Raw genomic sequence first — 70,763 nt, 5'->3', positions numbered from 1 at the left:
CTCTGGTTACTGTCGACTTTGAATCTGGCAGAAAACAAAGCTGTTGGAGTCATGAAGCCGGGTCACGTGTTCACCATTGAGCCCATGATATGTGAAGGTGAGAAGAAGCTCTTCATGAGCGATGGGGGGGGGGGGTCTCAGTGCCGTGGTCTTTAAGATCATTTGTATGCAGTGTTTCATTTTAAGCAACCCAAAAGCATCAGTTATATATAAAAAAATATATATAGGCTATTTGTCAGTTCTGTAATGTTTTGATAGACCTGTATGAGGGTTAAACTTGATCCTCCTGAGCTTATTTATAATAAACCTCTACATTCTACACTAAAAAGCAGTGGTGCCCAACAAGGATCCTTGAGGAACACCATCCTGCATGTTTTACCAGTACTTTTTTCCCTGCTCCAACACACCTGATTCAGTGATTTAATTACTTCCTCGTGTTCTGCAGAAGCCTGTTAATCACCCATTTATTCAAATCAGGTGTCGGAGCAGGGAACCAAAACATGCAGGATGGTGTTCCTCAAGGACTAGAGTTAGGAACCCCTACAGGCTGTTTGTTCCACTGATTTTTCTTTCAATTGAAATTAAGTGCAGATAATAGAATTCCGTATTTTATTGTATTAATGCTGCTTACAGTGATTTAATATCAAACAAACTCAATTCTCCCTCAATAACTTTAAATTTGTTTTAAATTATCTCATGTTCGTGATACTTTAACATGTTTTTAACACTCCTTCACGGGAACTCGGGTTAAATAACCCAAACTTTCTTTTCAAATTAAAACTAAGTGAAGCTATTTTAGTTGCATAAGAACCTAGTAGATGCCACATGTGTGTATCATCATAAATTAATTAAAACAAATATAACTGACATTGTGCAAAGAAATTGCTTCCAAGTGTTAAGAAAACTTCTCAGCATTTCTAAGAAATGGCTCACTTGTGCTAATTGGAAACAAATTCTGTGTATAAAGCCCTATATCTGAAATACACGTTCAGTTATTAAGAAAGCAAAATGTTTCCTCAGACACCAACCTCTTATAAAGCTGTAAAGATTTCCAAGTATTGAAATTATTGTTATTTTTAGAAATAAAGACTAATTTGTGTATTTCTTGCATTAATGGTGAGAAAATGTTCAGAAAGTTCGTAGAAAACCGTATCCTAGATTCTCATATTGCATTTCTCTGAAGTGCATCCAGGGTTTAAAATCCATCTATTATCTTCTGCTTGTTCTGAAGTTGGGTCGCGGGGCAGCAGCTTGAGCAGGGAGGCCCAGACATCTCTTTCCACAGCCACCTGTTCCAGCTCTTCTGGGAGGATTCCAAGGTGTTCCCAGGTCAACAGAGAGACGTAGTCTCTCCAGCGTGTCCTGGGTCTTCCCCGGGGTCTCCTCCCAGTTAGGCATGCTCGAAGCACCTCCCTAGGGTGGCACCCAGGGGGCATCTTTACCAGATGCCCGAACCACCTCAACTGGCTCCTCTCGACGGGAAGGAGTCGAGCGGTTCTACTCCGAGTTCTCTCCCGTATAACTGAACTTCTCATCCTATCTCTAAGTGGAGTCCAGCTACCCTGCGGAGGAAACTCATTTCAACCGCCTGTATCCGTGATCTCGTTCTTTCGGTCACTACCTCATGAGCTCATGACCATAGGGGAGGGTAGGAACGTAGACCGCCCAGTAAACAAGAGAGCTTTGCCTTACAGCTCAATTCTCTTTTCACCACAACGGACCGGTACAGAGTCTGCAATACTGCAGACGCTGCACCAATCCATCTGTCAATCTCACGCTCCATTCTTCCCTCACTCGTGAACAAAACCCAGAGATACTTGAACTCTTCCACTTGAGGCAGAACCTCACCCTCGACCCAAAGAGAGCAATGCACCCTTTTCTGGTTGAGGACCACAGCCTCAGATTTGGAGGTGCTGATTCTCATCCCAGCCGCTTCACACTCGGCTGCAAACCACTCCAGTGAGAGCTGAAGATCATGGCACGTTTATGCCAACAGACCACATCATCTGCAAAGAGCAGAGGTGGAATCCTGAGGCCACCGAACCGGAAACCCTCCGCCCACTGGCTGCACCGAGAAATTCTGTCCATAAAAGTTATGAACAGAATCTGTGACAACGGGCAGCCCTGTCAGAGTCCATCTCCCACCCTGAAGGGGTCTGACTTACTACTGGCAATGTGAACCAAACTTGTCACCGCTTGTATAGGAACTGAACGGCCTGTAATAACGGACCTCCAATCCCATACTCATGGAGCATCCCCCAGAGTGTACCCCGAGGAACACTGTGGAATGCCTTCTCCAAGTCCACAAAACACATGTAGACTGGATGGGCAAACTCTCATGACTCATCAAGGACTCTAGTGAGGGTAAAGAGCTAATCCAGTGTTCCATGGCCAGGACGGAACCCACATTGTTCCTCTTGGATCTGAGGTTCGACCAGTGATCGGATTCACTTCTCCAGTACTCCTGAATAAACCTTACCAGGAGGCTGAGGAGAGTGATGCCCCTATAATTGAAGCACACCCTCCACCCACCACCACCCCAGTCTGCGTTTAAGATCATTTAAACTTAATTTTCTCTCATAAGTTATTTAAGGAGAGCATTTTAGACTGTGGTTAGTATAAATATCAAATATTGTAGATATTATAAATAATATCTTATATCCTATAATATAAAATTTTTATCATTTAAGTGTCTTGAATGAAAAATACCCCATGTTTAAAAGTATAAAGATTGTATTAACACTATTAAAGAACAGGTCTTAAGTATTTATGTTACACATATATTTCCATTGCATTAAAAGAGACAAGTTGAGGAAGATTATTTAATAAACATGTTATGAGGGGGTCCCTGGACCCTAAAAGTTTGAGAACACCAGATCTAAAACACTCAGCACCTCACAGGAATCAAACACATCGCTGCTCAGAGGATCCATTTTCTCTGCTGTGTTTAATTGATAGTGTGTTTGCTAAAGCCATCACCTCAGTGTGTGTGTGTGTGTCTGTGTGTGTCTCAGGTGGCTGGCAAGACGAGACGTGGCCCGACGGCTGGACGGCGGTCACCAGAGACGGGAAGCGGTCAGCTCAGTTCGAACACACCCTGCTGGTGACAGAGACCGGCTGTGAGATCCTCACCCGCCGCCTGGAGGAGAGCGGCCGCGCTCACTTCCTGAGCCAGATGTAGGCTGGACCAGTGCACCACCAACTGGACTTCTCCAGACACAGCAACACGCATATTTGAAATCTGACGGAACTGCTCGGAGAACTCGTGAACGCAGCTCTGATGGTTCTTAGTTTCGTACTGGTTCCTCTTAACTAAATGGAAGTACTTGAATGTGTCTTATAGAAGATGTTGATGCTTTATTAGTTAAAGTCTTTATCCTCTGGAGGAAATACAAGAGTATTTATGAGATTTGGTTTGTTTAATAAAAACAGTTTGGCTGGTTGTTGTGCGTGGAGCTCAGAGCAAACCCGATGAACGCAGCTCCACTTCCTGTCGGCCTCTGCTCACCTGCTGAGACCGGCAGGAAAGAATCAGCGACGAGAAAACACAGAAGCGTTTCAAGAAATGGGTCTCACAAGTTTCACAAATTACAAACTCACAATTTAGATAAAAATAAATAAATAAATAACGTTTGAAGCAGTTACACGGTTTGATGCTAAAGTTTTGCTAAATGAACAGCAATAAGTTACTCCTCACAGATCACATCCCGTTTGTGCTGATTTGACCTGATGAGATCCAAAATGAGCATCCTGGTTGTGTTTTCATCAGCAGCAGTGAGAACTGATTTAAAGATGTGAACTTGTCGGTCCGCTCCCAGAAACCCTCCTGTGGTGCTGCTCGTTTCCTGCAGCTCCAGTGTAGCAGATTGAGCCCAAACACGTGAGTCTTGGAACTAAAACTTGTTGGTTATCTAAAGCTTCACCTCACTCTGCCATCACCGGTTTATTTCAGCATTTTCAGGTTGTTCTCTTTGTACTTCTGATGCAGTAATAAACGACTGTTCTGTAGCTCGGTGCGGCTCAGTTTCTCCTTGAATTGATCCCAAACGTGGCTGAATGAACCGGCCTTCAGTCAAAGTGGGCGACAACAGAAGCTGAAGGCCTCCAGGGAGGACTAAGTCCACACCTGACGCAGTTTCTACTCCCACCTCGTTCTGTTGTGACTGTAACCTCACTAAATATCAGTTTCTTGTGCAATCGTCACAAACATGGCTGTGTCCTTGTGTTGGTTGAAACTGCAATGAACTGGTAATAAAAATCCAGTTTGCTACCTTCTTACTTAGCTGTACTGTACAATATGAAGCAACATATCTATAAAGGTATTACAAATAGCTGTTTTAGGATCATTTTATTGTCTGAAATTCCATAAAGTTGAACATTTTCTTTGGGTTTAAGCAAGAAAAGTGTTGAATTCCTACAGTTTCAGAAAATAAAGCACACAAACTTTATACATAAAAAAAGAGTAAAAGCAACTTCTTCCACTGGATTTTATTTCAGAATGTCTGATAAAAGGATAAATTAAACTACTATAACAAGATAATGTTAACTATGAATGCAGCTCTTGTAGATAGGTGTGCAACACCAGTTTATTCCATTTCAACTGGATTGATGAGCTAATGGCTAGTCTGAACAGTCTAGACCAAAATGGATTGCTGCTGCCTTAAAATGACTGAGCGTTTAAAATTTCCTAGCGGTTCACGTTAAAACCTACAAACTTTATATTGTGAATTTAACATTACCCAGTTATGGAATTTTGCAAATGCAATGTGAGCAGCTGGTTCCAGTACTTCCTGTACAGCTTGTGGGCATTTCCATTAGGAAATTACATTTTTTCCAGAATAGTAAATGTTACATTAATGACGGCAAATTTAAGATAAGTTTGGAAGAACCATTATGAATCTTTGGAATTAAGTTGTCAGGTCCTCTGGACGTTTTTTTTGTTTGTTTGTTTGTTTGTTGTTGAAACGTTTTGTCTTTCATCCAAAGGACTTCTTCAATCCGAGGAGCCACAACAAATGCAGTCCCGCAAGCAGCACACTTGCATACTGATCCAACAGTTTGATGGTGATAAGATGGTTTCTGGAGTCCGCCCTCTACCCCGTCAACTCCTCTGGGGCAGCCATGGCCAAAGAGGTTCAAACCACCAAAGTTCATGCTCAATAATGCTTTTGTTTTGGATGTTTTAAAATGGCAGCAATCCACTTATTTACTAGCTGTTAAGCTTAGTCTAGTCAGAATAAAACCATTTAAAGAGCTGACAAAATCTAAAAAAAAGTTAAGTCAGGTCCTCTGATAAAATATTTATAACCTTTCAACAGAAGCCCCACTTCAAAATGTATTTTTTTTTTTCAAACTTAAATCTTTTGGGTTTTATATGACTACTTTCAGAGTTTTAGTATTTGTCCAGTGGGTCATGAATTATTATGCTAACAGGCAGAGTTTACTCTCAACAGTTATTGCTAAAGTTTTCTTGTGCACGTTAGAAGTTTCTTCTCTCTTTCACCTGCTCGTTTCTTCCGGGGTTGCCACAGCGAGCTACCTCACAAAAATCAAGCACACAATTCGCAATTTGGGTACGTTTTTCTACACATCGTGTGTATTTCCTTGTTTTTTGTCTCATTTTCTTAAATGAAGCATTAAAAAAAATCTTAAAAACAGCTTAATCAAGGGGACATAACACTTAAATTAAGGTGTAAAAATCCTAAAAATAAACAAATAATTCTTAAATTCAGCTTGTTCAAAAGTGCATAATTCTCATGTCTCTTTCCTTATTATAAGTCAAATTGGCTTAAATGAAGCATCAAAATCTTAAAATCTGATTAATGAAGCGGAGTGGGTGGTGATCTCATTCTAAGAAAATGTTTCTTAAGGAAAGTAATATTTGCTTGTAAAAAGAGTGATTTTCTTTAACTTTGGACAATTTAGTTTTAAAGGCAAAAAGTATTTTTGATTAATTTGCTAGTTTTAAGAATTCTAGCCAAGCAAATTTTGCTTACCTCATTGGTAGATTTCTTTTCTTAGAATAAGAAAATTTGGTCACATTATACACAATATTTTCAAGTAGTGCTGTTTTTGCAGTGCACTTGGCACTTGATTTTTTTTGTCGAATGCCCTACCTGACGCAACCACAGACCACCGAGCTACTACAGCCCTCTGTGTGGAGCAGAGGACTGGGTGACCGAGGGAGGTAAAGGGCCTTGCTCCCTGTATCCTATCAAGGATGCTCTGACCATTACTTGTGTAGATTGTAGAGAGGGTGGGTCCTAAAACAGAGCCTTGTGGTACACCATGACAAATAACTGGAGGAGCCTGTTGAACACATTGCCTCCAATCTGAAAGATAGAGAACCAACCAATGTTGTGTTGAGAAACCAATTTCTGAGAGCTTATAACATAAAATGGCATGGTCCACAGTGTCAAGAGCAGGCGGAGACAGGCAGAGACATTTGACCCTTCGAGCAGGCTCATCTTCTCTAACCTCTGCACCATCGTTCCCCTAATGTGCAGAGCTTAGAAAACTCGTTACTGACAGTCAGCTAATATCACGCCAAATCTGTCTGACTGGTTAGCGGCAAGTGATAAACTTTATTATTAACAGTATTTGTAGGCTCTATACAGAAAATAACAAATTATTGTGAATGTTCAATTCCCTCGAGACCGGGCTTCCTCATCAAATATAAACAGAAGAAGGAGGAATGACTTTAGTCCTCAGTTTCCACAGCTGGGAGCTGTTGGGAAACATTGCAGCTGACATCATCTGCCCAAGCAGCACCGCTAAATTCAAAGTGCTGCCAAGTACGCAACAATTTAAGTCAACATGATCTGACTCACAGCAGTCGGATTCTTCCCCCCACATAAAAGATTCAAACCACAACGGTGTTTCAAAGCCTACAAGGAGAGGAGGTGAAACATATCAGACCAGATCAAAGAATGTTTGGGAAGAATCTGCTGTTGGTTCTTTTGTCTTTCATTCTCACAGTGTTCTCTTCTTGTGTACTGGTGGGGGGCTGATCAAAGAGCTCTCTGTCTGTGAGCTGCTTGGCTAAAACACGAACAGAGAAATGAAAAATTCATAAAAATTGAGCCGAGTTGTGTCTAAACCTGAACGACGACTCAAATTCTCAAAGAATTAACGAGACGAGAAAGAAAAGAACAGGACTCAGCTGGTGGACAGGTTCTATCGTTCTCTGTTCTCAATAGAGGGCAGCAGTTCTGCATTTGTTCTGCGGAGAAGAACCGATGAATTAACAGACTTTAACATCTTTGTCCAGCTGGAGAACGTCATCATCGCTCCTCCATGGAAACAAAGCAGATCAAATCTTTTTTAATGCAGTTTAGCCATAAAGAGGACTAAAAATATTCAAACTGCTTCCTGAAGTTTTCATCAAAAATGTTGCTCTTGAGATATTTTGCTAACAAAACAAGGTTGACGCCAACATGTACAAGTTTGAAGCAAAAATCTTGTGCACCGAGTCAGATTTAGACGATCTGTTGTGCATGAATCTTACAACTACATTTATAGGATAATATATGCAAAATTGATTAAAATCAGCCATTTTTGTGTTTGCTAATGTGGATTAGCCGTGGCGGCCATGTTGAATTTGGATGGCTTCAAAAGTTAATGATTGCAAAGCATCCACTGATTATTGCTTAATCATATCATTAAAACCCATCCAGTGGATCATGAGACCTTTTGTTTACAGACGAGTTGACTGTTCACAGCATTAGTGATCTGAAAAGGTGTTTGGGATCAGGCTAAGCTACCACCACCAATGGTTTAAGCTCAGTACGTGACTTGTATTAGCAGCCATCTTGAACTGTTTTGACTTCAGAAGTTATACACACAAAGATGTGGAAACAAATATAATTGTCTGACTTTAATTTTAGGTGGTGGGCAATAAAAATAACAACTAGATGTACTGGGTATCATGAATTAGCTTGTTACTGTTTGTAAAAAATAAATATGTCTATTCAGACTAAGCAGCTCAGCAGCACAGAAATGAACAATTTACTAATTCTTGAATTTATGATATGATTTTGGCTTAAAAATAAAATAAAAACCACTGTTTTATAGAACTGATCTAAAGGCAAACACTAAATTAAATCAAATTTAATCAGATTTAGGACTTCATACTGTTGATGTTTCTCTGATCTGTTTGACTGAGCCCTTCCTTCAGCCTCAGCTTAAAAGAAAGTGTCAGAACTTTGCAAATTAATGTCATTTGTCCAATATGTTTTAGAAATCCCTCTGGTGTCAGATAAAGTTTGGACAGAGGTTTTGGAATGCAACGATAAACAGCTGGATTTACTGAGAAGCCCCCTCTTCTCCAGCTGTTTAACCAGTTGTTTGGTTTGTGTTGCACCAAGTGACCCATCAATGAAAAGACAATGGATTAAAAGGAATACTGGAACATCCTTTCAACAATTGTGACTATCTTTAAAAACTAAACTAGATTGTCTTTTAAAAAAGTAAATAAACCAGTGCAACCATTTAAAGAGCGGTTATGGAAAACAGCGAAAGAATCTGACAGAACTAAAAACAGTTTGCAATAAGAATGTCTGAAAATAGACGCCAGATGGAAACAATTAGAATTTCTGAGCTCGGATTCTTCCTCCGATGTCTGGGGAAGAATTTACCAGAAATATTTTACGCCCGCCCTCCCACTCCTCAGTTCTTCTGTGGTTACCTTGAGACCAACTTTGCACCCTCCCCTCCTAAAGATTTGGGATAATTTGATGCAGCTCTGCAGCGGTTCACACAAACTGCAATTTTAGCTTCAGTCTCTGAAGGTTTTGTTTCATCATTCCTTTTTTTCTTGTCAATAAAGAACAAAAAAGAAAAAAAACATTTTACTCTTTGATTTCTTGGATTCATGTTGCAACAGCAAGAAGAAGCATAAGTCTTTTCTTATGGGCAACTTTAACTGGAGCGAAATAAGAACCTTCCTCTTGCCTTTTGTTGTAGGTCAACATCGTTCAAGGATTTGATCTTTAATTTAAAAAAAAAAAAAAAAAAGATGATTAATCCAAGTGTGGAGTTGCTTGGATGCATCAAATGATAAAAAAAAACATTATTTATTCCTTTTATTGTGCAATTATGTCAACAGATTTAGCATTTTTCCAGTGTAAGAACAACTTTAAATTGCAAAACTAGTTTACATTTTGCACAAAACACTTCCTGTAGGTGATTTTGATAAATTTCTCCACCAGTGTCTGACACAGGTTTGCTGATTGTTAACCTGTTTGTGTGAAACTACTTTAGTTTCACCTCATAGTTAAAATGTCCACACAATATTTTTGTGTGACCCAAATCTGAACTTGAATTTGCTCATTTCGTACTCAATAACTTCTAAATCCAGATCTGCTGCTTCTCGACATCTTGAAACATAATAGACACAAAGCAAAGAAGAAAATATCCTTTGTTGGTCAATTACCACAGAAAGAACAGCACAATAAACAGAAACAATAATAAAGTATTTATATATATATTTTTTTTATTGAACGTCTACAATGGAGGTCTGTTTTGCAGATGAAGGTGTCCTATTGGTGGAATCCCTCTTTAAACAACTCGGGTTCCTCTGTGAGATGAGCTTGTAAACTGAAATATTTCAAGTTTTAAAAATAAAACACAATATTGTCAATAAAATAAAACAATCTTGCGTTTTATAAGAACATTTTGATGGCTTTTTTTGGGGGGGTTGGTTTTTTTTTTTTACTGTAAAAGATGAAGTTTATGGTTGCCATGATGCAGGACTGCACAATCCTCCTCAGGTTTATAAATCTACTCATTTAAAATGATTTTATATCAGACCAAAGTCCAGATCTAAACTTGCTTAATACCCTTTTGTTGTTCTTATAAGTCGTCGGTAGTTTCTGTCCAATTTGGTTGTTTCGTTCGACGCCTCCTCTCCTCAGCTGCTGTTAAAATGTGCCCGTTTTCACAACCCATCTTTAATCTGAAGAAGTGCCAGTGATTTCTGAGGCAACTTAATGTTAAAAGGTCTGCAACAACAATAAATAAATAAATAAAATGCTTGGTCTTTGTTTTATATTATTGCACTTTAAAAAAAAAAGGCATTTCAGATAGTGGTTACAAGAACAGAGTTCATGTGTTTAAAGAACCAATAGGAAAATAAGCCAAGGTTTTAAACTCAATGAGAAGTTAAATTTATACATTTTTTAATCATCATTTGTATTCAGATTTAACAGAGCCATTTCAATCTTCATGGGTTTTTTTTTATTCTACAGTCAAATTCAAACCAAAAAACCAGTCCCACAAGTGAAAACTAACATTTAAATAAATAAAACCATGTTTTTGTTGTTGTCTTGAACAGTAAGTTTTAATCACTACTGAAGTGCTTCATTTCAAATCTCTGTTTAAAATGTGTTTTTTTTCCCCCCATTTAAACTATGACATAATATTATAATTTGTACACATTTTAAATCACTCGTTTGATGCGACAGATTTATTTTCATCAAATGAGTCAATGGTTAAAAAAAAATATGTGGCTCAGATTCAGTTAAACTTTGGATTTGGTTTGTAAAGCTTTTCTTGGCATTTTATAATAACTTGTGTTAGTGGATAGCTGAAGGAACCCTAAAAAAAGTTTATTTAAAGAGAAAATCATGAGAAACCAGGAGTGGACTCTGAACATGAAACAACCAAACCAACAAACAAAAACTTTATAAGTAGTGGGCAGCCTGATTAGTGAATGGGAACAGCTGGGGTGATTAGACATTGTTAACAGGTTTGTAGAAAAAAATGGCATTTTTTTCCAGAGATAAATTATCTATTTGCACAAGCTATATGAACAATGCCCTTTATTTTAGAGATTTTAACAAGAATTACATCCCTTTCATTATTTTAAGACTATTTGCATCAGTTATGTGAATGCAGATAAAAAAAAATCTGATACTAAAGTTGCAACGTTTTATTCTTGCAAAACATTGAGTGGCTGACAAGAGTCAAACAATCCAACAAAACATGACTAAAGCTCTGATGGGGCTAAACTCTGGGGGCAAAGTGACTGTTATTATACAGAAGTATACAATTTCATTTTGTTTCCTTTTAATAGTTTCATTATTAAAAACACAAAGTTTAATAAAAACAGACAGAAGGTCTGCTGGGAACGAAATGCTGAATTCCATCCAAGTAGAGATACTGAATAACCACCAAGTTAAACAAACACAGACAAATAGTCTGGCCTGTGTAAACCGAACGGACACGTAAGACATAATTTAATATTGCATTAAGTGTCACTGCAGACAGAGCTGTGGACATAAAACCCAATAAGAACAGAAAACAAACAAAGCTGCTATGAAACCATCTGCTCAGATGATTAATTTTATTCCATGAACACATCAGTTTTAGTTCATATATGCACTGCAGAATCTTGTAATCACCACCTGCACATAATTAACTAAGTAAATGCTCCACATACTTCTATGCACAATCTTGGGGTAAATCTTACAAGAACTGAAGTGTCTTTTGGTCTTATTGTTGTGAGACACTCATGACAGCCCGGATGCTGTAGAAAAAAAAAAAAAAGTAAAAATATTATCAGAAATACTCCGATCTAAATAAAACATCCATTGATAAATAATTAAGATAATAAAAATATACCATTTGCCGTGCTTCATCAGCTCAATTGCATCATTGACTTGGTCCAAAGTCATGTTGTGAGTGATGAACTCATCCAAATGTATCTTCTTATCCAGGTAGGCTTTAACCATCCCTGTCACACCATCTTTGCTCTTAAACCCTGACAAGCAAAGTGTATAAAGAAGTGCAACAAAACTATAGAAACTTTTAAGTAAAAGGTTATATTCATGTTTGCCTCACCTCCAAACAAGGAGCCCTTCAAAGTTCGTCCAGAGATGAGAAGAACTGGTGGGATAGCAACTTCAAACAATTGCGTCCAGCCAACAATCACACTGACACCCCAAGCTGGCACACAAGACTCCAAGGCACTGCGCTGTGAGGAGAAACACAACAAAGTCAGTGAACATGGTTTAGGTTTACAATATGTACAAAAAGTCATCAACTCTCCTCACCATGACTTCCACCTTCCCAACACATTCCACAGAGAAGTCCACTCCACCGTTGGTCATCTCAGCTAGCACTTCATGGATGGGTTTGTTGTGATCTTTGGGGTTCACAAAGTCAGTCGCTCCAAGCGCTTTGGCCTTTTCAGCTTTCTCTGGATTGATGTCAACAGCGATGATCCTTTTAGCTCCTGCAGCTTTGCAGCCCATGACTGCAGCCAAGCCCACAGCTCCCAGACCAAACACAGCGCATGTGGAGCCTGGTTCAACCTAATAATGTACAAGAGTCCCAGAATTATGACAATCCCCCCCCAAAACAATTAAAAATTAATTTGTTATGCCTCCAACTAATGGAAGCTGCTGTTTTAAATGCAATTGGTATAAAGAAGTTCTATATCCTAAATTCTCCATATTAATATATGTATGTTTTTTTTATAATAACAAAGGAAAAGCATTTTTTAAAGTCCAACAAAGTTCAGTCAAGTCATCTGGACGGTTTCTTTTTTAGATGAGACGTTTCGTCTTTCCTCCAATAAGGACTTCATCAATATGAGGAGCCACACGCAGCACAATCCCAAAGTGGACCAACCAGTTTGCTGATGATAAGATGATTTCTGGGAGTGTCACTATGGGAGTTGCTGCTTGTGGGACACAGTTTGTTTGTGGCTCCTCAGATTGATGAAGTCCTTTGGATGAAGGATGAAAAGTCTCAACAAAAAAGAAACCGTCCAAATGACCTGACTGAACTTTGTTGGAATTTTTACCTGGATTATTGAGCATGAACCTTGATTTTTTTTTCTAAGTATTTTGTTTACTTATCAAACTGAACCACTTTACTTTCAGAAGCTTTTGCTTCTATCAAAAGCAGAAACCTTTATGGTCAACCAGGTTGTATGAATGTCAATCTTGATTCAAGTCTTTCACAAAATGGTTTGTAACTTTCGTCTTTCTAAGACTTCCAAGTAGCAAAGTTTAGGATGATGACCAGCCTTTATGACACATTTCTTTCCATGGGCTTGTTGCTTGTCTGTAGGTTCACGTTTGTTGTCCCCAAATACATGCTTTAAATTCATAAAAATCTATAGTTTTTTGTGACTCAAAATGTCTCTCTCTCCTTCCCTCTTTGTCTAATGTGTTTATTCTTTTAGACACGTTTACAATTAACTCTGGAATAGACCATCCAAGGTTAAGACTAGGCAGCATGGTGACACAGATGGTAGAGCTGTTGCCTCTCAGTGAGAAGGTTGCCAGATTGAATCCCAGCCGGGGGCCTTTCTGGATAGAGTTAGCATGATCTCTCCGTGCATTTGTGGGTTTTCTCTGAGTACTCCAGTTTCCCCCCACAGACCAAAAACATGCATATTAGGCTGATTGGTAACTCTAAATTGTCCCTAGGTGTGAGTAAAAGAGTGAAGTTTGTCTCGTTTGTCTCCATGTGTTCTTGTGATGGACTTGTCCACCAGTCGAATGTGTACCCCGCCTCTCGCACAGTGATAGCTGGATATGGACACCAGTGACCCCCGTGACCCGGAAAGGAATAAGCGGGTAAAGATAATTGCTGGTTGGATGGTTAAGACTATTGTATATACTGATAAATCAGAAAAAAATTCCATCCACACTAAAGGAACATGCTAAAAATGTCCAATTCATATTATTTCTCCACAAGTCTTGAATACGTACCTTTGCAGTATTCACTGCTGCGCCGTAGCCAGTGCAGATCCCACAGCCGATCAGACAGATTTTGTCCAAAGGAGCACCAGGATCAATCTTGGCCACAGCAATCTGATCAATCACGGTGTACTCAGAGAAGGTACTGGTTCCCATAAACTGCAGGATCTTCTTCCCCTTACAGGTCAACCTGGTTTCTACGCCTGACATTGATTCTTGACAAACCCTCGTCCTGGTCAAAATTAATTTAAATTAACTAATTTTGTAAAATAAAAAAAATAAAAAAATGTTTTGAAAAAGAGAATATGTAGTGAACGGTAGTAGATGATGGCTCACCATCCCTCTTTACACTGGTTGGTTTTTGGACTCTTACAGAGAGAACATTCTTTACACTGGGAAAGGAAAATTGGGATGACCTTGTCTCCTGAAAAAAAAAAAACAATGCAACAAAAAATGTTTATTTCATTGGTAATTTCCACATTTTAAGGTGTTCTACACAAGTGTTTCCATACAAATCTAAAGCAGACAAACGTTTTTTTTTAAACATATACGATATAAAAATCCTTCAACTGATTGTGAGTACCTCAAAATCATTGACGTCACAGACAACAAAAAACTTAACTCGTGATCACAATCAGAACTTTTGAAGCATTGTCTTTGCAGTACAGTTTGGAACAGACCTGGCTGAAATTCTGTGACTCCAGATCCGACACTCTCCACGATGCCAGCAGCCTCGTGGCCAAGGACTGTTGGAAAGCCCTTTTTATTCATGCCCTCCAAAAGGTGGTACAGGTCAGAGTGGCACACGGCTGTTGATACAATCTATGCAGCAACCAGGGAATAAAAACAGAGATGATTTGGAAAAGGAACTTAGAAACATTTTTACAGTACCGGATGTTTCCCATTTCAAGGAAATTTGTCTTGTATTGGTTTTATTTGATCATTTCAAAATAATGTGAGAAAATTGCATGTGCACTGGCAGATCTTGGAGGTCGGCCTTTCTTACTTTAATGCGGACCTCGTTGTCTTCTGGTGGGGCCACTTCGATCTCTTCAATCACCAGAGGCTTGTTGGGCTCCCAGGCCACTGCTGCTTTACATTTAATTACCTAAAGAGAAGTACAGGGACATTAAGTGTTTTATGCCAGGTTTTCTTTTCCCAGAACAGGCTTACAGGATCAAGCACACTAGTTAACATAATTATCGGGATTTACCTTTTAAATCTATTTTCTTCCACTTGTCCTTAACTGTTCATGAGGGGAAATGTACAGTATGTTCCCATCTCTTCCTGGGAAAACTCAAAGTGTTCCCAAATATATAATCAAACCTTTAAGGTATGGATCTGCCCAGCGGGGTCTCCTCTCAGTGGGATGTACCTGAAAACCTTGAGGAAGAGGCACTCATGTTTTATAGATCTAAACCCTCTCAGCTGGCTCCTTTTGATGTGGAACATCAGCGGCTATACTCTGAGCTACCCTTGGAAGATGGAGCTCCTCACTTTATCTCTAAGATCGAGTCCAGCCACACTACAGAAGAAGCTCATTTTAGCCTCGTGCATTCAGGGTCTTGTTCTTTCTGTCATAAGCTACAGTTCATGACCATAGGAGTGGACTGGAATACAGATGAACCAGTAAAATGAGAACTTTCCCTTTTCAGCCCAGCTCCTCCTTCATCACAACCGTCCAGAACAATGTTCTTTGTGTTCCAATCCACCTTTCACTACATCTTGACCTTTTTTAATTGTCTTCAACACACCCAGATAATCTGAATGACTTGTTTTGAGTCAAATACACCTCAACCCTGGGGATTACAGTAAGGGTTGTTTTTCAGTTGAAAACTCTGACCCATTCCACACTTTTATGGATTTTTTTTTCTTCTTTTACACATTCCAACAAAAACACTGAAAGGATGCTGACAATGAAAAAGGAGACGATGAAAGAAATCAGTGACAACAAAAGTTTATTTTTATTTTTTTCATTCAAACAACAAACTTACCCAACTCTGCTCATTGAAACGCAACACACTTTGTGTTTTAAGTGTTTTCCATCCTTTGAGCTTATTTAAATTAAATGGTAATTAGGTTTCTACAGAACACAACAAGCCGAGGAGATAATTTAATAATTTAAATCAGGTGTGCAGGATGGTAGGTTCTGACTGTGAGAAGTTGTGGATATACTCATGCCTAATAGTAAAAAATAACTGATTAAAATATGCTGGCTTAAGTTATTTTAATGCATAACAGCAGAAAGTTGTATTGCTTCTAATAGGCTTGTGTAGTAAAAAATAAAAAACAAAAAGCAATAGAGTCCGTCTTTTGGGAAAACAGAATGTTATTGCTGCAATAGTTTATTGGCTGGAGTCATTTGTTTTAAATTGTGTAAACAGATTAGCATGGACTGAATTATAGTAGATGTTCTTCCCGAATGTTACAAACAGCAGCTTAGAGAAAACATTCAGGAAATATTTGTGCATGGGGAGGTGGGAGGGGGCACAGCAAGTCAATCAGAGATAAATAGCTTACAACTTAAAGCAGTTGTGCAACTTTTAACATTTTCCTGCAAAAAATGTTCTCCTTATAACTGGGCTTAGTTAAATTCTGCAAAAATACAATATTTCACACAATGCAGAGCCAAACGTTTGTGGCAAAATAAGTGCACAGATGTGTAGTTGTTCTTACCTTTCCAGCTGTAGCCATTTTTACACTAAAACACTTGATCACAACCTAGAGGAGAGTAAAGAAATGAAGCCTTCTGCAGCAAAATGGGAGAAAGAAAAGAAAGAACTCTTTGATAGACAACCACTGAAATGGGAGTGGACTTCCACCTCAGGCTGTTTAGTTCCCTAACAAGTTCTCACCTGCATCACTTTACACTTTAAAGTATGCATGGCCAAAGTGGACTGAGAAAAGCCATGTAGAGCATCTCATTTTACAAAACCACATGCATTTGCTCATAAAACCAACACAGAAAACATCTCATTGGAGCCTCAAGGCTGCTTAATTTGTTTAAAATGTCTTTCTGTGCTCAAGAGATGAAGAACATAATAATGAAAAAAAAAAAACAAGTACCCAAAATTCAAACTTAACAGCAGAAGAGCTAAGCGGGGAACTAAACCTACATTAGTAAATGAAAGAGCAGGGCTTGCAGCTAAATAAATAAGACAGAAACAGAAGGCCAACGAGACAGGGAGGAAATACACTAAAAACAGGAATATATACTGTATGTACAGTGCTAAGTTTGTGGCATCATATTCAAAAGACTAGATTTTAAACACTACAAATGTGCAACACAAGCAGATTGATATTACACTAGTTGTCCCTTATTGCACTTATTCAGTTCTTGTTACAGCTTTTGTTAAGTTCAGTAACAGCTGATGGATATAAAAACGGTTTTAAATGTTTGTTCTTGTCTTGATTGATCTGTACCTTTTCTCTTATGGTAACAGTTCAAACAGATTATGTCCGGGGTAAGACATGTCCTTTAAGATGTTGTGGCCTTTTTCTATTCAGTGGGAACAATGTAGATCTTTCAGAGAGAAGAGGGCATTCCACAGTCTTCTGGGCGGTGTTATCTCTGGACTGCTATCCTCTGCACCACTGTGCAGCTAAGATACCACACTGTGATGCAGTATGTTAAGATGACCTCTATGGTACATCAGTAGAAAGACACCAGCAGTCTCGGGGTGATGTTCCTCCTGAGCACTCTCAGGAAGTACAGTCTCTGTGGGGCCTTTTTCAGGAACTCGGAGGTGTTCACACTCCAGGGCTGATTCCCCTCAATATGGAGTCCCAGGAAACGGTAGTCCACTACACTCTCCACACCGTCTCCGTTTATAATCAGGGGTGGGACCGCCATTTTCTATTTCCTGAAGTTGATGATCAGCTCCTTAGTCTTTGACGTGTGAGGAGCAGATTGTTTTCCCTGCACCAAGAAGTCTGTTACCATCCCTCCCTACCGTCAAGGTAGGCAGACTTATCCCCCCCACTAATGAGCCCCACTGTGGTGTCATCTGCAAATTTGACTATGGTGTTGCTTTGGTGAGCAGGGGTGCAGACATGTGTGTAGGGCATAGAATAGGGGGCTCAGCACACGGCCCTGAGGGACTCCCGTTCTGAGGGAGTAGTTGTAATTATTAATAATAATAGTGTATTTCTTTTAATATCAATTGTTTTATACCCCTTAAGATGTACTGTGACATACAATTCTGTGGCTCCATTAAAACATTTACCACTTATTCCAAGATACCTTTACAAAATAATATAACTAATTATTTGTTTAAATTGATGTGAAACAGAAAGTAAAGAAATGATAAATGAATTTAAAGTGAAGTACAAAGTTTTTCATAACAAGCTGATTAAGGTAGTAAAACGTTAAGATAATACTGTTGTTATTCAGTCTTACATGACATAAAAAGAACAACTCACAGAACCTGTTTTCAGTCTTTGACAGACTCATTAAAACTGCTCCCACCAATTATTTCATATAGGATATGCCCAATAGTTTACTTTCTTCAGAATGAGGACTTTACTGACGGTTTCATGTGAAGATTTAGAGGAACTTGTTTGTATTCAGTTAACTGACTTTAAAATGATTATAATATTCACAAAAAAATAAAAATGTAGCACAATTTAAACTGTACCATGTAAAACACATTTTTTATGTTGAAACAAGTTACTCCAATTCTATTTTTTTTCCTTCTTCTTTTGGCTGCTCCCTTCTTCAAGAGTCACCACAGCGTACTAACTCGATAAATGTTTTTACGCTGGATGTCCTTCCTGACGTAACTACAGACCACTGAGCTACCACAGCCCTCTGTGTGGAGCACGGAGCAGATGGTGGGGGTTTGGGGCCTCGCTCAAGGGCCCAGGGTGTGGACAAATGAGGGTGGTGACAGGTGTGGGTGTTTCATCTTTCCCACCCACATTTTTGATGTTGTCAGTTTGGGGAGTCAAGCTAGCGACCTTTTGATCACAGGTCCACCTTCTCTAACCTCTGAGCCACCACTCCCCCGAGTTACACCAATTCTTTAATTGTGTTAAAAACATTGCTGTCAATTGTCAACTCTTTCATGCGAATTTGTTCGCTGTGGCATCCCCTAAAGAAGGGAGCAGCCGAAAGAAACATACTTGCACATAAACACCCCCCCACACAATTGTTATTATAATAAATTAAGCAGTCTAGGGAGTTGTGATCGTATTTAAATTTATTGTTACATGGATGGGTTCTAGACAAATCTGTTTTTAGATTTATTCATATTACACAGACAGCATTGATTTAGATTGTAAATTACTTCAGACACAACAGGATTTGAACAAACTTTAAGTAATGCATTATCAGATCTAAGCTTGGCATTCAACACATTCAACCACACCATTATTGTTGACAGGTTTGGACTGATTGGTATCTCTCGAACTGTCCTTAAGTAGCTTTATATCATACCTTAAATCAGAAGCCATTTAAGGTATGATTTAAAGCTATAATATCCTATAGGTAAATATTCATCTAAACATTACACAACTAAATATGGAGTTCCACAGGGATCAGTTTGTGGTCCTTCATTTTTTGGTTTATACAGTACATGCTACCAGGCAAGTCATCCACAGACACATGTAGCATGAAGATACACTCCCTTTATTATGACTTCTGACCCTTGGGTTTTCTGACAGACTCACCATGAACTGTTTTCTTTAAAGTTACGTCTGACTTGAATAATGTCTGATGTTTTCACACATTCACTGTCCTTGGACTCAGAGTCAGCTACAGTCTGTCTATTGTTTAAATTTTACTTTGGGCTTTTATAAAAGAAAAGTAAACCATTAATTCAATTTGTTTTATTTGAAAATGACATGTGTGAATATGTATAATATTGATTATTGTTTTTAATCATTATAACGAAATCCTGTGAAATATTGTAATGTCTTTTAACATACTTCTCTGTTCTGTTTTTCAGAAATGAACTTTTCCTTGAGAGACACCTGTGTGCAAGTGACCGAAATCGGTTTACTTCTGAGGGGAGTCATAATATTCTAAAGTTTGCCAAAAAAAACTTTTGAGAGCTGATGGTACACAGTTTATTTGTATGAAACTTGGCAGTTCTTTGTTTTTCCCCATTCTGAGAAGATCTTTGTTTTTCTCTATCCTGATTTGTTTGTCTGATGTCCGACTTGTTTTTTTTCTGAGTAAAGATACATGTTTGCTCAGCTATAATTTTGGTTAGAAGCAAAGTTGAAGTTTCAAGTAACTACCAAACATGAAACATTGTTTTTCTCACTGCAAGAGTCATGTTTTTGGCTTGAAGTGTAAGCTGGCTGAAGGTTGTGGATTGCCCACACACCTTCTCATCAGTTGCTTCTACACTTGCCCTGAAGCAGTTACAGTGACTTTCAGCTACCTTGGGCAGTGCCGGGTCCTCTCCTCATAGTATATCCTGGTCTGATCCACCAGCAACCCCACGGAAAGATGCATGAACTTGAGCTCCCAACATTGACCTTGTAAGGAGCAGAAACCTGGTGACTTGAATGCACCTTTGGGTCTGGTTATTTTGATTATTTTAGCTGATGCAACTTGATAAATCATTTCCTGGCTTGCAGTGATAAATGACTTGATCTGGTCACATTAAATAACATCTCTCAACCAAATTCAGTTAAACTTTGACTAAATTTGTGTGCATATAAAACCAAAATAATTCCTGCTCAAATAATAATTTTTGCCCTGTAGGAATTATTTTGGTAGTTATCTTTTGTAGTTAACAAATACTATTTCAGTGACTGAGCACTGCTAATTAAAGGGTGAATACTTTAATAAAGTTTATGCTGGTCAATAAACTGACTGGCTGGTGCCCTGCTTCAGTGAGTGCAACACAAATAATAAAAGTGTAGTAAAGTGAGGAGCAAGTGTCACCTATCTTCATCCATTCACTCATATATGCTACACACACCATCAAACTTCATAGCTATGCTGATAACACACTGTTTTATCCTGTGCCTTATGATGGCCCAAATACAACTGGTGTGAATTTAACATCGTTTTAGATATTAAGTCTATTATGACAGAAACTTTTCTCCAGCTCAGTCAGATCATAACAGGTTTTAATAATTGTCACTGATTCTCAGAGAGAAAAACTCTGAAGGAAAATAAAAGTACTCAGGAGTTCTGGCAAAACTGAAACTGAATTCCCACTAAATCAAAAACATATAATTAGGCCTGTAAAAACTAAACAGATGGACACTTTATTGTAAAAATGAGTTTTTGAGGCTCAATGGGAACTAACTTGTATAAATAAAGGTCTAATATTAACTTTAGAAACAATTTATTAAAGCATAGGGGCAATGGCAGATATTGTTGTAGATGTAAACTATATTAGTACTGAAAACAAAGAAGTCCAAGAACCTTTTGCCTAAATGTTTATTTTTATTTCATAAACATGTCAGTTTTAGTTTTTAATCACACTTCAGATTTTTGATGCTCTGCTCTATTCCATGCACAACGTTTGGATAACTGTAGTGGTTTTTGAGTCTCATCATGGTGAAACATGCATGACAGCCCGGACGCTGTGGGGGAAATAAATGGGAAAAAAACATTAGTAGAGTTTCACCTATTCAAAATGCACCCATTTATTTTTTTTTTTTATGTAAGAAAAATATACCATTTGCTGTGCTTCATCAGCTCAATTGCATCATTGACTTGGTCCAAAGTCATGTTGTGAGTGATGAACTCATCCAACTGTATCTTCTTATCCAGGTAGGCTTTAACCATCCCTGTCACACCATCTTTGCTTTTAAACCCTGACAGACATTTGAACAAAGCAGTATAAAGTAGGATAATTGAAATATAGAAACTTTTTTATTAAAGTAATAAATTATAGTTGTGTTTGTCTCACCCCCAAACAAGGAGCCCTTCCATGTTCGTCCAAAAATGAGATGAACTGGTGGGATAGCAATGTCAAACAAATTTGTCCAGCCAACAATCACACTGACACCCCAAGCTGGCACACAAGACTCCAAGGCACTGCGCTGTGAGGAGAAACACAACAAAGTCAATGAACATGGTTTTGGTTTACAATATGTACAAAAAGTCATCAACTCTCCTCACCATGACTTCCACCTTCCCAACACATTCCACAGAGAAGTCCACTCCACCGTTGGTCATCTCAGCTAGCACTTCATGGATGGGTTTGTTGTGATCTTTGGGGTTCACAAAGTCAGTCGCTCCAAGCACTTTGGCCTTTTCAGCTTTCTCTGGATTGACGTCAACAGCGATGATCCTTTTAGCTCCTGCAGCTTTGCAGCCCATGACTGCAGCCAAGCCCACAGCTCCCAGACCAAACACAGCGCACGTGGAGCCTGGTTCGACCTAAAGTACAAGTCACGGAATTACTACAATCCAAAAAATAAAAAATAACTAATTAAATAAAATTTTAAAAAAGTAGCCCTCAGTGGCTACTGTTATACATTTGGTACTTCAAATTAAAGGAACCCCCTAAAATTTACCCTTTGTATTCTCTCCCCTACAGTCTTGAATACACACCTTTGCAGTATTCACTGCTGCTCCGTAGCCAGTGGAGACCCCACAGCCGATGAGACAGACTTTGTCCAAAGGAGCATCAGGATCAATCTTGGCCACAGCAATCTGATTAATCACGGTGTACTCAGAGAAGGTACTGGTTCCAGCAAATTGCAGCACCTTCTTTCCCTTACAGGTAAACCTGGTTTCTGCTCCTGCCATCACTTCGAGACGAATCCTCTTCCTGGTTAAGATATTTAAAAAAATAAAATTCAAATACAGATTTTTTTGTCTTGCTCTATCAAACAATTGATATCTTCATTTTAAAGAGAAAGAAAAGTAAAAGAAAAGTTCATATTGAAGAAAAAGGAAGTGTATGACAGCAGATGTGGCTCACCAGGCTAATTCACACTGGTTGGTCTTGGGACTCTTACAGAAGCGGCATTCTTTACACTGAGAGAGGAAAATGGGAATCACCTTGTCCCCTAAAAAGATATTTTGAATAACTTCATTAAAGTCTATGCAGATTAACATCTGTCAGACTTTAACTCATTACTGGTGTGCAGTTGGTAAGTTTTTTTAACTGGTAATTTCCACATTTTATTATATATAAACTTAACGCATGGAATTTGTTGCATGGAGATGTCTAAGAAGTGCTTGTATGCAATCCAGATCAGTCTTTTTTGTTTTTAAAGACATTGATGTAAAATTCATTGAACTAAGTAAGGTAAAAAGTATTGTAAGGATCTGAATTCCATTGATGATGGGATCTGAGTACCCTACTGAACTTTAAATCATGATATTAATCAGAACTCTTGGAGCTTTCTGTTTTGCAGTACAGTTTGGAACAGACCTGGCTGAAATTCTGTGACTCCAGGTCCGACACTCTCCACGATTCCAGCAGCCTCGTGGCCGAGGACTGTTGGAAAGCCGTCTTTATTCATCCCCTCCAAAAGGTGGTACAGGTCAGAGTGGCACACGGCTGTTGATACAATCTGTGACATGGACGGCAAAAAAGGAATAAAAACTGTTAATCTGTAAGAGAAAATATGAACGTTTTTCATTTTCATGTTTTTTTTTAAAGATATTTGTCTATAAGGTTGCAATAAACTTGGTTTATTGTTTTATTTTACCAAAAAGGAAAAAAATAAATAAATCCCATGAGAAAAGCACACATGCACCAGTAGATATTTGAGGTTGACTTGTCGTACCTTAATGCGAACCTCGTTGGCCTCTGGTGGAGCCACTTCAACTTCTTCAATCACCAGAGGCTTGTTGGGCTCCCAGGCCACTGCTGCCTTACATTTGATGACCTAAATAGAAATAACCCACACCGCCCCCCAAAAATCATTACATTATATAAACATTTTGTCAACGGCATACCAAAATTGTGCTTTGACTCACTTTTTCAATGCCACAATTAACCAAAAAAAAAAAAAAAACCCAAACAAAAACAAATGTATTTTTAATAAGAATTTTTATGAGATGTCCAGAGTGTCATTCCACAAGGAGTCATAATATTCAGATTCACTCGGAAGCCTGAACCACCTCAGCCGACTCATTTTGATGAGGAAGAACAGCTTTCCTCTAATAATTCTCACATTATCTCTAGGGCTGATCCCAGCCACCCTGCTGTTTTAATTCACAGATCATATGTGACCACAAGTAAGTGTTGGAGCATAGATGCACCAGTGAACTGGGAGCTTTGACTTTTGACTCAGCTCTTTTTTCACCACAGTTGACCAGAGGCCATATTATTGTGGATGAGTCGATCAGTCACCTGCTTTATGCTGCCATCCAGTTGAGAACCATGGTCTCAGGCTTGGTTAAACATGTACTTCACACTTCACCCATGAGGAAATGCACTATTTTGTAACTTTGTCACAGAGAGACTGCCATCATTTATGGCAGACAATGTCCCTACTCTTCCCAGCCAGGGCACCTCCTGGTCAGCACAACCAAAGAGAGCCATTTGTTTCTTTGTGCTGTCTCCTCGTGCAAACGAAATGTCAAATATCCTTTCATTTTTTGACCATTTTTTATAAATGTTCGACTATTTTTTAGAAGTTTTGTTAAAACAGTTGCAAAGAAGCCACTTGCAGCAGAAAACAGCCAATTCAACCATTTTTCTGCATAAACACACCCACAAAGTTCTGCCTAGTCACAATACTTGATGCAGACCTTGTAAGACAATAGTTCTGCCAGGGGGCAATCCACAGAACAGTGTCTCATGGGCAGTGTGAGAAGAAAAAGATGCAATATTTTGCACAGAAACATTTCTCATGGAGAATAAACCAGACTTTAGGCACAATCTACTCTACTCTAGCAAATTATTTCCTCCATTCATGCAACCTATACACAAAAACACTCAAAAATATACTGTCAACATAAAGAAACATGGTGAAAAAACAATGACATAGAAAATAGACTAACTTGCTTTTCCAGTTAGCAGTCTTCAGTTAGTTTGAACCCATTTCCCTCTCATTTTTAAATGATGCTGTTGGTCATATGAAGCCCTCAAGGCTCCCCTGCTGATCCCATCCCTATGTCATTTTTCAAACAGGTTTTACCATCAACTGGACCCTCTGTTCTTGCTAAACAGCAGTATGGCTACAGGTGTGGTTCCTGATCTTTTTAAGCATGTAGTAGTAACTGCATTAGTAATAATAATAATAAAACTGGACTTGACCCTTCAACTTGTTCAAACTTCAGACCAATCTCAAAACTTCCCTTTCTTTCTAAAATCTTGGAGAAAATAGTTTTTAATTAACTAAAGTCATTGAAAGAATATGGAATTTTTTAGGTTTTTCAGTCTGGTTTTAAACAATTACACAACACCGAAACAGCCTTGGTAAGGGTCTGTAATGACATTCTTCTAGCAAATGACTCTGGTCAGTTTGTGCTTCTGGTACTCCTCAACCTTACTGCTGCTTTTGACACTGTTGACCTATCTTTTTATCACGGTTAGAACACTGGTTGGGATTACGGGTGCAACGTTAGAATGGTTCGGTTCGTATCTGAGCGACAGGAGTTTTTGTGTTAATGTTGGTAATAATTTATCTGCTTCTGTGCCTCTTTCCTGCGGAGTCCCACAAGGCTCCATTCTTGTGGCCCTTCTGTTCTCATTTTATCTGCTCTCCTTGGGGTCTATCCTGAGGAAAAATTGTCTTTTGCTTCACTGTTATGCTGATGACTGCCATATTTATCTGTCCTTAAATCCCAACAGCTCCAGCCCCATTTGCCCTCTGTTGGAACGCCTTGATGATATCAAGGAATGGACAGCTTCACTTTTTTTAAATTTTAATTATTGGAAAACTGAAGTCATTGTGTTTAGCTCTACCGCTGTCAGTGATCTCGTTAATCTGGATTTTCTTCAGCCCCATCTTAAGCAGTCTGTTACGAATCTTGGGGTGGTTTTAGACTCGGACTTTAAGTTCAATAAACAGATTTACTCTGTTTTTCAACAAAAGCTTCTTCCAATTAAGGCAGATAGCTAAATTTAAGTCTGTGCTGTCCATATCGGACGTTGAAAAATTACTTCATGTATTCGTCACAACCTGGCTGAACTACTGTAATGCGCTTCGGACTTGGCACCAGAGGGCGGGCCAGTTGGGCCGGGCCCACCCATTCAGGTATTTTACTTGATGCTGTGATTTTATTGTTAAGCACTTTGGTAACAGTTTCTGTTTCAACTATGCTCTATAAATAATTTGGCTTTACTTGACTTTCCCAATCCTCGCCATCAAGACACAATGCACTGTTTTAAATGCTTCCCTTTGAAAACACAGATGAATTAAATGGATGGTTAATGAACAGGCTTCTGAAGAATGTGATAACAAGCTGAGGAGGTAACTTTTACATGTGAAACAGCTGTGCAGGACAGTGGGCCCTGAGGACCAGAGTCAGGAAGTACTGGACTACATCAGTGCTAAGAAGTTAATCATTGGTAAACTAGAAAATGATAAGGTATTTTATTACACAGCGGCAGAACGTTTGCTTGCTCCTGTGTAGATGAAATGCACTGTAAAGCAATAGTTTGAGGTGCACCATTTGGTCAACGTTGATTTTATTTCTGCAATAATTCACGGGTCAAATCTGTGAATTAATGAAGTTGTTAATTTCATATTTCTCAACCAATCAATTTAGCATTGACTTACACAATAAAACTAGACTTTTTAAAAATTATTTTGCAATTAGCAGTTTAGGGAAAGCATTCAGAACACATTTAAAATGTGCCAGAAGAAAATACAAAGCACCGAGGCAAAAGTTGGTGATGGGTGGGGGACTAGAAAATCAGTTGCGCAATAATTGTCTATAACCTAGTGCTGTTGTGCAACTATTTCACATTTCACTACAGGAAAAAGAAAAGTTCCTTAAATCTGTACACAGTGTAAGGTTCTACATAAATACAGTGTTGCACACAATGCAGGGTCAAATGTTTGTGTCAAAATAAGTGCACAGAAGTGTATTTGTTCTTACCTTCCCAGCTGTGGCCATTTTACTGACTTTTTAGCTTATCACAATCTAGAAAAAGTACAGATGTGAAGTCTTCAGCAGAAATCAGGCAAATGAAAAGGAAGTCTAGCCCACTTTGATGTTCCAACCTTGATTTGGGTGTTGACTTTATAATGGTCCCTGTGATGGACTAGTGACCTGTCCAGGGTGTCCCCCGCCTCTCGCACAGTGACTGCTGGATATGGACACCAGTGACCCCCGTGATACAAAAAAGAAGGGGTGGGTAAAAGATAATGGATGGATGGATGGATGGATGGACTTTATACTGAGTTTTTTCTTCCACATCTACATCACAGATCCCAAAAACTATTTAAAAAATGGAGTATTTCTTAAAAACAACAACAAAAAACATGATAATAATTGTAAATTCAATGCTGAAATATTCTCATTCTTGCCTCACACACAGTAAAAGTATTCAAAATCACTTTCTGTGCATCAATTATGATATTAGAGGGCTATTTAGAAGGAGAAAAACAACAAGGCAGTGATATTGCAGATATTTTCTCTTGGAAAACAAGCTCTAAATATGCAGTGCTATTTAGAAAGTGTTGCAGTTTTCATCTCGGAAATGAGATTATTGTATGCAGAGAGGTGAGGACTCAAAATACAGAATGAAAGGCAGAGGAGCTGAGTCGGTTATTATAACTTTAATAGTTAAATGAAACACGCTGGTCTGTCAGCAAAAACACAATTAGAGGCCTAAAGTTCCTTGAAGAAATACAAATCACCTACAGCATTTAATACCAGAGTTTAAGACTATCATTTTCTAATAAAATGTTGAGTTTTAATTGTTCTGTAATGTGAATGAGTCTCAACTACCACCACCTTGAATTTTAGTTCAATAGGTTTTACTGTGTAAAACCATCCAAGTTATAATCAATTTTGTGTTTTCTAAGGTCATTTGAATTTGGTAGGCATGCTGAGTCTGGTTGACTTCAAAATTTAATCAGTTACAGATTACATCATATTATTTTCTAAAAGTTTTATGAAAAAAAACAAACAAAAAAAAAACATCCAGTGGTTTATGAGATGTTTTGTTGATAGACAAAAAAATACTTCAATGAGGAATGGCAACGTTTTAAACAAAGACATCATCGATAAATTAGTATTACGACTATGAGTTGGGGATGACTCTCAACTACTACCACATCAAATGTGAGCTTAACATATGTAAAACTGATTAAGTTATTGCCAGTTGTGTGTGTGTTAAGGCTTCCTTGCTCTGGTGGCCATCTTGTATTGGAGGCACCCCATGATGTAATCTTTTGTAGATGCACTTACAACATTTACTGTTTAAGAACCCCACAAATACTCATACAGTAGGTTATGACTTTTTGTCAACAGCAGCCAAAAGGCAGCAGGTGAAAACTACATAAAAACCAAGACTATATTGAGTAACACTAGGGGCAAATAAACACTGACACCCAATAACAACCCTTTTTATTTAACATGCCCATGTAGATGCTAATTACAATATCTACAAATTTATTCACAAAGGAATGTAAATACAAATAATTATTCAACTAAACATTACATAATTAAATATGGGGTTTCACAAGGATCAGTTTTAGGCCCTTCACTTTTTTGTTTATACTTGCTGCCATTAGGTAAAGCCATCTGTATACATAGCATCAGTTTTCAAGGCTATGTTGATGACAGTTTTATATTGCTGTGCACATACTATAGTAGATTGTTGTACCCTGGATCGGTGCCATTTTAAGAGCATTTTAGGTGTTATGTCAATCATGACAGAAACGTTTTTCAACTCAATCAAGACATACAGAAGTTTTAGTAGTTGCCATTGATCCTCAGAGCAAGAAACTTCAAGATAAACTCTTATTTCTGGCAATGAAGAGCTCAAAGCAGAGAAACTGTAAATCAAGCAGGTTTAACAAATACAAATATAAACAGTCTGTTTTGTGTAAATAAAATACATGAACACTTTAGACAAAAATTAATATCCCACCAAGTGTAACTGAAGACATTATGAAGAGTTAAAAAAAAAAAGAAAAAACTATTACGCCCAAAGTCAAAGATACAATAAAACCATAAATTATTTTTCCCCACCAACATTCATTTTAGCTTAAATGTACACTATAGACAATGCATACTGAGTACAATGCATCATGTAGTGGTTATATCTTGAAGCAACTGTGCCTTATTTTGGTGAAACACTCATGGCAACCCGTACGCTGCATAACAAACAAACAAAAAAAGCATAAAATGTAACTAAAACTTTAAATACACCCACTGATAAATGAACGAGATAAGAAAAAGATACCACTTGCTGTGCTTCATCAGCTCAAATGCATCATCGACTTTGTCCAAAGTCTTGTTGTGGATGATGAACTCATCTAGCTCTATCTTCTTATCCATGTAGGCTTTATCCATCCCTGTCACGCCATCTTTACTCTTAAACCCTGACTAGCAAAACTGTAGTTAATGGATTCTACATCAGTGACTGAGCTCTGATAATTAAAGGGCAAGTACTTTGTACTTTAATTAAGTTGTTCCTGATCATCATACTGACTGGCTGGTTCCCTTCTTTAACGAGTGTAAAACAAATAATAAAAGTGTAGTAAAGTGAGGAGCAAGCGTCACCTATCTTCATCCATTCACTTATATATGCTATACACAATCAAATTTCATAACTATGCTGATAACACACTGTTTTAGACATTAAGTCTTGTATGTAAGAAACCTTTCTCGAGCTCAATCGGGTCACAACAGAAGTTTTAGTAATTGTCGCTGATCCGCAGGAAAAAAAACTTAGGGAAAAAAAAAGTATTCAGGATTTTTGGCAAAACTGAAACAGAGAAACTGAATACCCACTAACTCAAAAACATATACAGTAATTAGTTTGGCCTGTAAAATCCAAACTGACTGATACTTTAGAAACAATTTATTAAAGAATAAGTTTAACTGCAGGCACTGTTATAGATATAAAAATCCATTAGTCCTGGAAACAAAGATGACTTTTTGCCTAAATGTTTATTTTTATTCCATAAACATGTCAGTTTTAGTTTTTAATCACACTTCAGGTTTTTGATGCTCTGCTATAGTCCATGCACAACATTTGGAGAGGTCTTAAAACAACTGTAGTGGTTTTTGAGTCTCATCATGGTGAAACATGCATGACAGCCCGGACGCTGTGGGGGAAAAATGGAAAAAAAAAATATTAGTAGAGTTTCACCTATTCAAAATGCACCATTTATTATTATTATTATTTTTTTTATGTAAGGAAAAAATACCATTTGCCATGCTTCATCAGCTCAATTGCATCGTTGACTTGGTCCAAAGTCATGTTGTGAGTGATGAACTCATCCAACTGTATCTTCTTATCCAGGTAGGCTTTAACCATCTCTGTTGCACCATCTTTGCTCTTAAACCCTAACAGACATTTGAACAAAGCAGTATAAAGTAGGATAATTGAAATATAGAAACATGTTTTAAAGTAAAAGGTTGTAGTTGTATTGTCTCACCACCAAACAAGGACCCCTTCCATGTTCGTCCAGAGATTAGGTGAGTTGGTGGGAAAGCAACGTCAAACAACTCTGTCCAGCCAACAATCACACTGACACCCCAAGCTGGCGCACAAGACTCCAAGGCACTGCGCTGTGAGGAGAAACACAACAAAGTAAATGAACATGGTTTAGGTTTACAATATGTACAAAAAGTCATCAACTCTCCTCACCATGACTTCCACCTTCCCAACACATTCCACAGAGAAGTCCACTCCACCGTTGGTCATCTCAGCTAGCACTTCATGGATGGGTTTGTTGTGATCTTTGGGGTTCACAAAGTCAGTCGCTCCAAGCGCTTTGGCCTTTTCAGCTTTCTCTGGATTGACGTCAACAGCGATGATTCTTTTAGCTCCTGCAGCTTTGCAGCCCATGACTGCAGCCAAGCCCACAGCTCCCAGACCAAACACAGCACATGTGGAGCCTGGTTCAACCTAATAATGTACAAGAATCACAGAATTACTACAATCCAAAAATTAAAAAAGGACTCAGTGGCTGCAATTTTACATTTGGTGATTCAAACTAAAGGAACCTTCTAAAAAATTACCCTTTGTATTCTCTCCCCTACAGTCTTGAATACACACCTTTGCAGTATTCACTGCTGCTCCGTAGCCAGTGGAGACCCCACAGCCGATGAGGCAGACTTTGTCCAAAGGAGCAGCAGGGTCAATCTTGGCCACACCAATCTGATCAATTACAGTGTACTCGGAAAAGGTACTGGTTGCACCAAATTGTAGCACCTTTTTTCCCTTACAGGTAAACCTGGTTTCTGTTCCTGTCATCACGTCTTGACGAATCCTTTTCCTGGTCAAGATAATAATAAAAAGAATAATTACATACTTTTTGTCTTGTTCTATCAAGTCTATAGATTTTTTTGAAGAGAAATAAAAGCAAAAGAAAAGTTCAGATGGAAGAAAAATGAAGTGCATGCAGATCAGGGCTCACCAGGATAATTCACAATGGTTGGTCTTGGGATTCTTGCAGAAGCGGCATTCTTTACACTGGGAGAGGGCTAAGGGAATCACCTTGTCTCCTAAAAAAAGACCTTTTAAATACCTTCACTGTGGTTTGAATAGTGCAGATTGACATCAGACAGACTGTAGCCCGTTACTGGTGTGCAGTTGGTAGGGTTTCTTTACTGGTAATTTTCACATTTTCTTTTATAAACCTAATGCATGAGATTTGTTTCATAGAGTGCACATATGTAATCCAGAGCAGTCATTATTTAAAAAGACATACTGATGTAAATATTTATTGAAATAATTATAAGGAACTGAATTCCATTGATGTTGGGATCTGTGCACCCTTATTTTAGTATTGTTATGTTGGTTGTACTAAATGAAGTCTATTGATGTAGCAAGCTGTGTCCCAAATAAGAAATTTAAATCATGATATTAATCAGAATTCTTGAAGCTTTCTGTTTTGCAGTACAGTTTGGAACAGACCTGGCTGAAATTCTGTGACTCCAGGTCCGACACTCTCCACGATGCCAGCAGCTTCGTGGCCGAGGACTGTTGGAAAGCCGTCTTTAGGCATCCTCTCCAAAAGGTGGTACAGGTCTGTGTGACAAATGGCTGTTGATACAATCTGTGACATGGACGGCAACCAAGAAATTAAAACTGTTAATCTGTAAGAGAAACTGAGATTTTATTTATTTTTTTTTAATTTTCATGCTTTTTCATTTTTATGTTTTATTTCATTTCAAAGAGGTTTGTCTTCAAGGTTGCAATAAATTTGGTTTAGTGTTTTATTCTACCAAAAATAAAAAATAAATACAGTGAGAAAAGTGCACGTGCTCCAGTAGATATTTGAGGTTGACTTGTCGTACCTTAATGCGGACCTCGTTGGCCTCTGGTGGAGCCACTTCAACTTCTTCAATCACCAGAGGCTTGTTGGGCTCCCAGGCCACTGCTGCCTTACATTTGATGACCTAAATAGACATAACCCACACACACCCCAAAAAAATAATCATTACATTACAATTGCCGTGTTTTGTCAATGGCGTGCCAAAATTGTGCTTTGGCTCACTTTTTCAATGCCACAATTAAAACCTAAAGGACCCAAAACAAACAACAAAAAAAAATCACAAATTAATTTTAATAAGAATTTGAATGAAATGTCCGGAGAGTGTCACATTCCACAAGGAGTCCTAATATTCAGATCCACTCGGAAGCCTGAACCACCTCAGCTGACTCATTTTGATGCGGAAGAACAGCTTTCCTCTAATAATCCTCACATTATCTCTAGGGCTGACCCAAGCCACCCTAAGCTGTTTTTATTCACATATCATATGTGACCATAGGTAAATGGACTGTACTTATATAGCACCTTTCTATCTTATCAACACACTCAAAGCACTTTACTACCATACAATCTGTGCCCTCATTCATACTGCACTCTACTGTCTTTACAAAGACAAATCAGTGCTTTACATCACATTGAAACACCGATGGCACACACATCAGAGGCACTGAGGGGGTTCAGTGTCTTGCTCAGGGACACTTCAGCATGTGACTGCTGGTGAAATTGAACCTACATCTTTCCTTATGGAGAGTGACTGCTCTAACCACTCAACCACAGTTGCCACAGCTGTCAGAAACGGTGGCCATTTCTCTGTGGCATGGACGCACCAGTGAACAGGGAGCTTTGACTTTTGACTCCACTCCTTTTTCACCACAGTTGACCAGAGCTCATATTACTGTGGATGAGCCATTCAATCTGCTTTATGCTGCCATCCAGTTGAGAACCATGATCTCAGGCTTGGGTATACTTCACACTTTGCCCATGAGGAAATGCACTATTTTGTAACTTTGTCACAGAGAGACTGCCACCACTTCTGACAAACGGTACAGGGATGTGTCCCTGCTCTTCCCAGCCGAGGCACCTCCTGGTCAGCACAACCACAGAGAGCCGTTTGTTTTTCTGTGCCAAGGGTGTCAAAGTCACCTACAAAAGGGGGCCAAAATTAAAACCTTTTTCAAATTAAGGGCCGGTTTCACAATCTACATTAACTCAAGTTAGATACCAACATCTTTTCTTGATTGCAGGTTCCTCAACAAGAGTTTGATTGGACTCATTTGATGTTCTCTGTTGTACTTTTGACATAATAATCAAATATTACTGAAAAAATTAAAGCGATAAAATAATTTTACATTTAAAATATCATGTTGAGGGCCAGATAAGATGTCAACGATGGCCACATTTGGCCTCCGGACTTTGAATTTAACATATATGCTCTATGCTGTCTCCTCCATGCAAACAAATGTCCAATCTCCTTTCATGAGTTATTTGACTACACTTTATCGTTATTTGACTATTTTTTTTAAAGTTTTGCTAAAACAGTTGAAAAAGCCATTTGCAGTAGAAAACAGCCACTGCAGCCATTTTTCTGCATAAATTCTGGCCAGTCACACAATACTTGGTGCAGACCCTGTAAGATAATAGTTCTGCCAGGGGGCAATTCACAGAAACGTCTCAGGGGAAGTGTGAAAAGCAAAATATGCCCCTTTTTTTTTGCACAGAAGCATTTCTCATGAGTATAAACCAGACTTAGGCACCGTCTACTCTACTCTAGCTAATTATTTCCTCCATTCACGCAACCTAACACAAGAACACTCAAAAATATACTGTCAACATCAAGTAACATGGAGAAAAAACAGTGACATCTAAATTTTTATTAAACTTTATTTAAAAAAGCACAGAAAATAGACCAGCTGGTGTTTCCCAAGCCTCGCCATCAAGACACAATGCACGGTTTTAAATGTTTCCCCTTTTATAACCCAGCTGAATTAAATTGACAGATAATTAACAAGCTTCTGAAGAACGTGATAACAATCTGAGGTGGTAACTTTTACATGTGAAAAAGATGTTCAGGACAGGGGGCCCTGAACACCACATTTGACTACATCAGTGCTAAGAAGTTAATCAGTGGTAAACTAGAAAATGATAAGGTACTGTAGCCTTCATGCTTGCTAAAGATGAGAGTTCTGCAATGGAGTTAAATTCAAAGCAGTCTGCTCCTCAGATAAATGTTAAATTATTATTTTTATATATGAATGTTTCTGTTCAGTGCCCTGAGATGACTTCTGTTGTGACTTGGCGCTGTATAAATAACCTGAATGGAATTGAATTGTATTTTATTACATAGCAGCATAAAGTTTACTTGTTCCTGTGTAGATGAAAAGCACTGTAAAGCAATACAATACATTTTTATTTTTAAAGCACTTTAAATACAGCACTGATGGCTAAAGTACTGTACACTGATTAACACATAAAAGCAAGCAAAAAACTAGAAAATCAATTAAAACCGTAAAAATACTGAACTGTTAAAATCATAAAAACGGTAAACAGTAAAAACAATAAAAAAATAAAAATAAATTATAAACAGTAAAACTAACATTTCAACCTGAGTTAAAAGCCAAGGAGAAAAAAAAAGTGTTTTCAGAGAAGATTTAAAAACAGGAAGTGAATCAACTTATCCGAGGTGCGAAGGCAGCTCATTCCACAATTTAGGGGCAGCGACTGAAAATGCTCGGTCACCTCTCAGCCTTCGCTCTGATATTGGAACAACCAACATCAACTGATCTGCTGACCTGAGTGAGTGTAAGGGAATGTACAGCTGGAGCAGGTCGGACAGATACTGTGGGGCAAGACTACAAAGTCAATTAAAAAATCAAATAACCTTAAAAATAATCCTGAAACAAACTGGGAGTCAGTGTAGTGATTCTAAAACAGGGGTTATGTGATCTCGTTTTCTGGTACCAGTTAAAAGGTGAACAGCAGCATTCTGAAGCAGCTGAAGTCGAGTCAGTAATCACTGGCTCAGACCAACATAAAGTCCATTACAGTAGTCTGGATGAGTTGTAATGAAAGCATGGATTAAAATTTCAAAATGATGTCATGAAATAAATGGCTTGACCTTGGCCAGTTGTCTCAAGTGATAAAAGCTGGACTTGATCACTGATTTAATCTGAGCATCAAGTTTAAAATCATTGTTCAGCCTCATCCAAGTTAGTTGCTGTCTTAGTCAGATGTTGTGTAAAAGGACCCAGATCACTATGGACTTTGGAAACATCACTGGGCTAAAACATCAAAACCTCGGTCTTTTGCTCATTAAAATGTCAAAAATCCTGAGACATCCATGCACTGATTTCTGCAAAACATACCAGGGGTTGGTTCACAGAGTTTTATTTGTTTGTGTTGTTGTTGTTCTTGTTGTTGTGTGTGTTTATATATATATATATTTATGGAACATAAATTTGGCTGTCATCAGCATAAAAGAGACAAGTAAAACCAAGTTTCCAGAGAATATATCACACAGGGAAAAATTTAAGGGAAAAACGAAGGGGGGGTGGGGGGAGTGGGGGCAAGTAAAGATCCCTGAGGTACTCCACATGTGAGAGGCTCAATTGTTTTCGGTTCACCTTTTGGTCAACATTGATTTTATTGCTGCAATAATTCACTGGTCAAACCTGTGAAATAATGAAATTGATGAAGTTGATTATTTCATATTTCTCAACCAAACAGTTTAACATTGACTTACACAATAATATTATACTTTATTTTCTAATTTTGCAAATAGCAGTTTAGGGAGAGCATTCAGAATACCTGTAAATTGTACAAAATACAAAGCACTGAGGCTAAAGGTGGTGATGGGGGCCACATAAAATCAGTTGAAGATAAATTGGTTACAACCTAGTGCTGTTGTGCAACTATTTCACTACAGGAAAATGAACAGTTCCTTCAATCTGTACACAGTGTAAGGTTCTACACAAATACAGTGTTGCACACAATGCAGGGTCAAATGTTTGTGGCAAAGTAATGCACATATGTGTATTTATTCTTACCTTCCCAGCTGTGGCCATTTTACTGACTTTTTATGTAATCACAATCTAGAGAAAAATTCAGACGTGAAGTCTTCAGCAGAAATCAAGCAAATGAAAAGGAAGTCCAGCCCACTTTGATGCTCCAACACTGATTTGAGTGTTGATTTTATACTGGTCCCTGTGATGGACTTGTGACCTGTCCAGGGTGTCCCCCACCTCTCCCACAGTGACTGCTGGATATGGGCACAAGAGATCATTCCCATGGCACGAAAAGCAAGAAGTAGGTTAAAGATGATTAATGGATGGATGGATTGATGGCTGGATGGACAGACGGACGAATAGACAGATGGATGGATGGACTTTAGACTGAAGGGGTTCTTTCTTGCACAACCACATCACAGATCCCAAAAACTATTAAAAAAATTGAGTGTTTCTTTAAAAAAAAAAAAAAACAAAACATGATAATAATTGTAAATTCAACACTGAAATATTCGCATTCTTGCCTCACACACAGTAAAAGTATTTAAAATCACTTTCTGTGCATCAATTATGATAATAGAGGGATATTTAGAAGGAGAAAAACAACAAGGCAGTGATATTGCAGATATTTTCTCTTAGAAAACAAGCTCTAAATATGCAGTGCTATTTAGAAAGTGTTGCAGTTTTCATCTCGGAAATTAGATTATTGTATGCAGAGAGGTGAGGACTCAAAATACAGAATGAAAGGCAGAGGAGCTGAGTCGCTTATTATAACTTTAATAGTTAAATGAAACAAGCTGGTCTGGCAGCAAAAACACAATTAGAGGCCTAAAGTTCCTTGAAGGAATACAAATCACCTACAGCATTTAATGCAAGTTTTAGACTAAGATAATTTTCAAATAAAATATTCAGTTTTACTTGTTCTGTAATTTGAATGAGCCTCAACTACCACCACTTTGAATTTTAGTTCACTGGGCTCCATTGCTATTGTGGCCATCTTGTACTGGAGAGACCCCATGAGCTAATTTGTTGTAGTTGTACATTCAACAATTATAGTTTAAGAACCCCATAAATACTCATAAAGTAGGTTTTGACATTTTGTCAACAGCTGCCAAAAGGCAGCAGGTGAAAACTACATAAGAACCAACATTTTATTGAGTAACACTAGAGGCAAATAAACAATGACATCCAATAACAACCTTTTTAAACCTGTCAATGTAGGTGAAAATTAGTATAACTACAAATGTATTTGAAAAGGAATTTAATACAATTACTTATTCAACTAAACATTACATATACATATATGGGGTTCCACAAGGATCAGTTTTAGGCTCTTCACTTTTTTTGTTTATAGTTACTGCCATTAGGTAACACCATCTGTATACATAGCATCAATTTTCATGGCTATGTTGAAGACAGTTTTATATTGCTGTGCACAGAGTGGATTGTTGTAACCTGGATTGGTGACATTTTAAGAGCATTTTAGATGTTATGTCAATCATGACAGATACTTTTTTTAACTCAATCAAGACATACAGAAGTTTTAGCAGTTGCCATTAACCCTCAGAGCAAGAAACTTCAAGAAAAACTCAATTCTGGCAATGAAGAGCTCAAAGCAGAGAAACTGAATATCAACCAGGTTTAACAAATACAAATATAATCAGTCTGGTCTGTGTAAATAAAATAGACGATCACTTTAGACACAATTTAATATCCCACAACTAGTCATTTCAGACAATATAAAGGACTTTAACAAAGGGGAAAAAAAAACTATTAAATCCAAAAGCAATGAAACTATAAATATTGTTTTTTTCCCATCAACACATTTGTTTTAGCTTAAATATGCTCTATAGACAATGGATACTGAGTACAATGCATCATAGAGTGGTTATATCTTGAAGAAACTTGTCTTATTGTGGTGAAACACTCATGACAACCCGTACGCTGCAAAACAAAGAAACAAACAAAAATAGAAGAAAATGTAATTAAAACTTTAAATGCACTGATAAATGATTAAGATAAGAAAAAAATACCATTTGCCGTGCTTCATCAGCTCAATTGCATCATTGACTTGGTCCAAAGTCATGTTGTGAGTGATGAACTCATCCAACTGTATCTTCTTATCCAGGTAGGCTTTAACCATCCCTGTCACACCATCTTTGCTCTTAAACCCTGACAAACAAAGTGTATAAAGAAGTGCAACAGAACTATAGAAACCTTTAAGTAAAAGGTTATACTGTAGATGTGTTTATCTCACCTCCAAACAAGGAGCCTTTCCATGTTCGTCCAGCGATGAGATGAACTGGTTGGATAACAATGTCGGACAACTCTGTCCAACCAACAATCACACTGACACCCCAAGCTGGCACACAAGACTCCAAGGCACTGCGCTGTGAGGAGAAACACAACAAAGTCAGTGAACATGGTTTAGGTTTACAATATGTACAAAAAGTCATCAACTCTCCTCACCATGACTTCCACCTTCCCAACACATTCCACAGAGAAGTCCACTCCACCGTTGGTCATCTCAGCTAGCACTTCATGGATGGGTTTGTTGTGATCTTTGGGGTTCACAAAGTCAGTCGCTCCAAGCGCTTTGGCCTTTTCAGCTTTCTCTGGATTGACGTCAACAGCGATGATCCTTTTAGCTCCTGCAGCTTTGCAGCCCATGACTGCAGCCAAGCCCACAGCTCCCAGACCAAACACAGCACATGTGGAGCCTGGTTCAACCTAATAATGTACAAGAGTCCCAGAATTACTACAGTTATAGATTAAAAGTCACTATTTGTGATTGCTTATAACATTTATTTGGTACCAACAGGTCTTAAAACAGATTTGGGTAAAATATTTCCATAAATCTACAGTTTTACAGAATAAAGGAATAATAAAACAGTTTAAAGTGTTTTAGTAATACAGTTGCGTTTGGAGGTTTCTCCTACTCTCTTCAGAAGGAACTTTCAAGGTCAACCACGTAAAATGAAACTTAGTACCGCTTTTTAATCCTTCCAAACAATGGTCATCCATGTTCAGGTTCGCTCCAGAGGTTCAAACTCACTTCAAGTGAGTTTTGACAATATTGCAAAAAAGGTGTTTCGTCTTCGCTTCAGACATGTCATGCTCACTGAAGGTTTCTTAAACAGTAGGCCGTGATACTGACGAATGAATACAGCTACACAGCAGAAAAATCTCCTGTAGTGCATGATAAAATGGAAAATTCTAACGGGCAAGCTTGTTGATTATCTCTATACAGTTTTGTGGTTCCAAATGTTTCATTTCAGACTAATAAATAATTTTTGTGCTTCTTGACATGTTGAATGCTGCATAATGTTTGTTGTATCCCTCTCCTCATCGGTGATCGGTTCAAATTTTGTCCAGTATATCTGCAGAACAGTTCCCCAACTATGGGTTTGGTTTTAAATTGGAAATACACAATTATGATTAGACATATTGGTAGAGCAGAGATTTTATCTACGTTAAAGGAATTTAATAAAAATATACCCTTTGTATTCTCTTCCCAACAGTCTTGAAAACACACCTTTGCAGTATTCACTGCTGCTCCATAGCCAGTGCAGATCCCACAGCCAATAAGACAGACTTTGTCCAAAGGAGCATCAGGATCAATCTTGGCTACAGCAATCTGATCAATCACTGTGTACTCAGAGAAGGTACTGGTTCCAGTGAACTGCAGGATCTTCTTCCCTTTACAGGTAAACCTGGTTTCTACTCCTGCCATCACATCTTGACGAGTCCTCTTCCTGGTTAAGATAATTAAAACAATAAAATATTGACTATTTACCTTGTTCTGCCTAGTTAATTTTAAAATTAAAATAAAATAAAAGTTTAGATTGAAGAAAAATGGAGGGTATGACAGCAGAAAAGGCTCACCAGGCTAATTCACACTGGTTGGTCTTTGTACTCTTACAGAAGCGGCATTCTTTACACTGGGAGAGGAAAAGGGGAATCACCTTGTCTCCTGAAAATAAAAAAAGATTAACATTAGTCAAACTTGAGTCCATTACTGATGTACAGCTGGTTGGTTTATTTTACTCATAATTTCAACATTTTATTGTACATATAAACTTATTGCACAAGATTTGTTGCATGGAGATGTCTAAGAAGTGTTTGTATGCAAATTTAGAGCAGGCAGTCAATTCTTTAAACAGACATACTGATGTAAATGCCATTGAACTGATTGCACTAACTGATATCCATTGATGTAGCAAGCTGAGTGGCCCTAATTATGAAGCTTAACCCATGATAATAATCATAACTCCTGAGGCTTTCTCTTTTGCAGTACAGTTTGGAACAGACCTGGCTGAAATTCTGTGACTCCAGGTCCGACACTCTCCACGATGCCAGCAGCCTCATGGCCGAGGACTGTTGGAAAGCCGTCTTTAGGCATCCTCTCCAAAAGGTGGTACAGGTCTGTGTGGCACACGGCTGTTGATACAATCTGTGACAAAGACCAGGGAATAAAAACAGTGATGAGCTGGAAGAGAAGCCGATGGATGGATGGACTTTGCTGATCTCACGGCTGAGAAATTCTAGAAGTGATGAGCACCACTCTCAGCCCCGTTAGAAATATATTTCAACTAGCTTTGACTTTCAGGATATATTAGGGTTTGTTTAAATTTCAATAATTTAACCCCCCCCCAAAAAAAAAAATGCACAGTGAGGAAAATTACCGTACATGTGCACTGATAAATCTTTGCGGTTGGCCTCTTACCTTAATCCGAACCTCGTTGGCCTCTGGTGGGGCCACTTCAATCTCTTCAATCACCAGAGGCTTGTTAGGCTCCCAGGCCACTGCTGCCTTACATTTGATGACCTGAAGAGAAGTGACCCCCATCCCATCAATAAACAAATAAAAATTATTTTGACACAAATTTTTTTTCTCCTAATAACTATTTTAACAAGGGAGGAGACATTCATGAGTCATTCTGATCACATGCCTGAACCATCTCAGAAGATCCAATTGATGTAAAAATATAGCAGCTCCATTTTGAGCTACGCCTCTAATGATCTTAATGTCACTACTGACCTCGGCCACCCAAATGGGCAAGCTAACTTCAGCTTCTTTTACTCTTGGATCTTATTCTTTTGTTTGTGACCTATACATCATGATTGTAGGTGAGGTTTGGAACATAGACAAACCAGTAAATTGAGGGCTTTGCCTTGTTGCTCAGCTGTTTCTTTATCCCAGTGGACAGGAGACCTCATTACTGTGGACAAAGCCCCAAGTTGTTGATCCATCTTCTGCTACGTCCTCCCATCCAGTTGAGAACCAAGGTCTCAGATACAGGCCCCATCTACTTTACTCTAGCTATTGGTTTTCCTCCATTAACACATTCTGAAAATACACAGTGGCATGGTGGCACAGTTGGTAGAGCTGTTGCTTATCAACAAGGAGGTTGCTGTATTCAATTTTAGCTTGGGACATTTCTAGGTGGACTTTGCATTATTTTTCTGTGCATATGTAGGTTTCCTCCCACAGACCAAAAAACATGCTTGTTAGGCTAATTGATAACTCTAAATGTTCTCTAGGTGTGGGTGAGCGTGTGAATCGTGTATCTTGTTTGTCTCTATTGGCTTTTATGCATTGTAAGGCCCCTGCCTGGTCTGGACTGGCTCGATCCAAGTTCTGCTCCAGGTTTTGGGTATTGGCATTGGGCAGTCTGGCCCAGTTTCAGCTGGATTTTTGTAAACTAGAGGCCTGGGGTTCCAATCGGGCTGAGCTTGTGCTGCAGATGTGATGTCAGCAGACTGCTGGCCAATGGTTGGTTTGCTGGCCCGTGGGGGTCACGTCACAGATGAGTCATACTTCCAGGAACTGCTCCTTACCGCCATTTCCTTCAGTTATTTGCTTCTGGCTGGTTGTGTGATGGCAGCAAGGTGGTGCAACTGGTAGAGCTGCTGCCTCTCAGCGAGAAGGTTGCCAGTTCAAATCCCGGTCCGGGGGCCTTTCTGGGTGGAGTTTGCATGTTCTCTCCGTGCATGCGTGGGGTTTCTCCGGGTACTCCGGTTTCCTCCCACAGACCAATAACATTCATGTTAGACTGATTGGTAACTCTAAATCGTCCCTAGGTGTGAGTGAGAGAGTGAATGGTTGTTTGTCTCTATGTGTCCCTGTGATGGACTTGCGACCCGTCCAGGGTGTACCCCACCCCTCACACATTGATTGCTGGACATGGGCACCGGCGACCCCCGTGACCCAAAATGGAAGAAGCGGGTCAAAGATAATGGATGGATGGTTGTGTGATGGTTGTTGTTCTTTAGAACATATTGGCTAAGCAAATGATAGCACCTGTGCCCTGGATAAACAACTAGGTGCAGTTATTGCTGGGTTGAGATTTGTGCAGCCTTGCCCTGACAGTCCCGCCCACATCGAGGCAGCACGCTGCTAAAAGCAAACAAAACCAGAGCTGGGGAAGTTGTGGCTGGGCCGACTGTGGCCAGTCCAGGCCAGATCGGGCTTCACAATGCATAAGAGACAAATGTGTCCCTGTGATGGACTGGAGACTTGTCCAGGGTGTCCCCGGCCTGTCATACAGTGACTGCTGGATTTGGGCAACAGCAGGCACACATGGATGGATAAAATAAAAACACTGAAATCACATTGAAAACATTTAAAAAATATATATGGTGTCAGAATCAGTGATATCAATCTTTCTTATTCTTAATTAAAAAAAAAAGTGAAAGAACTAAAAAAAAAAAAAACTGGTCGTTGTGGTGCTTTGAAAATAATTTAAATGTTTCCTTTTTACACAGCTGATTTGAATTGATTGGTAATTATCAGGCGTCTGAGAAATTTGAAAAGCTGAGGAGACAATTTAATAATTTAAATGGGGTGTGGCCCTCAGGACCAGGGTTGGGAAATGCTGGATTACATCATCATGAGAAAGTTAATAGTTGATACATCTAGCTACTGACACTAACAGTGATAATTTTTTTTAAACAATTTAGTATAGACTTAACACAGTTATACTGGATTTTCTTATTAATACATATAGCAGGAAAAATATGCTGGACATAATCTTTGTAAGAAAATAATACGAAGCTCTGAGGCAAAAGGTGGAAGTGAGGGGTCAAAGCGAGTCAATGGCAGACTGCATGAAAAGGAACAGTTCCTTGTATCTGTAGTCTGTGTAAGGTTCTACAGAAATACAGTCTTGCACACCATGAAGACCCAATTATTTGTTATAAAACGAGTGCACAGATGTGTATTTGTTCTTACCTTTCCCGCTGTGGCCATTTTAAAAGTAAAATTATTTATCACAGTCTAGAGAAGAGTAAAGAAGCAAAGCTTTCAGCAGCAGTCAGGCAAATAGAATGAAACAAAGTGAACTTTATTATCCAAACCTTGGACCGGAAGTAGACTTTGTCCTGAGCATATGTACAAGAGGACAACTATCTTTATGATGCAACTCGTTGATGTGATGAGCCATGTCAATAGGATACTGTTAATGTCAAAAAAGTTGTAAAATCAGAAACACTTGTAACACAAACCCAAACATTGTTGAAAAAAATTAGAATACTGTCAGAATAGAGTTTGTTTAGGATATTTTGCTTGAAGGACACCATTTGTAACAGAACACACAATGAAACTTTCTGTTTTTATTGTTTAATTTTTTTTTAAACATCATTAAAAGGACCCAATCTTGTTTATTTCATTTATTTTCTGTACAGACTGACACAGTTCAGACTTTTCCATTTTAATCTGATAATGTTCAACCACATTTCTTGAGTAGTACAGTTGTATGATTATTTGTGAATATAGGATATGATCTGATAAATCTTCTAATGTGTCTGAAAAGATTGGATCACTTTGGCTTATTGTGGAGAAACACTCATGACTGCCCGGATGCTGTAGAGAACAAAGAGAAACAAACAATAAATGTTACTTCTAAATTGTAGTTTATATTTTTACCATTTGAAAAAGAAAAGTGGAATGGGTTTTTGAAAACGTACCATTTGCCATGCTTCAACAGCTCAATCGCATCATTGACCTGGTCCAAAGTCATCTTGTGAGTGATGAACTCATCCAGCGTCACCTTCTTGTCCAGGTAGTTTTTAACCATCTCGGGAATACCGTCCTTACTCTTGAACCCTGAAGCCACCAAAAAGATACATGAATAAATAAAAATCAGTAAAATTGTCAAATACAGCTCATTAAATCATGAACACTTGGCTGATTCTTGCAGTTAAACATTATTTGGATTTCTTGGGTGGTTATGTGACGATGCGATACATCTGAAGTTCTTTCCCATTACTGAGGTGAGTGTTTGACAGCTTTGACCATCCAATTCCAACCAGTCAGTTTACTGTTTTTAACGAGTCTTGCACTATCCAATCATGTTTAATCATCCTAACATAAACCTATGAGAATATCTAAGCATAACCAAAGATAGTTGTAAAGTCTAAAGAATTCTGCTAAACAAAAACCTGTTTTTGTAGAAACTAGTCCAACTTTTGAAGGACATTATGTGCTTTGGATCAACGAGTTCTAAGGACATGTTGATGAGAGTTTAATAAGTCTAATAACATAATTGTTTTCATGTTGGCTTTTGCCCCACTAAGGCAATGCTTTAATTGTGCAACAGTTTGCAGTCAGTTCACCCAACACAGAAACACTCCAGAGTTGGAGCTGTGAGGTGTGAACCTTTAGAATAATTTTTAGTTAGAGTTGGAAAGAGCACAGCAAATAATCAGAAGGAGGAGTTATAGGATCCAAGACTCGCACAGTAGATCAGAAAACTTCACCTACACAAAGAACAGCATAGCATAGCAGACATCAGCAGAAGTTGAGTTGCTTTTCTTTAGCTATGCAAATAATTCAAATGCTAAAAGAATGTTCAGTCTGTTTGGGCAGTCAATGCACATTTATGAATGGACCATAAACATCCCTCTGCATTACTTGAGAGACCCTATTTAGGTAAGAAAGAACCTGCTCTGAAGGATCTGCTTTGAAACTGGAGCACCAAAAGGACAAATAAATGTAGCTGCGACTCCAATACCATCATTTCAAGCTCAGTCCACCAAACCAACAAACTAATCAAAGTTGTTGGATCCCTGGATTCTTGAAGCTCTTAATGTGGGACAGAAACCATAGAAATTTGCGATGATAGAAGTTGCTGTGGGTTTAGTAGGTATGAGCGCCTTCATTTCACCTCCAAACAAGGTGCCCTTCCATGTTCGTCCAGTCATAAGCTGAAGGGGCCGAGCACTAATGTCGTGCAAGTTTGTGTAGCCAACAATCACGCTGACGCCCCAACCTGGTGCACTGGACTCCAAGGCACTGCGCTAATTAGGGAGAAAGCACAATGTCATAGGTGTTTGTTCAGTTTTTAAGCATGAATCCTAAATGTCAAAGCTTACCATGACTTCCACATTCCCAACACATTCCAGGGAATAGTCCACTCCTCCGTTGGTCATCTCAACGAGCACCTGGCTGATAGGCTTACTGTGCTCTTTAGAGTTCACAAAATCAGTTGCACCAAGCACTTTGGCTTTCTCAAACTTGTCTGGATTGATGTCAACAGCAATGATCCTTTTAGCTCCTGCAGCTTTGCAGCCCATGACTGCAGCCAATCCTATAGCTCCCAGACCAAACACAGCGCACGTGGAGCCTGGTTCAACCTGAATGCAAAGAAAGACCAGTCAGCGTGGAAATGAAGTAAAAAAAAAAGGCAAGTTTGTTTCACCTTAGATAATAAGTCTACAGCAGTGAGGGTTGTACCTTTCCAAAATATAATTTTTACACACCTTGGCAACATTAATTGCTGCTCCAAACCCCGTGGAGACCCCACAGCCAAGGAGGCAAACTTTATCCAGAGGGGCAGCTGGGTCAATCTTCGCTAGAGCAATCTCTTTCAATACAGTGTACTCGGAGAAGGTACTGGTTCCCATAAACTGCAGCAACTTCTTCCCCTTACAGCAAATTCTGGAGTTTGCCATGTTAGGTTCACTTGATCCTCTGTGGAGAAAATGTATTTTACTCAGTTGGATGGGGTGCTGAAAAGGTTAATATTTCAATGTACCATCAAACAAGTCTGCAAAATAAAGGGAGTGGAATTTATGAATTAGAGGGAAAATATGATTTACCGTTTTTCACATAGGTTGGTCTTAGGGTTCTTACAGAAGCGACATTCTCGACACTGTGGGATGAACAAGGGAATAACCTTGTCTCCTAAAAAACACCACATCATACATATTTTTTTTTACAAACTTAAACAACTACAAACATGATTTTTTTTATCATTGCCTTTGAAACACGAGACAAAGACAGAAATTAGACAAAATAGATTGTTAGGTTTTTATTTTTTGACTGACCTGGCTGAAATTCTGTGACACCCTTGCCAACACTTTCCACTATTCCAGCAGCTTCATGGCCAAGAACCAATGGGAAGAGATCTTTATTCATATCTTTATACAAATAGTACAGGTCTGACTGGCACAGACCCGATGCCACCACCTGCACAGAGAACAAACAATAAAACCAATTATTATAAATAAAAGGCACATTCATAAATGCTACATTAGCATTTGAAATATGCACTTTTTCTTAATTCTAACAGGAAGTCAATCAGTCTTGAGGATTTGAAATTTAAATTAAAGGTTTTGCACAAGAACGTTTCAGACTTTGTCTTGGACTTCACATCTGTGTATTAAACAAACCTAATTTTTTATGTTTTTGTTCTAAGTATGGTAGCTATTGGTCTTTATCAATAGTTCTCCAGACTGAAGTTATTTCAAAGATTTAATTTTAACTTTTAACTACTTTCAACAGGACGATGACAGATTTACCACAGACTGTACTAATGTAATACTATGTTCTAGAATTGCGCCGCTCAAGGTGGCTGCATGTTGGAGCAGCTCTGTTTCTTTCATTCTGAGATTTTGCTTTTGGAAACTTTAATTCCTCTTTTGCTGAATGCAAAGTACATTTTTTGAATGATTGTTTCCTCTTGTATCAGATGCTGTGCAGCTGGAAGGATTTTTAGTGAAACTTTTTTAGTTTTGGACATTTGTTATGATGCGTAACTGTGGCAACAAGACAGTTTTCTACAACCAACAGCAGCTGATTAACGTCTCAAACGCTCAAATAATATCTCAACTATGGCCCCAAATCTCGAATGAGTTGAAAAGGATGTTTTGCAGATGCATTCTCATCTACCTGCCAGCTGTGCTCGAGTGCCTGACCACTGAGATCCTGGAACTAGCAGGAAACACGGCTCATTACAGCGGAAGGACAAGATCGTTCCTCTGCACCTACAGTTGGCTGTCCGCAGCAACGAGGAGCTCGGCAGACAGCTGGGAGGAGTGCCCATAGCTCTGGGAAGAGTTCTACCTGGCATTCGGGCAGTCCTACAGCCCGGGGGAACTGAGAGGCCAGCAGAGTCTGAGTGGACAGATCGGACTGCATTTGCAGCCAGTTTCTTAGGATCCACTGTGGGATGGACCTTTACAAGAGATCCTTCCTGTCTACAGCCATCAGCATCTATAACATCTCTTAATGAAATGAGGATAACGAGTTACAACAACAAATAATTTCCCTTTGGGATTAATAAAGTATCTTTGAATTGAATTGAATTTTTGAATTAATGAAATTTGATTAATCTCTTTTTTAGTGCTGCATTTATTGTATTAAAGAAGATACACTAAATCTAGCATAAACTAAAAATAACACACATTTTTGCATAGACCCAGATATACTGAATTTACAAACTTCAGAAATTTATAGATATGTTAAATACTCAAGTCATTCATTTACTTTTCCTGGTAATTTCCTCTCACCTTGATTCGGACCTCCTTCTCCTGCGGAGGTTCTACCTCCACCTCTTCAATCACCAGGGGCTTGTTGGGCTCCCAGGCTACTGCTGCCTTACATTTGATGACCTAAAAGGAAACAAAGTGAAATCCCTCAGCAGTCTGAATTAACAATGGCCATGCTGTAGAAATGCAGTAAGCTTTGGGTGCTACAGAAGTTTTTATTTTCTCAAATGTCAAACAAGTGGATCTGCATGAAGCACATTTCATGACACTTGCAAGGATTCACCTGATAATCTTTGGTATTTTGATAAAAACCTCCCAAATTTTTGTTGTGCAGAAGGGTTCTAACAAGAAATACGGCGTATCTTGGATTTTTTTTAGCTCTTTTTTTATTGACACTAAAAAATACTTGTTCCTTTTTCTAAGGTGGAAATGATTGTAAACTTTTACTATATCTACTGGAAATGTACTCTTAGTGGGGCTGGAAAGGCAAGCGAACAATTAAAAAAAGCAGCATAGAGTCACTTTAATACTTTTTGTAAACATACGATTACCTTAAATATCTATTATTGCTGTAAAGACAAGAAAAAGTTTGAAAAACAACATTTTGTTGGCTCCTATTAGCAGAAAAATATGTATTTTGCTTTAGCAGGAACCAGAATATTATTATATTGTGTATATATTTATTGTTTCAACATTTAAAGGCAGATCAAATCATATGAAGTAACCCTTTACAGAGCATATGTACTGTTTACATTTGCACGGATTAATCGTGTACTAACATCATGTACAGCTGCTGTTCTGATCAAAGGGTTCTTGCACAAGCAGCTGTTTAAAGTCCATACTGTATGCGATAAGGCAAACACGATTTACAGCTGCAGTACTCTTTAATCCCTCAGTGGTAGTTGAGTTTTAACTGATAAGCATCAAAATTGTACTTTTTTTTTTGGACTTTCCAACTGATGTCATTAACTAAACCAGCTTTTTAGCTAAAAGTAACTTTCATGTCATGTTTTAAAAGAAAATATCTGATGAACTAATGAATTTACATAAACATTCTGTCTTGGTCAAACCCATAGCAACCCTTTATAAATAATGCAGTAATGTGTAACCAGATTTAACTATGACTTCTGTACAAGTTAAAAGCAGGGCGATATTTGTACAGGCATAAAACTTTTCTTACCTTCCCAGCTGTGTCCATGTTAGTTGCAGACATTTGCTCACAGTTTGGACAAGTTTATCAGACTGCAGATGCAGGACAGTGGAGTGAGAAAGGGCAAACCAGATCCCGGCTATTAAATAGAACACACAGGACTTTACCCTTGTTTATATAAACTGATAGGTTAGGTATTAAATTTTTATGAGATTTTGGTAAAACATTCAAGAAATAAAGATAATCAAAAAACAAAAGATCACGTCTAGCAATCAGTAGCCGTTCTAGTTTTCCTACAAGGCCTATTTACCAGAACATATAGCAAGAGCTATTGATTACAAATGTCCAAAACAGCTGCATCAATATGCAATACAGCCTGGCTATAATGAGCATGTACTTGAACCTACAAAGAGTTTACTGAAAAGGATTTTTGACTTTTCTTTACTGCCACCACTGAGAGAAAACAATGACCATGCAATTAAAGATACAGCAAAATTGCTGTAAAATACACACAAGTAAAAAAAAAAAACCCCAAAAAACAAAACAACTACAATATTTGACTTCTGCAACAATTCCAAATTTGGTAAAAGCTCCGGCCAAAAATAAAAACATTACAAAACTTGTTCGGATGTCAGGATTTGGTGGACAGGAACGAACCCAGTAGTGCAGACAGGTCTCAACTCGGCAGATTACAAAACTAAATACTTTAATGACGAATAAAAAGTAACAAGATAATAAGCTGACGTGGCAGCCAAACTTACAGCAACAGAAGACTCAGGGGGAAACTCAAAAAGACTCAGGAAGCTCAGGGAAGACTCAGGAGAACACAGGATACCCAACGAATATGACCCGACCAGGAACAAGACAGAACAGATGGCTTAAATACAGGGACAAGACGAGACGTGATTACAAACAGCTGTGACGAGACAAGGGTGGCACCAATTAAACTGAAGAGGAAACACTAGGGAAGCACAGACACAAACAGAGCCACCAAATGGTACCATCCTTACAGTACCCCCCCCTCAAGGACGCCTCCAGGCGTCCCCAAAAAAAAAAAAACCTCCCGAAGGACTTGGGCGGGTGGAGGGCGGCACTGCAAGGGTGGAGGGCCAGAGGAAACACTAGGAAGAACATAAGGACCTGACAAAAACTAAGGCAAAACACAAGCAGGAAAACACAAAAGATCTAAACGGTCAAGAGACCGTCCCTAGAGTCATTGTTCAGGGGGGCGGCCGGGAGGCCGTCAATCACGGGACCCACGTTCAGGGGGGCGGCCGGGAGGCCGTCCAACACATAGGACCTTGGAGGCCGCGGCAGGCGACAATGACGACTTGGAGGCCGCGTCAGGCGGCGTAGAGGACCTGGGGGCCGCATCTGGCGGCGAAGAGGACTTGGGGCTCTGGAGAACTGCAACGTGCGACTTGAGACTCTGGATATCTGCAGCGTGCGACTTAGAAGACCATGGAGGCGAATCCTCTGTGGAAGTGGAGAGCGCCGGCCCCTCTGGAGACTTGGAGAGCGCCGGCCACTCTGGAGACTTGGAGAGCGCCGGCCACTCTGGAGACTTGGAGACCTGTAGCTCTGCAGCAGACGACGGAGAGACCTTGGGTGCGGCGAAGGTGATGGGTGCAGGATGAGTTATGGGTTCAGAATGAGTACTAGTGAACCTGGGTGTGCTGAGAGTCCTAATTTCTATTAATAATTGATTATAATCAGGGAGCTGAACGAGACCGGGCCATGAAACTAAAAACTTCTCCATCAGGGAAAATATGACTTCTGAACAGTCCGGGTTATTTTTAGCATTAGTAAATGAATCTAATAAAGACTGGTTTATAAATGCCAGATCCTGGGGTGAATATGAGACTGACAGACAAGTGTCTTTCAGTGAGGGTGTGGAGTCAGGTGTCGCCCCCACCGGAAACCTGGGAGGTGGGGCGGCGGAACACGCCCCCACAGAGTCACTGATACTATGCACCGGAGGTACGGTCAGGCCGGGTTGGATAGCCGTGGCGCGGTGTGACGGTGAGAGGCCGGACTCCGCCCCCACCAGGAACCTGGAAGGTGAGGCGACGGAACCCGCCCCTGTAACATCAACCGGACCGGACTCACCGAACCGAGCAGGAGTGGACCGGAGCTCCCGCGGGACGCTGGATCTCGCCCCCACCGGAAACCTGGGAGGTGAGGCGGCGGACCCCGCTCCCACAAAAACACTGGAACCAACTCTAAGATTCTGCTCAGCCGACGAGACCGGGCTGGTCGCCGCGGACTGCCCCCGGGACCGCTTTCTTCCTCCCCGGCTACGGCGGGAGAGTCGGGGGACAGGAACAAAACAGAATTCGTCCTCGATTTCTTCGTCCTCCCCCGACGTCCACCCCGAATAGCCGGGCGAGGCGGACTCAGAAACAGGGGCCCGGTGGCTTCCCCGGAGCCGAGACCTGTTTTCCTCGAGGACCAGGAGTGGTGAGGACAGGATTTCCACCTCCTGGTCATAACGTCCTTGTGGGCTGACGGGCCTAGTCCAGAACCCGCCGCAACGGATTGTGGACTTGCTCATCTCAGGAAGCTTGGAGGAGAAAAAGAAAAAAGGTAAGCTGCCGAGAGAACCCTGCCCGCTGGGTTCTGATGTGTGTTTGCGTCGTAATGTCAGGATTTGGTGGACAGGAACGAACCCAGTAGTGCAGACAGGACTCAACTCGGCAGATTACAAAACTAAATACTTTAATGACGAATAAAAAGTAACAAAATTATAAGCTGACGTGGCAGCCAAACTTACAGCAACAGAAGACTCAGGGGGAAACTCAAAAGGACTCAGGAAGCTCAGGAAAGACTCAGGAGACGCAGGAGAACACAGGATACCCAACGAATACGACCCGACCAGGAACAAGACAGAACAGATGGCTTAAATACAGGGACAAGACGAGACGTGATTACAAACAGCTGTGACGAGACAAGGGTGGCACCAATTAAACTGAAGAGGAAACACTAGGGAAGCACAGACACAAACAGAGCCACCAAATGGTACCATCCTTACAGTTCACTTTTTAAACATTTTTGTTTAACGATGTTTAAAACCCCATTTCAGAAAAAAAAAGTTTTAATGTGCAAAATACTAAAACAGACAGCAATTATTTGATTTTTTTTAACTCATTGAATGCAAAAGGAACGGTAATAAATTGTATGGATTTTAGAAAAAAAAATTGAAAATCAGGAATTTTGAATTTGATGGCAGAAATATCTCCAAAAAGTTGGGAGAGGGGCAACAAAAAGATGTACGAGTAACTGGAATGAAACAAACAAAGAAACAAACAGGAGCATTTGGCAACCAATTAGGTGAATTATCAACAATTTGGTTAGAAAGTTGGGTATAAATTGAACATTTTAAAGAAGCTAAATTTCATCATTAATATCCAGTTCAATCCCCCCCCCCCTTCTAAAAATGGGTGGCACTGTGGCACAGTTGTTAGAGCAACAGCCTCTCAGCAAAATGGTTGCCAGACAGAATTGGAGTTTTTGTTCTTAGTGTGCATGCTTGGGTTTTCTCTGGATAACTTGGTTTCCTCCCATAGACCAAAAACAGGCATGCTAGGCTGACTGGTAACTAAATTGTCCTTAGGTGTGAATTGCTCTTTTTCTTGTTTGTCTTTGTGTCCCTGTGATGGACTGGAGACCTGTCCAGGGTGCACCGCTACACAATGATTGCTAAATCTGTGCACCAGTGACACATGTGACCTGGAAAGGAAGAATCGGGTAAAGATGATGGATGGATGGAACAATTTCTTTAACACTTGATTTGTTTTTGTTCCATTATGAATAAATTATGGGTTTGACATTAGCAAGTAGTAAATCTTAAATCTGCACAGCGCCCCAACTGATTTGGAATGGTACACAGATCATTATACATCTGCAGATATACATTTGATTTGCATCAGTCTCTAGGTTAAAATTATGTCAAATTAATATAATTTTCTATCTCCCATATGATATACACACATATGACACACGTGAGGATCCACAACTTCTCCACCTCACCCATAACCCTCAGTACTGATTATCCTCAAGGCTGTGTGTTGAGCCCCCTCTTGTTCACTCTGCTCACAGACTGTGCACCAACTCATCCTGGCTGTTATGTTGTAAGGTTTGCAGATGATACAGCAGTGGTTGGATGCATCACAAACAACAATGAGTCCAGCTACAGGCAGGAGGTGGAATATCTAAAGAGCTGGTGCAGGAATAACAAACTTCACATCAATGTGAAGACGACGAAGGAGATGGTCGTGGATTTCAGACGGAGAAAAAAACACCTACCCCACCTGAACTGAGGATCTGTGGATAAAATGGTCTCCAGTTACAAGTACTTGGGTGTGCACCTGAATGATAACCTCAGCTGGAGCAACAACACCACCAGCCTGATCAAGAAAGCTCATCAGCGACTACTTCCTCAGGTGGCAGAGGTGAGCTGGACTGGGAAGTTCAGTCCTCACCTCATTCTACAGGTGTGCAGTGGAGAGCATCCAGTGCTCCAGCACCAACATGTCGCATGGAGGATGCACAGCTGCAGAAAGAAAAGCTTTGCAGAGAGTGGTGAATGCTGCACAGAAGTCTGTTGGAGTCAGTCTCCCCACAATCACATACATCCACACCTCCTGATGCAGGAAGAGGGCCACCTGCATCATGAAGGACCCCACTCACCCAGCACACACACTTTTTGCCTCGCTTTCCTTAGGTAGAAGGTTGCAAAGCATTAAGTGTAGAACCACAAGACTGAGGAACAGCTTCTACCCTGAAGCTGTTAGACTCATAAATCCCTAACCAGGATAATCACTGTAAAAAAAAAAAATCACTTTAATGCCACTTTAATTGGGATATGTGACTTATCTGTGCTGCTGATTATCCATGCTGCTATCATGCTGCTGCTGATCGCATGCTGCTGTATTCATTCATACCCACCCGCTCACACAGACTCATGTTCGAGCTGCTTTTACGCCATATTGTTTTACATTAGTGTTTAGCATATATCTTGGATCTTTTTGCTAATCTTTGGCGTTTGTTTAGCTCATATCTTAGTGTATATCTTTGATCCTTATTTACCGTTTCTTTTTATACTTTATATTTTGCTATTTTTGGGTGTAACTGGGACCCTGTGTCCATAGTTTCGTTCCACCTCATGTACCACGTGATGGAAACAAAATTAACTTGAACTCCAATTTGTGAAAACTAAACAACCTCATTTTATAAGCATAAACAGAGACTTGGAGAAAAAAAAAAGTTGATTTCTACATAGTCTGTATATTTCATTGTAAATTCTGTCTTTCAACATTTATAACTTTGGAGGCAGAATATTTTTATGATGCAACTCACCGATCTGATAAACTGTGTCAACTGCATATTGCCTCCACAGTAATGAGGGTTCGAAAAGCACTTTTGAGGAACAGACCTGGTCTTGATGAAAACAATTGCTTGACAGACACAAAACAATGCATTTATGTTTTATGAAAACAAAAATAATGTGACACCATCTGTTTGGATCGGTTTATTTTGCACCATTAACACTGACAGTTCAGATATGCCAATATAGACTTAGATACATGTTTAGGCTGTGCACATCTCCTGATTAGTGCTGGCTGCTCAAAATTGTGTGTATATTGAGCAGAATCAACTTATAAATGCTTGAAAAAAAATTCTTAGTAGGTTGACTTATTGTGGAGAAATACTCAGGACTGTTCGGATGCTGTGGAACAAGAATAAAAAATATTGATTAGAAGCTTAATTCTGGTGAATTATTTATTTTTAGATATTCAGGAGATTATGAACAGTGTAATCAGTTTAGAATAGATACCATTTGCCATGCTTCATCAGATCAATCGCATCATTGACTTGGTCCAAAGTCATGTTGTGGGTGATGAACTCATCCAGCTTCACCTTCTTATCCAAGTAGGCTTTAACCATCTGAGGAACACCATCCTTACTCTTGAATCCTGTGTCAGACAATATATCATCGTTAGCAAACACGTCTCATGACACTGGTTGAATATCTATGAATCCAAAAGACTGAAACCTTTTGATAAATGTTATCCCACCATTGTTGTCCTATTATCATAACATTGTGTGGCTCAAGAAAATCAGCATCTGACCTAAATCACATTCAAGTTACTGATTGATTTACAAGTAAACCTGATCAAAAACCTTTAATGAGTCAGATTCTTGTTAACCTCTGCTGTCATTGGGTCAAAATGACCCAAGGGCAATGCTTTTGCTGCATAAAACAAATAGTTTAACTACATTGATAAACTTTACCAGAATAAGGAATGCTCTTTTCTTCAACCTCTTAGACCTTCTATGAAGTGGATATGGTTGGCAGATTAAAGCAATCCTGCACAACATCATCTCAATCTAAATCAAGAGTTCAAAACCCACACCAAGCATAGTTTAGGATTGGCCCAGCTTTCTTTTTTTTGAAGCACCAACTGGTTAGCCAGAATCAGTTAAACTAATCAGAAGTCCTTCTCTAAAGTTTCCCTGAATTTTTCCATGCTCAAGTTTTGCTTCCACAACAAAATAAGCTATAGTACTTTTGGCCACTTGGTACCAACCAGTGTTTCTAGACCACCAAGGCCTAAAGATCTCCCTGAGTGTTATGACTTCATAGGTCTTCTGCTTGGTGTATGTTGAATTCATTCAGAAAGACCAAGATGGTCATGTATTCTGAACTGCAGTTTAACCTTAATTTACATCTAAATACGAAGGTTGTTTCTCTGTTAGAAACAACAACAATAAAAAAAGTAAACATTTTTTCAAAAACATCATGACCCCCTCTATTGCAACTACCCCAGGGGTAACAGATCTTCATATCATTACACAGAGTTTAATTGGAGGCTTGGTTCACTTTTCTTGCAAAATGCATGGAGGCAAAATAATAATAATAATAATAATAATAATAATAACAATACCAATAACAATAACAATAATAATAATAATACTGAATTGTTCAAAAATGGCCTTGATGTGTTGGGATTGATATAAAAAAGTGGCATGAACGTTGTTGTGAACATATTTTGTCTGTTTCCTCTACTGTTGGACCTCTCCTCATGGATGTTTGATGAAATGAGCAGCCACACAAGACTGCAAACTACTCTTGTAGACTTCATAACATGCACTTGTGTCAACACGTTACACCATGTATCCAAATGAAGAAAGGAGGCTCTCTTGATCAAGAAAAAAAACATAGAAAAAAAAAACCCAGAGTCCATTTGGCAACTCAAATTTCATATGTATCCACCCCCACACTTTACATTATTTGGGACTTTTATGTGAGGGCACATTTTGGACCCAAAGGTGTAAAGTGTATAGTCATTTCAAATGTGCCTCAAGGGTTAATAATGCTGAGTGTGCAGCTCACCTCCAAACAGGGAACCCTTCCATGTACGTCCAGTGATGAGCTGAACGGGTCTTGCAGAAAAATCATGCATATCTGTCCAGCCAACAACCACACTGACACCCCAACCTGGCACACAAGACTCCAAGGCATTGCGCTGTATGGAGAAGTAAACAAAAGTCCGAAAATGGAGTTCAGTTATTTAATGGCTATTAGGCTTTCTCCTTTTGTTGTCCTCACCATGACTCCCACATTCCCAACACATTCCAGGGAGTAGTCCACTCCTCCATTGGTCATCTCAGCAAGCACCTGGCTGATGGGCTTATTGTGATCTTTGGGGTTCACAAAATCAGTTGCACCAAAGACTTTGGCTTTTTCATATTTGTCTGGATTGACATCAACAGCGATGATCCTTTGGGCTCCTGCAAACTTGCAGCCCATGACTGCAGCCAAGCCCACAGCTCCCAAACCAAACACGGCGCACGTGGAGCCTGGTTCAACCTAGATGATAGAGCAGTTTGGTGAATGTAGCACTCCACATAGATGTCTTGATGATAATAAACAGAAGCCCAGATGCCTCCATTCTAGCAGTACAAGTTATTATCATATATACACACAAACCTTAGCAGTATTAACAGCTGCTCCAAACCCTGTGCAGACCCCACAGCCAAGGAGGCAAACTTTATCCAAAGGAGCGGCAGGATCAATCTTGGCCACAGAAATCTGATTGATCACGGTGTACTCAGAGAAGGTACTGGTTTCCATGAACTGCAGGACCTTCTTCCCCTTACAGGTGAACCTGGAGTCTTCTAAGGCCATCACATCGTGACGTTCAGCAGTCCTGTACAAAAATGCTTAATGCATCAAATGAATGTACTGTATATCCCAATGGTGATACAATTTGTGGGGAGTTAAGTAAGAAGACCCGTGGAAAAACAAACCAAAACACCTCACCATCCCTTGTTACACTGATTGGCCTTAGGATTTTTACAGAAGCGACATTCTCGACACTGGGAGATGAACAAGGGTATAACTTTGTCACCTACATTAAAAAAATATATATATTAGTTAAAATAACAATAAATTACATTTGATAATTTTTAATAATTTAAAGCCAAGCCACTTTTTGTTTTAATCTAGTCAGATTTTTTTTTTACTCCATGGCCAAAAAAATTCCAAAAAACATCTTTAAACATGTGCTGTATTTTTCACTGTATAAGTTGCACCTTTTTGCATAAATTAGCATGCCCTGTGACTTATACTGAAAAGCGACTGATTTTATGTTTTCCCCCCATATTTATAACCCAATTTTTGGCTGAGATCTGAAGATTTCATTAATTGTGACATGGAAAATATTGAACACTACCATTTTCAGTCAATAGATGGCACTCGAGTAATATGGCAAGCCAAATGTCTCATCAATGGGTAAAAGTGGCTATTAATGAGATACTTGGCTTGCCATACAGCCACCTTCGTCTCACTCCGTAACTCCTGGCGCAAACGTCAAATCAGCTGCATTTTGCTGTGCCGTCCAGGCGAAATGCAGCGGATTTGACCGTTGAAGTGCATTTATTAAGGAAAAGTTAAACTGAGACACACCTTTGATATAATTTCGAGCAAACAAATAATTGTTTTTAAGTGTTAATCTTGTTAAATTCTTGTTAAAGTCCTCCTGTGCACGCTCCCTCGACCACCATTTGGCAATCATTCAATTTTTGGCGCAACACCCAATCACATTTCCAGGTAGTCTGCGTTGACGCATAATAGATGCAACTTATACGGCAAAGTGACTTATTTATGCTTTTTTTCCCACTTTATTAGACATATTTGGACTGACACGACTTGTTCGGCGATGCGATGTGTACGGCGGCAAGTATGGTACTTGTCTAAGTAAATAAAGTGTAGTTTATCGGGTGTAACTGACCTGGTTGAAATTCAGTGACACCAGGTCCAACGCTTTCTACAATGCCAGCTCCCTCATGGCCAAGAACTGCTGGGAAACCATCTTTGTGCATCCCCTCAAAAAGGTGATACAAGTCTGTGTGGCACACCCCTGTTGCCACAATCTGTGCACAAAACACAACAACATCACAGATCTTAGCTGCTTTTGAAAGAACAGCTTGATAAAAGCACAAGTTTGACATTTACCAAACTTTTTCTCAAAAACTTTAAACCTGACATTTGAGGATTGGATTAATCCATGCCTTTAGCTGTTTGGATTTAATGTGTTTGCAAGAGAGTTCAGCTAAAATATTTAATTGGTCTCTCCTACATTATTTTATGGGCTCGTAAAGCCTTTTCATGTTGCAATCATAGCATTTGGAAGTAGAAGTTTAGTTAAAAAAAGATCCTCTATTTTTGAAGAGAGCGAGGTCAATCTGCATGTGTCAATCTGCATTATGCACGCTTACAGAACACCTCTGCTTTAAAACATGAATCCTACACTCCTTGTTTCTTTGAATTGAGAAAGTTCCTTGGATGAGAAGCGAAACGTCTTCAGTTACAAATAAAGTCTAGTTGTTTTGTTTAACCTTTTTTTTTATTTAGTTAAAAGAAAATCTGTATAAACAAACTTGTTCACTCCGCCAGCTTGATCATCTCAAAGTTGATTTATTTGTGCAAATGTCTAAATCAACCCCTCAATTTTAAAATCATTTCTTTACAAGCTGAAAGACGTTCATGCAATATTTTAAATCGGCCTTGATCAATTGTTTCCAGTCTTTCTGGAGGTCTTTTAAAGATTTGCTTTGGCTGGCTGCTTTTCACTCAGTTTCAGCTTTTAGTTGACCATGTTCCAATAATTTTTCCCCTTCTTCTTTCCGATGAATCATAATCATAAACTGATGGGATGAGCCAAAAGTGTATCAACTCCTAAAATAACAAAGAACCAATTATATTTTCAGGCTCTCCCCTGAAGAAGCTGCATGCCACAATGGCACAATTCCCTGTTTCTTTACTGAATCTCTAATAACATCAAAGATAACACAGTTAGACATAACATAAGAATTCAGTACCAACAGAAACTTAAAAGGACTGAAGTGATGAGTATGTCAGGTCCTCCCTGAATTTTTTTCTTTTTTTTACCATTTCCTAAAGATATACTTTCAAATTATGTTCATTTGCTGAATATGTTTTTATAAAGTCTGTTAGAAGAAAAAAAATATCTCTTTGTCTTACTTACTCCAAAAGAACCACACTCGGCAGCAGATGATTTTTAACTCCTATTTATTTGCAAGGTCAGATTTTCAGGGAGGCAGCACGGTGGCGCAACTGGTAGAGCTGCTGCCTCTCAGCGAGCAGGTCCCTGGTTCAAATCCCGGTCCGGGGGCCTTTCTGGGTGGAGTTTGCATGTTCTCTCCGTGCATGCGTGGGTTTTCTCCGGGTACTCCGGTTTCCTCCCACAGACCAAAAACATGCATGTTAGGCTGATTGGTAACTCTAAATTGTCCCTAGGTGTGAGTGAGAGAGTGAAAGGTTGTTTGTCTCGTTTGTCTGTCTCTATGTGTCCCTGTGATGGACTTGCGACCCATCCAGGGTGTACCCCGCCCCTCGCACAGTGATGGCTGGACATGGGCACCGGCGACCCCCGTGACCCAAAATGGAATAAACGGGTAAAGAAAATGGATGGATGGATTTTCAGGGTAAGTTACATAACTATACATAAAGTATTTGTACCTGAGCCGCCTTCTCAGCTTGTTTTAAATAACCTTATCAGTTCAGCCGAGTTCACAGAACTCAGGTGTCCTTGGCACCAGCTGCAGCCTCAGCTCCTCACCCAGCTCTCTCTACTAACCTAAACATAGGAGTCATGGGCGGAGTTAAGATTCTCAGCCGTAGCACAGGTAATAACATCCATAACCTTTGACCAACAATCCCCCAACGCTGACACCTTTGATTTTTCTCATTTTTTAGCATACACTGCACATTATCCCTCGATTTCTGCATGTCATTTGTTTATTTATTTATTTTCATTCAACCTTTATTTATACAGGTTAGTTTCATTGAGTTATGAGGACTCATTTTCAAGAGAGGCCTGTAAATTAAAGTTATTTAAAGATTTTGTCAGTGGACTTTATTTATATTTCGTCTATATTTCAAAAAGGAAATTGAGCTACTGTGATCACGTTAACGGAATCCCGAGGTCTGGACGTGTCCCAAATAAACTCTTCCAAATGCACGTGTTCTTCTGTGAATGTTTGCATCTCGACAGTGGTTATCTCACCTTGATGCGAACCTCGTTGGCCTGAGGAGGAGCAACCTCAATCTCCTCGATCACCAGCGGCTTGTTGGGCGCCCAGGCCACTGCTGCCTTGCACTTGATGACCTAAAGTAATGACACCAGGATGAATTTTTGCTTCTGCAGCTGCATTACAATCCACAGAGGTGCCATGCAAAAATTCAAGAAATGCTCCAAGCGCTCACCCATGTGACAAATGTAATTTAAAGTGTTTTTATGTCAAATTTCAAGCTCATTTCTGCAGAGCGTCACAGAAAATAAACTTGACAACTTGATTTGAAATAGTCAAAACATCTGTTAACAGTATATTAGCTTTTTAGGACAAAACGACTGCAGAAAGCTAAACGAGCGAATAACAGCAAAGTTTAAAGACATAATATAAAATAGAGTTCGGTTCTTTTTAGCGAGTCAAATCGGTTCTTCTCATCCTAAGCATTTCATTCTACTGTTAACCTTTATATGACAAATAAACACAACTTGAACTAGAGACAGCAATTTTATGATCACTGAGCAAACATTAGAAAAATTGCGTGTATTCTCTTCCAGCATCGAACTTTCCACTGCAGGCTGCCAATATCCACAGTTGTGCAAAACAGGACGGCTGTGAGACAAGAATCATCTGCACCACATGCTTTTACTTAGTTCAGCATTTTTATTTTTCCTCCCACGTAGACGCAACGTCCAAATTGGCTGAAGCACAATGCATTTGTACAGATGAGAACAAATAAATCATAAAGTCTTGCAATAACTTTTACATTTGGTGATTAATTTAAGTTCATCCACACTTAAAGCATAAAGTTAATTTCACCTCAGCTAAAACAATGAAGATGAACTTTTACATTCTAATGAGGTTCAAAAGTTTTTGTTGTGTTGTTCTTTAATCTACCATATTCTAGATGATTGCCCTCTCAAAACCCCACCATAAGATCACCGTGATCTCCTGTTGAACCGTGCACCTACCTTACCAGCTGTAGCCATTTCTGCAGATTGAATCCCACAAAACAACAAGGCTCGTCCCGGAAAGCTGCAGAACAGGAGAAGAAGAGGGAGCAAACCTGGATTTGCTTTATATACTAGTCTGAAAATCAGTTACGCAACACATCAGATGTGGGAGGGGAGTTTTAAAAGCTAGAATCATTTGCAACTGTTTTTATACTATCATAAAAAAGAAATAAAATCTGTTACTTTTTTTATGCAATGTAAAACTTTGTGTTACCTGCCTCCAGTTCTCTTCTGACTCGCTTAAATTCAGCCAATTACCTAATTAACACAACAAGCTAACTGGGTTTAGCAAACACAAACACAAACAAACAGCTATAATTTAGCCAGTTTTAAAGATATTGTGCTAAAATTTGGTGTGGTAGCAGCTGAAAGACATTCTCAACACACATTCTGAACACTGATCTGTTTTAAAAACTATTGTTAACCATTAGTCAGCTGTATCTCTGTTAAAAAAAATACATCTTGAACCAATGGACATATTTTCTTTAAGTAGTCGGTGGTTGTATTCAATGGTTTTAGGAATCTGCTACAGATTTATTTTGCTTTTAGAGCCAAGCGACCTTAAAAAAACACAAAATGGGTGTAATTCAGTCAATTCGACAGATAATAAACTAAAATACTTCAAGTACTACACATTGTGTAATATTAAAACCTAAAAAAAGTCTGTGCTCAATAATCCAGGTATACAATCCAACAATTTTCAGTCAGGCATCTGGACAGTTTCTTTTGTGTGTGTAATATTATATTATTGCCTCAAACTTTGGCATTAATCAGTTGTAAATGTACATGCAATCATTGCTTTGATAGTTTCATTAAGCTCCATCTGTTGATTCAAGAGATATTTTGCTAACAGGCAGAGTTAACACTAACAGTTAACTTTTGAAGTCATCTCAATGTAAAATGGTCGTTGCCATTAATAGTGTGAACATTTATACTAGTGATTTTCTTCTTTACGTATTTCATCATCTTTCACGTTCCACAATTTTTGTGCCATTTCAACAAATCATTTATCAAAACATTCAGCTCTTTCAGGACAATCTATTTTATGCTAATTTTAGCCTTTTCAGCTAATTCCATATTATTTGCACTCATTTGAACTTTTTTTTAGCCTAATTCATCAAAATGTTCTCTCTCCACTTCCTTCTGGTAATATCAGTTTTTTCAACCTTTTTGTTTGTTTGTTTGTTTGTGTTGTGAAGGATTTTGGGGTGTTCAAATGACCCGAGCACAGAATTTCAGGAGCACTTCACCTTAGTATAAAAGATTTAATTGAGACAAAGTTAAAGTATGCCGATATTACATATAATCTAGAGTGCAGTCTGAGGAACAAAATCAGAATGAACCTTGCCTGGTCAATCAGCCGATGTTTGTTCAAGCAAACGTTGTGTCTGAGCGAGATTTATAGGTTTCTCATGTCCCGCCCTTTCGGGTTCGGACAGACTTGTGATTGGGTGTCAAAACCTCTGGCTGAACAGGGTGTCACTCAGACCATCAAGTCAGGAGCAGATCTTATCCATGGTTACTCCAGACGGCCTTGCTCATTCTTTTACTGATAAGGGTTGATTTACGAGCTTTGTTTTGGAACACAGGACACTTACTCTGGCTCTCGTCTGTGTAAAGCTTTAAAACACGTTTTCTGTGTGTCTGAACTATTATTAATGTGAGAGCATAAATACTCCATCTGTTTTAAGTATAAAGTATATGAATGTTTGTGTTTTAGCATTATTTATGTTTAATCAATGTGTACGCCGTGTGTCACATTGGTGGGCCCTCACTCTCAGCTGCTCTGCTCAGATGAACAAAGAAGGATCGTTTCCTGCTGCACGAACAAGTGTCTTCCCTGTCTCTGTTTCCCTCAGAATTATATCTAATGTGAACTTGTATGATTATCCTTAGCACTTGTGAGATTATATATAACATGAAGTAATTAGTGTATGATTATACCCGCACACACCTTGTAGAAAATGCATCATTTCACATCATCAGAGAAATGTCAAGGCTTGTCAAAAGATATAAAAGATATAAAAGATATCAAACCCAACAGTTGCTAATTTCACATTTTTTCAGATAATTTCCACTTTTCTTGTGCTCATTTCTGCTTCTTTCAGCCTAACTGGGCAAACGTTCTTGCTGCTTTCTTCTGCTAATTTAAGCTTGTTTTAACTTTTTGTTTTGCTTTTTAGCATTTGTAGCTAATTTCAGCCGTTTTCAGAAAATTTAAAAATTTTCATTGTAATTTTAGCTCGTTATGCTCCTTTCAGTTGTTTTTCCTGCTAGTTTCAGCCTTTGCTGTTATTTAGCTACTATTTAGCAGTTTTATGCAAATTTCAGCTTTTTCAGCTAGTGCCACATTTTTTTTTAGCTCTTAACTTTTTGAGCCTTCTTCTGGCAGTTTAAGCTTCTTTCTACCTTTTCAGCTGTTTTTTGGTAATTTCAGCCTTTTTTAAGCTAATTTGTTGTTCTAACTGCTTATTTAAACCTAAATCAGCAAATATGTATTTTCTGCTTTATTAAGCTTGTTTTTCAATTTCAGCTAATTTCAGCTTAAAAAACATCTTATTTCAGCTGCTTTCACCAAGTTCTTCTGCAATAAGCATTGACACCACATTTTCTCAGAAAATGCAAACTTTTTCGTTGACATTAGCCAACATAAAAATGGATAACTTGGCAAACTTAAATTTATTAAGCTAAATTTGATGTGGTGGCTGAGAGACATCCTCAACATCTTTTCTGAGAGCTAACAGATCTCACAATATCACCTGAGAATGTGATGAAGTCACTCACAAAGTTTGTCCAAAATAATAATATAAATACATTTGTTCTTTCTCAGCACAAGAAAGGAGATTTATTTTAAATGTCTGTCAGGAAAGGCAGCAGGAGATATGTATTCCTTCAAGGAACACTCAGTCTTTTAATTTTTGTGTTTAAGTTTGGCATGTTTATTCCGATTTGTTAATTTTATACCTCACAATTTATTTTATCTATCATCATCAAATATGTTGACATTTAATATAACCTTTTAAAGGTTTTCAGATACAGTAACATTAATGTTCAGATTAGCTTTAACATCCAAGTCAGATTTGAACTAAAACATTAATAGCAGCAGTTAGACTTTGATGAATATTCTTAAAATATGTTGCAATTGACAGAAACAAGGTTTATGCTTTATTGTAAAAGAGCGAGTTAATAAATGCAAAAAGCAACAAACGGGAGTCTTTAAAAACTGCACATTTGCAGATGTTTTAATGTGACACATTAATATGTTGCTGCATTTTAAATAGTGCATGTTCTATCATACATGTAACTGGGTGAACAAAAACAACACAATCAGTGATAATTATATAATAACCGTCATAAAGTAGGAGGTCCCATCTTCTTATATCATAGAAAACAATGTTTAAAGGCACTGGTGTGTAAAATATTTGACATGTGGTCACTACTTGATTTAAGAAACATAAATGATAAACAGCTGAGTTTAAATTAGGCATCAGAACTCATCATGGCAGAATTTCCTGCATGATTTATCCAATTATTCTTCAATAAATTTATTGGATATTTTTTCACAAAAACCAAAGGTTTCCTTTACACTCTACTGTATCAATAAGACATCAGGCCATGAGCCCGAGTGATCCTGCAGAATAAAGTTCTGATGTCAAAATGTGTTTTCACTGCCATCACATTTTCTATATGTAAACCCAAAATAAAACATTATCCTTCATCTGAGCAATTACATAAATGGGGACTTGTAAGATCCAGGGATTCAAAATGTTCATCAGGAAGAAAACCAGAAAAAAAAAACGTACAACCATTCAGGAGCAAGGTTTGAAAAACTAGAACAGAACAAGACATGAGCAGAACAAACCTTTGAGAACCACCATGTGTGTAAAGCAGTGTTAAACTCTGTGTACATGCATTAGTCTCAACTACAAGTGGCTGCAAAACACACGTGCAAGTGTTGATGTGTTCATGTGGGATTAGTTTTTCTTCTAAACAGCTGCGTTCAGTAACGTGTTATCTTCCCTCAACTAATTAATATGATGTAGAGAGACAAAAAGAATGTGGAAAATTTGCAGAAATTGTCATTAATGTCAGAAAGTGTGCATGCAAACGGAGGTCATTAAAGACAGAAATCTGTTTAGCTTAACATTAAAACAGCGTAACCTCACTGCTGTGTGTTCACGGTCTCCCGAACGCTTCCATGTGACCAGACATAAAACAAGAAATGGTACAATGGCAGGAAAAAAAAAAGTGTATGCAAATTTGACATGATCTACAAGACTAAACAAGAAAAATATTACCAAATTTAGAAGAAAAAAAAAGGTCACATTTGTCACAGTGTAGATTAAAATAACTCAAAGTTTAACTTCAAACATTTCTAAAGCTAATGGTTCCCAACTCAGGTCCTTGAGGAACACCATCCTTCAGGTTTTAGTTGTTTCTCTGCTCCAACACACCTGATTCAGGGATTTAATTACTTCATGCTCCGCAGAAACCTGTTAATCACCCATTCATTTAAATTAGCAGGGAAACAACTAAAACATAGCAGGATGGTGTTCCTCAAGGACCACAGTTGGGAACCATTGAATTATCAACATATATGTGTTAGAATATAATTATTTTTGGAGCAAATGGAGACATGAGGTTTTATTGATATTTTGAAGCCACTATATAATTATGATGAATTGAATTCGTAACACACTTTTCATTAACAAAACTCTAAAAGTGTTGATATATATAAGCTTCTGATTACTGGAGCTTATTGCACATATTCAGGTGGCATCTGCCAAGAGTTGCACTCGAGCACCTTTTTGTTTGCTTTCATGGCTTTTAAGAAGAAAACACCTACAGAAGTCATTCAGCTCACTGTGAAAGGTTTTATATCTAAGGTTGGATATCTAAAAGGGACAGCTCATCCCAAAACAGGATTAGTTTAGTGAAAGCAATTTAAGGAAATCCACAAAGCCCTGGAGCCATTTTCTAAATATTGATTGATAAATATCAGTAGGATTACAGAGCAGAAGTTCATATTTGTATCTGAACATGATGTCCTCGACAGGTGACGGATTTAGGATTTTGATCGCCAGTTGTTTTTGACCCATCATCCTTGGGTCTGGGGGGTCTCCCACTGGCTGTATAGCATCAAACCATCAGCAATTTGGTTGATGTATCAACAAAAAGAATGACATACAATTGATGATTAGTGTTTGGAGATGATCTCAACATGCCAGGCTGTACATTCTAGATAAAAACAGTTCAACAAAACTAGCTAAATGTTATCCAAATCTATTATTTACAAGAGCAGGAGAACAAACATGTCACACCTAAACAAAAAAAATAATGTTCCTTTCATTGGAAGACAAAAACTTGTGGATCTACAGAAAGTTAGAAGCTCCTCTCCACGTTACACAAAGTGCCTGCAGACTTTAGCTTTATATTTTGTTAACAGATGAAGTTTTAGCAAGAATGGAACTTTGGTTCTCAACTCTTTTTTTACTTTACAAAAAGGTCCCCTGAAAATAACATATTGGCTACATCTTTACTTGTCTGAGAAATATGCCTTTGAGTATAAAAAAGGAGAAAAGAAACTGTAATTTGGTCATACGTTTGCTATAATCATGCTCAGAGCAAAACATTTGTAGAATAGTTCTGCTCCTTAAAAGAATCCAAGGAAAGGGACTTTTAGACAAAATCCCCAAAATAAATTATTCGACAGGCAGAGTAAAAACAGAAGACTTGTTTTGTGCAAACAATGCAACATTCAGAATTTTCTGCGTATGGCAACAATCAGCAACATGAAAAGTACTGGACTTAAAAAAAAAAAAGCTCTTTAATGGTTAAAAGTGTAACTCTAAATTCACATTAGATCATTATGAGGAACGAATAAGTCTGGAGAAATGACGTCCTAACTAGAGGAACGTCAAGGTTTAATGACAACACGTGTCATAGGAACCCCAGACACAACCAACAAAAAATACATTAAAAAAGCATCTTGATAAAGAACAGAGAGGAGCTGTTTTCGGTGCATTCAACAAGTTCTGCATGTTTAAGGCAAAAAGATGAGAGCGTTCCATTTGCTGTGGGGTTATGTTAAAGTCGTGCACATCTTCATCAAAACTTGTGGTCCACCTTGACCTGCACTTCTTGTGGCTGTTCTAGTCCATGTCACTTTAGAAGAAGAGCGTTTCATCAGTCAACAACGTCCTCATAGATGGCATCATCGAAAGGCCGCGATAGAGACGACTGTTTTCTGTGACGGGAGTACTTGAGCTGAAGGAGGTCTCCTACCTCGCTGATGGCACTCAGCGCCTGCAGAAACATTTAAAGGGTTAAAAAGAAACCATTAACTAGGCTGTGTAGAGCAGAAACAAATGCTCATTTGATTTAAGAAGTGCTCCAATTCTGGGTTGGGCAAATAAATCATTAAACATCTAGCAGGTGTTTAATTACTAAAATTGTAAAAAATGAGTGAACACTAGGATTTTATTTGATCACTGTCTCTAAACCCAATATTTACACTTCTTGGAGCTTTAATTTGATTACAAATATTTAACTCTTCGGTTCGTTATTTCCCCTCATCTTAAAACAAAACACTGCATCTGACAGGAGAGCATGACTGCAGCTGGGAGACTGAACAGAAACTAAATTACAGAACAGAAAAACAAAAACAGAATAAAAAGCAGAAATCGTTAACATTTTTCACAGAAATCAGCAGAGCAGCTTCAATATTGTTGCTTATTCACTTTCTGCTTTGGCAATAGGTCACAAATTTACTGTCATTCCAATATCGTTGCCAAAAAGGAGAGCAATAAATCATGGAGCATTACATTTCAAGCATCATACATTCATCATCTGCGTGCTAACAACACATCTGGACAAGCAGACGAACTCTTGATGCCGACACAGTTTAAATGTGGATCCACAACATCCAAAAATCTACCTCTCTCTCTCTCAATATATAGATATATGACCATGGTATGGTGGTGGCCATCTTGGATTTTGACGTCAACCCAATGGTCGCCCCGGTTCAAATCCCAGCCGGGGGCCTTTCTGGGTGGAGTTTGCATGTTCTCTCCGTGCATGCTTTGGTTTTCTTCGGGTACTCCGGTTTCTTCCCACAAACATGCATGCTAGGCTGATTGGTAACTCTAAATTGTCCCTAGGTGTGAGTGAGAGAGTGAAAGATTGTTTGTCTCATTTGTCTCCATGTGGCACTGTGATGGACTGGAGACCTGTCCAGGGTGTACCCCGCCTCTCGCATAGTGATGGATAGACATGAGCACCAGTGACGCCTGCAACTTGAAAAGGAAAAAGCGGGTAAAGATGATGGATGGATCCTTTCTTGTGCCTAGATGCAGCCACACACCAAAAGGGAAGTGGGTACATCGCCTTTTTTTCCCCAAGTTACCATGCTCGCAATGAGACAGTTGGACAGACGGAGGGTATTTCTAATCTCCCTCTTCACTCCTTGACGGGGGACAGTCAAGGCTTTTCAGGTCAGAGGCAGATGTATTTTTAGAGATCATCAGAGGTACAGCACAAGTTGAACAACTGGGAGGTAAAGTTAGAGAGGCCAGACTGAGATGGTTTGGACATGTCCAGAGGAGGGACAGTGGGTATATTGGTAGAAGGTTGTTAGAAACACAGCTGCCAGGAAAAAGACAAAAGAGGAGATATATGGATACAGTTAGAGAGGACATGGAGGTAGTTGGAGGAGGACAGAGTGGGATGGAGGAGGATGACTCACTGTGGTGACCACTGAAGAGGGAGAAGCCGAAAGAAGGAGGAGGAGACAGGAGGAGGAGGAGACCAGAATTAATCGTCCAATTTAATAACAGTGTGTGTGGCATTCTGCACAAACAAGTTTCAACTTATTTAATTAATGTTAAAATATTCATGGGTCAGTAAAAGTAAACAAACAAAACAAAACAAAAAACCCCTAATGGGTTTCTGATTATGCAAATATGTGTGTGTGAACGACACAACGAAAGGGTCAAAGCTCAGGTGGGTGTAAGAATCATAGAAATCAACACGACACTTCAAAATACGATGGGATGATACAGAGGAGACGACTAACAGAGAGATTTCACCATCATGACAGATGAAAGCATACAACACTTCAATACTCCCACTCTCTGTCTTCAGCTCATTTTGTTCTGTTTTTTTTTTTTTTTAGAAGATGGGTTGATAACAGCTTCAGATGTAGCAGCACTTATCTAATATATCTGAGCCCAATGACACACCCATCTTAGACAGGAGAGATGATCAAACATCTGTCTGACATGCTTTACAATCAGGGGTGGGCACAGAGACAGATTTACAACTTTAATTTGGAACATTAGGCACTTTTTAGATGAACTGCATCAGTTAATGCTGACAACACAACTGTTCAAACTTTTCCACTCTCTTACTAAGCAAAAAGGATGAAGCTAACCTATGTGGTGAATGAAATCTGAACCAAACCAGGATTAGGCCTGTCATGAGAACTTTTGCTGGGTGATTAATTGTCTCAGAAATTATTCCGATAAATGATAATATTATTTGAAATTTGACAATAATTATTAATTGTCAAATTTAAGAAGAAATGTTGGTTAATTTTTGTGTCTAGTACTTTTTTTGTTCACCAGATGGCAGTATAAGACAGTTTGAACTGAAGGACGGATAGTGACGGAGCGAGCAGCGTCTCTAGGAAAAATGGGAGGGAGGCCTCTTGACGTGACATGGGCTGTCTTTTTCCTTTTCTTCGGTTCTCAAAATGGCAGACGCTCGGTGTGGTTTGAGCTCTTTAGCATAGCATTTTTCACACAAAGCTTTTAATAATAATTTTTTTTTAATCAGTAAACGAGTTCTCAGCTTCTTTTTGCAGAGAAAACTTTTTACACGAAGGCACGAGTTTCAACCGTGAATTTTGGAACTTTGACAAGACAGAGTTTTTTTCCCCGAGGTCGGCCTGTTAGCTTAACTCGTAGCTTAGCTTCTCAGCTTTGCTGCTTTTAAAGATCCAAACCCGCGAGCACCAGAGATGAGCCTTTTGTCATCCAGTGTCTTCAGTAGAAAGAGAGAGAGACATGAAGAAACGATAAAGCCGATAAATGAAAATGATGTTGATAATTTTCAGTTATCATGCGATTACCTGATTTATTGTTTATCGCAACAGGCCTAACCAGGATACACAAATCTG

At 38.9% G+C, this 70,763-nt stretch overlaps 6 protein-coding genes and 1 pseudogene across 9 annotated transcripts in view; 1 reads left to right on the top strand and 6 right to left on the bottom strand.

The window, feature by feature from the left end:
- Positions 1–4,453, top strand: part of metap1 (methionyl aminopeptidase 1) — a 17,464-nt gene extending 13,011 nt beyond the window's left edge. The window contains exons 10-11 of the mRNA XM_037695139.1: positions 32–97; positions 3,015–4,453. Of these exons, the coding sequence (XP_037551067.1) occupies positions 32–97; positions 3,015–3,181 (233 nt within the window). The 3' untranslated portion in view covers positions 3,182–4,453. The remainder of the gene's footprint in view (positions 1–31; positions 98–3,014) is intronic.
- Positions 4,454–11,003: 6,550 nt separating this feature from the next.
- LOC119427387 (alcohol dehydrogenase 1) lies at positions 11,004–26,709 on the bottom strand. 3 transcript variants are annotated; one of them, XM_037694994.1, is made up of 9 exons: positions 26,692–26,709; positions 23,424–23,525; positions 23,066–23,207; positions 22,610–22,697; positions 22,237–22,456; positions 21,802–22,062; positions 21,590–21,722; positions 21,356–21,494; positions 11,004–11,527 (listed from the first exon to the last, which is right to left on the bottom strand). In XM_037694994.1, exons 1-9 carry the CDS (start codon positions 26,707–26,709, stop codon positions 11,494–11,496), a joined length of 1,137 nt encoding a protein of 378 aa, XP_037550922.1. In that variant the 3' UTR covers positions 11,004–11,493. The 3 variants fall into 3 exon arrangements, with proteins under 3 accessions (XP_037550922.1, XP_037550921.1, XP_037550923.1); XM_037694993.1 differs by lacking the exons at positions 21,356–21,494; positions 21,590–21,722; positions 21,802–22,062; ... (3 more) ...; positions 23,424–23,525; positions 26,692–26,709 and adding exons at positions 11,623–11,761; positions 11,842–11,974; positions 12,054–12,314; ... (3 more) ...; positions 14,719–14,820; positions 16,389–16,518; XM_037694995.1 differs by lacking the exon at positions 11,004–11,527 and adding an exon at positions 21,230–21,260.
- Positions 26,710–29,845: 3,136 nt separating this feature from the next.
- Positions 29,846–32,190, bottom strand: LOC119427525 (annotated as a pseudogene).
- Positions 32,191–37,914: 5,724 nt separating this feature from the next.
- LOC119427489 (alcohol dehydrogenase 1-like) lies at positions 37,915–40,901 on the bottom strand. The gene is made up of 8 exons (XM_037695113.1): positions 40,779–40,901; positions 40,364–40,505; positions 39,938–40,025; positions 39,588–39,807; positions 38,522–38,782; positions 38,310–38,442; positions 38,086–38,224; positions 37,915–37,996 (listed from the first exon to the last, which is right to left on the bottom strand). The coding sequence occupies exons 1-8, from the start codon at positions 40,899–40,901 to the stop codon at positions 37,963–37,965; spliced, it is 1,140 nt and encodes a 379-aa protein (XP_037551041.1). The 3' UTR covers positions 37,915–37,962.
- Positions 40,902–43,869: 2,968 nt separating this feature from the next.
- On the bottom strand, positions 43,870–49,035 carry LOC119427501 (alcohol dehydrogenase 1-like). Of its 2 annotated transcripts, none has more exons than XM_037695126.1 (9): positions 49,005–49,035; positions 47,846–47,947; positions 46,382–46,523; positions 46,154–46,238; positions 45,815–46,046; positions 45,428–45,688; positions 45,220–45,352; positions 44,021–44,159; positions 43,870–43,916 (listed from the first exon to the last, which is right to left on the bottom strand). In XM_037695126.1, exons 1-9 carry the CDS (start codon positions 49,020–49,022, stop codon positions 43,883–43,885), a joined length of 1,146 nt encoding a protein of 381 aa, XP_037551054.1. In that variant the 5' UTR covers positions 49,023–49,035; the 3' UTR covers positions 43,870–43,882. The 2 variants fall into 2 exon arrangements, with proteins under 2 accessions (XP_037551054.1, XP_037551055.1); XM_037695127.1 differs by having other exon boundaries at positions 45,815–46,025.
- Positions 49,036–54,498: 5,463 nt separating this feature from the next.
- Positions 54,499–61,622, bottom strand: LOC119427418 (alcohol dehydrogenase 1). Its single transcript, XM_037695024.1, has 9 exons — positions 61,544–61,622; positions 60,569–60,670; positions 58,271–58,412; positions 57,301–57,388; positions 56,968–57,187; positions 56,587–56,847; positions 56,371–56,503; positions 54,811–54,949; positions 54,499–54,702 (listed from the first exon to the last, which is right to left on the bottom strand). Exons 1-9 carry the CDS (start codon positions 61,559–61,561, stop codon positions 54,669–54,671), a joined length of 1,137 nt encoding a protein of 378 aa, XP_037550952.1. The 5' UTR covers positions 61,562–61,622; the 3' UTR covers positions 54,499–54,668.
- A 5,953-nt stretch (positions 61,623–67,575) lies between these two features.
- LOC119427762 (serine palmitoyltransferase 2) overlaps positions 67,576–70,763 on the bottom strand; it is a 22,985-nt gene continuing 19,797 nt past the window's right edge. Inside the window, exon 12 of the mRNA XM_037695400.1 lies at positions 67,576–67,891. Coding sequence (XP_037551328.1) covers positions 67,772–67,891 — 120 coding nt within the window. The 3' untranslated portion in view covers positions 67,576–67,771. The remainder of the gene's footprint in view (positions 67,892–70,763) is intronic.

The sequence above is a fragment of the Nematolebias whitei genome, chromosome 21 (assembly GCF_014905685.2).
Source record: "Nematolebias whitei isolate Nwh7 chromosome 21, NemWhi1, whole genome shotgun sequence".
Lineage (NCBI taxonomy): Eukaryota > Metazoa > Chordata > Actinopteri > Cyprinodontiformes > Rivulidae > Nematolebias > Nematolebias whitei.
Note: the sequence above shows the minus strand (reverse complement) of the source record. Positions and strands in the feature narration are given on the sequence as shown.

Excerpts from the sequence above, each read along its gene's own strand:
- LOC119427387 (XM_037694994.1), bottom strand. Across the intron at positions 22,698-23,065 it reads AGTCACAGAATTTCAGCCAG|GGGACAAGGTGATTCCCATT; the intron begins GTCTGTTCCAAA and ends ATATCTTTTTAG. Across the intron at positions 21,495-21,589 it reads GAAGGGCTCCTTGTTTGGGG|GGTTTAAAAGCAAAGATGGT; the intron begins GTGAGACAAACA and ends AATGTCTGTCAG.
- LOC119427489 (XM_037695113.1), bottom strand. The coding sequence starts at position 40,901 with ATGGGGGTCACTTCTCTTCAGGTCATCAAATGTAAGGCAGCAGTGGCC. Across the intron at positions 38,783-39,587 it reads CAGCAGTGAATACTGCAAAG|GTTGAACCAGGCTCCACATG; the intron begins GTGTGTTTTCAA and ends GTACATTATTAG. Across the intron at positions 38,225-38,309 it reads GAAAGGCTCCTTGTTTGGAG|GGTTTAAGAGCAAAGATGGT; the intron begins GTGAGATAAACA and ends TTTGTTTGTCAG.
- LOC119427418 (XM_037695024.1), bottom strand. Across the intron at positions 57,188-57,300 it reads AATCAGTGTAACAAGGGATG|GACTGCTGAACGTCACGATG; the intron begins GTGAGGTGTTTT and ends ATTTTTGTACAG. Across the intron at positions 54,950-56,370 it reads GAAGGGTTCCCTGTTTGGAG|GATTCAAGAGTAAGGATGGT; the intron begins GTGAGCTGCACA and ends TGTCTGACACAG.
- LOC119427501 (XM_037695126.1), bottom strand. Across the intron at positions 46,524-47,845 it reads AGAAGGAGGTCCGAATCAAG|GTGGTGGCATCGGGTCTGTG; the intron begins GTGAGAGGAAAT and ends TTCTCTGTGCAG. Across the intron at positions 43,917-44,020 it reads CTGTTGAAGCATGGCAAATG|CATCCGGGCAGTCATGAGTG; the intron begins GTACGTTTTCAA and ends TGTTCTCTACAG.